This window comes from Colius striatus, unplaced genomic scaffold (assembly GCF_028858725.1).
Source record: "Colius striatus isolate bColStr4 unplaced genomic scaffold, bColStr4.1.hap1 scaffold_38, whole genome shotgun sequence".
Taxonomy (NCBI): domain Eukaryota; kingdom Metazoa; phylum Chordata; class Aves; order Coliiformes; family Coliidae; genus Colius; species Colius striatus.
Window position 1 is genome coordinate 2187317 of NW_026908522.1, and position 69261 is coordinate 2256577.

Below are 69261 nucleotides of genomic sequence, written 5' to 3' on the forward strand. Positions count from 1 at the left end.
TGAGGGGAAAGAGGGGAGGTTTTGGGGTCTTAAGGGATAAAAGGGGGGTTTTGAGGGGAGAAGGTGGAGTTCAGTGGACCTTTGAGGGGAAAAGGTGTGTTTTTGTGGGAAAAAGTTGGGTTTTGAAGGGGTTTTGAGGGAAAAAGTGGTAGTAGAGATTTGAGGGGAAAAGTGGGTTTTTGATGGAGTTGTGGTGCAATTTTGAAGGCAAATTGAGATTCTGTCAGAGTTTGGAGGGAAAAACTGGGGATTTGGGAGTTTTCAGAGTAAAAAAGTGGGATTTCGATGGAGTTTTTAGGAAAAAAGGGGTTCCAGTGGAGTTTTGAGGAAAAAGTGGGGTTTTTGTGGTGTTTTGGAGGGAAAAAGTCATGTCTTGAAGGAGTTTTGAGGGAAAAAGTAGGATTTTGGTGGAGTATTGTGGGAAAAAAAAAGGATTTCTTGGAATTTAGAGGAAAAAGTGTTTGTTAGAGTTTTGAGGGGAAAAGTGGGGCTTTGGGGGTTTTGTGGGGAAAAAGTGGGGTTTTTAAGAAGTTTTGAGGAGAAAATGGGAGTTTAGTGGAGATTTGAGGGGAAAAGTGGGGTTTTCAAGGAGTTTTGAGGAGAAAGTGGGAGTTTAGTGGAGAATTGAGGGGAAAAAGTGGGTTTTTGGTGGAGTTTTGAGGGAGAAAGTGGGAGTTTAGTGGAGATTTGAGGGGGAAAGTGGGGTTTTTAAGGAGTTTTGAGGGAGAAAGTGGGAGTTTAGTAGAGATTTGAGGGCAAAGTGGAGTTATTGGTGGAGTTTTGAGGGGAATAAGTGCAGTTTGGGTGGGAGTTGAGGCTGGAGCTGAGGCAGAACCATTTCCCTGAGAGGGGTGTGAGCCCCTGTGCCAGGCTGCCCAGGGAGCTGGGGGAGTGCCCAGCCCTGGAGGGACCCCAAAGCCGTGGGGCTGAGGTGCTGAGGCCGTGGGTCAGTGCTGGGCTGGGCAGGGTGTGGGGAGCGCTGGGACTGCAGCAGCTTCAGGGGCTTTAACCACCAAACAATTCCTGATTCTGAGGGGAAAAGTGGCGTTTGGGTGAGGTTTTGAGGGGAAAAGTGGGGTTCAGGTGGGTTTTTGAGGGGAAAGGTGTCTTTTGCTGGGGTGTTGTGGGACAAGATATGGAGTCTGGCTGGCTGTGAGGGACTTTGCTCGTCCCTTTTGCTGCGGGAGGGGTGTCAGTCGCATGCAGGACGGCTGCTCTGCCAGGAAGGGCTCGGAGACAAGAAATCAGCGGCAGAGCCTGAGCGGCAGAGGAACGCCGGCAGTCGCAGCTTTCCTTCCCCTCCGGAGAGATGCCAGGGGACCCTTTCAGCCAGCCAAGCTCTGCCTCACTTCCCTCTTTTGCGGTGTGAGGTGTCCCTCATGGTGCACAGCGAGTCTGCTCAGCCCACCCTGCAAACGCCAGGACGCTGAGGGATAGAAGGAAGCCCTCAGCCCCGGGTGTCCTACCCTTGTAGAGAGGTCCTAGGATCCATGCCAGCCAGCCAAGTTCCACCCTCCCAGCCCTTGCTGCCTGACAGGCTGCTCTGAGACCTTCCTGAAGGGCTGGGGGCTTTCTCCTGTCCCTCCGTGTCCATCGCGTCTTTGTTACAGCCTGGCTCGGGCAGCGCCGAGCCCAGAGGCAGAGCTGCTGTCCTGGCAGCGGCTGCCCACAGGGGAGCCAGAGCCCCGCACAGCCAATGGCAGCCCAGGACGCGGGCACAGCCGTGATTGACGTGTGCGCCGCGGCCAATCGGAGGCGGCGGCGCCTCAGGGAGGGCGGGCCCAGCCACAGCTGTGGCAGCCCCGCAGCCAATCAGAGACATCATCGCCTCAGGGAGGGCGGGCCCAGCCCAGGAGAGAGTGACAGCTCCTCAGCCAATCAGAGAAAACGCTGCCTCAGGGAGGGCGGGCCCAGCCAGGGCAGTGACAGCCCCGCAGCCAATCAGAGGCGGGCTCGCCTCAGGGCACAGAGGGAAGGTGAGGCCAGGGAGCCCAACATGGCAACAGGGGAAGGAAGGAGAGGAAGGAGGAGAGGTCACTGGTGAGGGATCAAACTGAGGCCTCCTGCAGAGCCGGCCTCTGCAGCACCGTCCCCGCTGCTCTCCCCACTGTTCTGTAACAGCCAGTGTGTGTCTGTGGGAAATGATTTGTGCCCAGTGTGTGAACATAAAAGGTTTGAAGCCCCTCTGGTGTGATGTGTGTGAGGGAATCAGTGTCCAGGGTATTTGAAGCCCCTCTGGTGTGATGTGTGTGAGGAAATCAGTGTCCAGGGTGTTTGAAGCCCCTCTGGTGTGATGTGTGTGAGGAAATCAGTGTCCAGGGTATTTGAAGCCCCTCTGGTGTGATGTGTGTGAGGGAATCAGTGTCCAGGATGTTTGAAGCCCCTCTGGTGTGATGTGTGTGAGGAAATCAGTGTCCAGGGTATTTGAAGCCCCTCTGGTGTGATGTGTGTGAGGAAATCAGTGTTCAGGGTCAGGAAAAATGTGGGTAATGTGTGTCAACATTCTCCAATATTTGTTCAAGGTCAAAGCTTGAGTTGATGGTGACATGCCATTGAGAGTTGTTCAGTCCAGAGAGAAGAAGAGATTTGGCAGGAATGTGCCATAAACCCTATAGCCTGAACAAATCAGCCTGGCCTCAAGTTAGCTTGAATTGGGGTGATCCTAAAGAGACAGACAGAATTGGTCAAAGGATGGTTAGAAACTGATAGAAGAGATGGAAGTTGTCAAAGAGATAAGAGCCAATGGAACTAGAGTACAGAAATGTAGGCAGGGGCAGGAGGAACAGCCCAGCAGCTGCGGGGGAAGATTGCAACAGGCCTTGTGAATGCGTGGGGAACAAATCTCCAGGGTTTTCATCATGAACTGGCAGCAAGTGTGTGTGCGGGGGCCTCAGACTCTCTCATCTCCATTGAGTGAGGTTGTTGCAAATGTGCTGGGGCAGAAAAACTTCTCTACACCAAGTCAGATCAGCAGAGACATCCTTTATGTGACGATGCGCCGGGGACACGGGATGGTTCCCAAAGAGGCTGGAAGCTCCTCGCTTCTGCTGTCATCGGTGCAGGGAGGGAAGGCCCGTGCAGGAAAAAGCCCCCGTGATCCCTTGTGCCCTGCAGCGCTGCTCCCGAGGGCCACCCCCAGCGACTCCTGGAGGGCCGCCGGCCCGGCGCTGTGGTAGTTTGAGCCTGGCTGGATGCCAGGTGCCCACCACACCGCTTTATCCCCCACCTCCTCAGCAAGTCAGGGAAGGGGAGGAAATAAGATGGGAGTCTCGTGGGTTGAGATAAAAGCAGTTTAATAAAGAAGCAGCAAAGCCGCGCGCGGGAAGCAAAGCAGAAGCAGATAAAGCTGTTCCTCTCCACTTCCCATCAGCAGCGATGTCCAGCCACCTCCCGAGAAGCAGGGCTGCGGTACGCGTAGCGGTTGCTTTGGGAAGGCCAGAAATGCATCTCGCCTCCCCTTCCTGCTCCTCTCCCGCAGTTTATATTACTGAGCTGATGTCATAGGGTATGGAATATCTCCTTGGTCAGCCTGGGTCAGCTGTCCTGGCCATAGTCCCTCCCAAGATCATGCCCACCCACAGCTATTGGTGAAGGTGGGGGAAGGAGTGCTGGAGGGACAGCCCTGATGCTGTGCGAGCGTTAGTCATAATATTGATATCAACAGTAAGCACAGCACTGCAGGAGCTGCTGTGGAAAGTCACTACCATCCCTGACCCACTACACATGGCAATTGCAACAACTTTCTCTTTACCCACCTCAGCTTTAGGGTTGGCACAGGCCAAGGAGCAACAGCAGTGTATAGGATCGTTTAAGCACCGTGCCTCGATCCCTGCAGGCAGGGGATGGGAGCGGGGCCAGGGCGGGCTGGGGGTGCGGGGCACGGGGAGACACCCGCGAGTTGCCGCTGCCGGCTGACAGCCCGTCCCTTGCGCTGGGCTGTTGGTGGCGCGCAGGCGGCGAGGAGAGGGAGGAGTAGAGAGAGGAGAAGCCCATGATGCCGCTGGCTGCCCTTGCCGCCAGGGCACGTTGCTGGCTCACGGAAACTTTGGTGTCCACCACAAGCCCGAGGTGTTTCTCTGCAGAGCTATTTCCAGCTGGGTGAGCATGGACTGTCCTGGTGCTTAGGGCTGTTCTGCTCCCGGTGCAGCAATGTGTCCTAAGTGCTTGTTGAGCTCTGTGAGGCTGCTGGCAGCCCACTGCTGCAGCCGGCTGAGGTGCCTCAGGCTATCAGCAGCACAACCCTGCGCTGGATCAGCCGCTCGTTGCAGAGCGCTGTCACCCGCACATGTGCTGAAGGCAAATGCTGTCCGTTCCCGCACGTCTCCCCCCGCCACATCTCTGCCGCGGCTCTTAGCGCCGATCGAACGGAGCAGCCTTTTGATGCCGTCGGGTCATCTGCGGCACCGTCCCCTCGTTTCCTGCAGCTCTGAAGCTCGCCAGCACCGTTCGGCAGGGGCTGAGCGTGTGCGCAGGAGCGCTGGGGCCGAGCAGGGGGCCAGCCCGCGCCGGTGCTGTGGCGCCGCCCCTTCTCCTGCGCGGAGGGGCCCTGTCGCCGGGGGGCCGGGCCGGGGCGGCTGTGCGGGCTTCGGGCAGAGGCGCGGGCGCTGTGGCGGCGAGGGGCCGAGGCGACGGGGCGGGCAGCGGCGGGCCCGAGCTCGGCTCCGCTCGGCTCGTGTGCGGCCCCGCCGGGCCCTTGTTCCGCCGATGGCGGCCGGGCCGGGGCCGTGGCTGCTGGGCTCGGGCTTGGCCTTGGGGCCGGCAGGTGAGAGGCGGCGGGCGGGGAGGGCGGCGAGCCCGGGGCGGGGGCAGCGGCAGCGGGAGGGAGGGGGACAGGGAGGGGGAGAACAGGGAGAGGGACGGGTGGAGAGAGAAGGAGAAGCCGGGAGAGGGCGAGGGAAAGTGAGAAGGAGAGAGGGAAGAGGAGGGTTCGGGAGGGTTCGGGTGCGGGGCTTGCCCCGCTGTTGCGGCTGTGTCCGGGCCGGGCGGGGGGCGCTGGGGCGGCGGGTGCCCGTCCTCGGGCCGTGGGCGCGCCGTGCCCGGTGCCCGCGCTCTCCGTCCGTCCGTCCGTCCGCAGGCGTGTGGGCGCAGCTGAGGCTGGTGGAGGCCGGCGGAGGGCAGCGAGCGCCCGGGGACTCCGTGCTCCTCTTCTGCCGCGGACACGGCTTCGACTTCGGGACATACGCAATGAGATGGTACCGTCCGGCACCCGGAGGCAGGCTGGAGTGGGTGTCCTTTATCTCCCCTAGTTCATCACTGATTCAACGTGCACCGGCAGTGAATGGTTGAGCCTCTGTGTCCCGGGACAATTCCCGGTTTAGGACAGCTCTGTCTCTAAGTGCCCCGAGCCCACAGGACTCTGCCCGCTACTTCTGTGCTGTTCGCACACACAGGGATGGGAAATGTAAATGAGTTTCATCAGAAACCTCCTGGCACTGCCCCAACTCTGGGCCTCAAAACTGGGGACTATTCCCACACTTTTTCAGTGCTGCTCCCCAGAGAGTTGTGTAGTTACAGCATCAGTTTTCCAGTGTTGATTCTGAAAGGGTCATTTCAGTTGGTTTTGTCCCTTTCTGTCCTGACCCTTCTGATCGCCCCATGTCTCAGGCTGATCCTTACCCCTGTCACACTCCATAACCTTTTTGCCTTTGTAAACAGTTTTTGCTGTTAGCTTTGGTTCCCACCCAGCCATGGCCCAGCTGGTGGGGTCTGTAAATAGCCTTGCTGTGGTTTTGGGCATGGCTCAGGCTCACTCAGTCTAGCCCACAACTTAGCTGCCTGAGGACTGGGTAGAGAAAATGAGGGAAATACAGTGTCATTTGGAAGCTTTGGAGCAGAATAGGGAATTTGTGCTTTTTTTTCCCAGATCTGAGACTGTAACAGGAGCAAGGGACAACTTGAGAGCTGTGGGGCCATCTTCAGAATCCCAGCAGCAACGGCGTGCAGTGCTGCTCCAGAGAAAACTTGGGGTGGACCTACAGCACATCTCTTTTTGCCCAGAGAGGTTTTGCTGCCAGGTGAGTTGTGGTAGTTTAGACCAGTGTCCACCAAGTCATTAAATCACTCCCCCTCCTAAATGGGACAGGAAAGAGAGAGGAATAGAACAAACCACTTGTGAGTTAAGGACAGAGAGCTCACTCAGCAATGAGCGTCACGGGCAAAACAGACTCACCTTGGGGAGAAAAAGGTTTGATTATTACAAAAGAAGAGCAAGGAGATGAGAAATAAAAGCGCCTGGAAAACCCCTCCCCCCACCCCTCCTCTGGCCAGGACTCCCCTTCCTTCCCCCCAGCAGCGCAGACCATGGGGCTTGTGCTCAGTTCATCACAGATGGACTTTGCCGCTGCTGCTGCTCAGGGAGAGGCCTCCTCACGCTTCCCACTGCTGCACTGTGGGCTCCCTCCCACGGGAGACAGTCCCTCACCAACTGCTGCAGCGTGGCTCCTTCCCACGGGCTGCAGCTCCTCACCGACTGCTCCAGCTTGGGGCCTGCCATGGGGGCAGCTCCTCACACCCTGCCCCAGCGGGGGTCACCCACCGCCACAACAGTCCCACGGGGACACACTGCTCCAGCCCAGGGCCCTCACAGGCTCACAAGCGCTGACACAAACCTGCTCTGCACGGGCACCAAAAAAGAGGATTTAGACCCTAAAAGTGTCAGTTTAGACTAAAAAATGGAGATTGAGAGCATAAAAGAGGGGGACTAGACCGAAAACAAGGATTTACCCCTTAAAAACAAGACTTTAGGCCCAAAAAATGAGGATTTAGACCCTAAAACTGTGGGTTTAGACCCAAAAAACGAGGCTTTAGATCCTAAAAGTTTGGGGTTAGATCCAAAAATGGGTATACAACTGGGGGTTTAGATCCCAAAACAAGGCTTTAGACCCTAAAATCTAGACTTTAGACTCCAAAAATGAGGGTTTAGACCCTAAAACAGTGGGTTTAGATCCCCAAATACAAGGATTTAGACCCTGAAACTAGGGATTTAGGTGGTATAGATAGACCTTAAAACAGGGGGGTTTGACCAAAAGAGAGAATTTAGTCCCTAAAACTAGGAGTTTTGGCATTAAAATAAGGCTTTAGACCCTTAAACAGTAGGATTTATACTGAAAAAGAGGATTTAGACGCTAAAACTGGTTGTTTAGATGCCCTAAAACAGGGAGTTTAGACTGAAAACCAGGACTTAGACCCTAATGCTGGGTCTTTAGACCCCAAATACAAGGATTTAGACCCTAAAACCAGGGTGTTAGTCCTAAAAACGAGGATCCAGACCCTAAAACTGGGAGTTAAGACACCAAAATAAGGGGATTTAGGTGCTAAAACTGAGGGTTTAGACCCCAAAAATGAGGATTTAGACCCTAAAGCTAGGGTTTTAGCCATAAAAAAGAGGATCCAGATCCTAAAACTGGGAGTTTAGACAGCAAATACGAGGATTTAGACCCAAAACCAGGTGGTATAGACCTCAAAACAAGGATTCAGACCCTAAAAACTAGACTTTAGGCCGCAAAAATCTGGATTTAGACCCTAAAACTGTGGGTTTAGACCCTAAAACTGTGGGTTTAGACCCAAAAAAGGAGATTTAGACCCTAAAACAGGGAGTTCAGACCGAAAACTAGGACTTAGACTCTAACACTGGGTCTTTAGACCCCAAATACAAGGATTTAGACCCTAAAACCAGGGGTTTAATCTGCAAAACTGGGATAAAGACCCTAAAACCGGGAGGTGGGGAGGCTCGTTGGCGCCCCGCAGCCTCCATTTCCCATCACCCCCAGCGCGTCGCTGCCGCCCAAAGCCGCGGGCGGGAGCCGCGGTGCGTGCCGGGAGCTGTAGTTGTGCGGCGGCGCACGGCAGGAGGCGGCGTGCGGCGGAGGGGGCGGGGCCTCGGGTTCCCAGCGTGCCCCGCGCGGAGCCCTTGCTCGTGCCCCGCTGGCGTGGGCTGCAGGAGGCTGTGGCTGTGCTGGAAGCTCATCGTGGAGCGAGCTCCTGGCAGCGGCTGGGAGCCTGTGGGGAGGTGCCCGTGCAGAGCAGGTTTGTGTCAGCGCTTGTGAGCCTGTGAGGGCCCCGGGCTGGAGCAGTGTGTCCCCGTGGGACTGTTGTGGCGGTGGGTGACCCCCGCTGGGGCAGGGTGTGAGGAGCTGCCCCCATGGCAGGCCCCAGGCTGGAGCAGTCGGTGAGGAGCTGCAGCCCGTGGGAAGGAGCCACGCTGGAGCAGTTGGTGAGGAGCTGTTTGGGACTTCTGAGGGGTGAACTGTGTGGCTACTGGGAGGCACTGGGGAGTACTGGGAGTTACTGGGTGTGAACTGGGAGCTACTGGGTATTACTGGGCGGCTCATTGAGGCACAAGGGGCTGCAGTGAGGAGAACTGGGAGTCACTGGGAGCTACTGGGGACCTCTAGGGGTGAACTGGGGGTTCCTGGGGAGGGATTTGGGACTTCTGGGAGCTACTGAGAGGAGGCTACTGAGGGATAAACTGGGAGGATGTGGGAGCCTTTGGAGAGGGGAGTTGGGGCATTTTTAGGCCTTTTGGGTTGTTTTGAGTCCTTGAAGAGTCTTGGGGGGTGTCGAAGACTTTTGGGGTGTTTTGGGGTTCCCTCCTCATCCTGAGCCCCCTCCCCAGTGTGGTGTGCCAGAGCAAATGCTGCGTTCCTTGAACTGGCCCAGTGACCCGAGTACTTCATGGTGGCATTTCTGTGAGCCATGGTTACAGCATTGATGTCAGGCAGATGGGGTTTTATTTCTTGAGGACGGTTCCCTTTCTCTCTGTGTATGAGCAGGTGGATCAGCACAGATCAGCAGGTCACCACCAAGGCTGCCATTCCTGTAGCCTGCCGGGTGCCCTGGCATCTCTGTGTCACATTTTTGGGGAGGATCTTGCCATAAGCTAATGCAGCTGTTTCTTGCTGCCAAACTGGAGTCCTGTCTCTGGTGCCCAGATGTAATAGCAGGGGTGCACCGACTGGCTGAAGCTGTCTTCCTCTGCTGATGGTTCAAGGAAGGAGTGTAGTCCAGGCTTTGTGTTTGTGGTACTTGTGCAGCAGAGACCAAACAGCTGAGGAGTTGCTCCTGCCCTGCTCTGTTCTGTCGCAGCATCTCTGAGAGGAAGCGGCGACAGAGCAGAAACGGGACGTTGAGGGGGGTTCAGTTGCACTGAGTGTAGCAGGAGAGAGCAGTGTCTGTGCAGGGATGGATTTGCACAGGAGCCCTCAGCGTTTCTGCTGCCCTCAGGGAGAACTGAGCGAGGGCTGCGAGGCCAGAGGACGGGCTGTGGGTGAGAGCAGAGCCAGGGCAGCCGGGCTGTGCCCCTGCCTGGTGCCCAGCGCCCTGTTGCTGCCCCTTTGTGCCCGTCCCCTGTGAGCCTGCACAGCCCCAGCCCCTGCTGAGAGCAGAGGGATCCCCCTCACACCACTCCGTGTCTCGCCCTTGCTCAAGCTCTCAGCCCCCCACGGCCAGCCAAGGGCACTGAGGGCTCGTTTCCCCGCCCAGCAGCACTGTCTGTGCCTCAGTGTGTCTGTGCTCTCTGTGGGGCACTGACACAGCACAGAGATCCCAGCCAGAGCTGCTGTGGCCCTGCAGAGGAGAAAGCTGAGCTCAGGGGCCCTTCTCAGCGCTGAGGGCTCCCTGCAGGGCGGGGGGCGAGAGGCTGGGGCCGGTGTGTGCTGTGTGGTGGGCAGGGACGGGACACGGGGTGCCGGGCACACGCTGACACAGGGGCGGCCACCCGAGGCCCTCCCTGGGTACCCCCAGGCACTGCCCATGTGCAGCCTGGGGTGTGAGGGGACGCGGCACGCAGCGGCCGCACGGGCACAGAGACACACAAGGGCAGCGTCTGCCCAGCTCCTGCTTGTGCCCTCCAAGGGGAGGCCTTGGCAGCTCAAAAGGAGGGGGTTTGACCCAATGGGATGCTTTGGAAAGCTAAAAACGAGGCTTTCAATGCTAAAACCAGAAGTTTGGAGCTAGATACAAGGCTTTGGAAGACAAAAAAAGAAACCTGGGCCCTAGCATGAGGGTTTGGAAGCTAAAAAGGAGCAGGTCTTTTTGAACCTAAAAACCACCCAGTTGTATACTCATTTTTGGGTCTAATCCCAAACATTTAGGATCTAAATCCTCATTTTTTGGGTCTAAACCCACAGTTTTAGGGTCTAAATCCTCATTTTTTGGGCCTAAAGTCTTGTTTTTAAGGTCTAAATCCTTGTTTTCGGCCTAAACCCCCTCTTTTAGGGTCTCAATCCCCATTTTTTAGTCTAAACCCACAGTTTTAGCATCTAAATCCCTTTTTTTGGTGTGTAAAGTCCCAGATTTAGGGTCTAGATCCTTGGTTTTAGGACTAAACCCTGTTGTTAGGGTGTAAATCCTTGTTTTCCGGGTCTAAACTCCCAGTTTTAGGGTCTGTATCCGTATTTTTAGGACTAAATCCCTGGTTTCAGGATCTAAATATGCATTTTTGGTGTCTAAACTCCTAGTTTTAGGGTCTAGACCCTCTTTTTTATTGCTAAAACCCTAGTTTTGGGGTCTAAACCCTCATTTTTTTGATCTAAAGTCTAGCTTTTAGGGTCTAAAGCCTCGTTTTTGGGATCTAAACCCGCAGTTGTAGACCCATTTTGGGTCTAACCCCAAGCTTTTAGGATCTAAATCATCTTTTTTGGGTCTAAGCTCCCGGTTTAAGGGTCTTAATCCTGACTTTTTGGGCCTAAAGCCTAGTTTTTAGGGTCTAAATCCTTCTTTTAGGTGTATAACACCTGGGTTTGGGTCTAAATCTACCCAATAGGATGCTTTGGAAAGCTAAAAACGAGGCCTTGGATGCTAAAAACTGAGGTTGAGACCCGAGAATGAGGGATTGAAAGCTGAAAAGGAACAGTTTAAACCCAAAATAAGAACTTGGGCCACAAGGTGAGACTTTGGAATCAAAACCTTGAGGGCTGGGATCCAAGCAATAAGGTTGAAAAAGGCAAAAAAGAGGCTTTGGAAGCTAAAAATGAGCATCTGGGCCACAAAACGAGCATTTGGAAGCTAAAATTGAGTGTTTGGAAGCTAAGACATGAGGGTTAGGAAGCATAAAATGGGGGTTTGAACACAAAAATGAGACTTTGGAAAGTAAAGATGATGGTTTGGATGTAGAAAAGGATGATTTGCAATCTAAACCCAAGGTCTGGAAGCTGAAAATCGGGCTTTGGGAGCAAAAAGTAGGGTTTGGGTCACCAAGTGAGGTTTGAAAGCTTAAGATGGAGGCTTAGGCCTCCAAAGAAGGCAATGGAAGCTAAAAAGGAGGGTATGGGCCCCCAAATGAGGGTTTGGAAGAGAAAACTCTCACTTTGGATGGTGAAAATGAGGCTTTCTTCCAAAAGGTACCACTTTGCAAGCTAAAAATGAGAAGAACTCGACCCCCAGGTCACTACAACCCCCTTCAGGCAGCTGTAGAGAGTGATCCTGTCTCCTCTCAGCCTCCTCTCCTCTAGGCTCAGCATCCCCAGCTCCCTGAGCCTCTCCTCATCACACCGGTTCTCGTGACCCTTCCCCAGCTGCGTTGAGACTCTGACACCCAGCTGAAGCCACGGTGCAGTTGCTGGCAGCAACAGGTTCCCCAGGTGCTGGTGGGCTGCTGGGGGTGGACACAGCGTGTGCCAAAGCACAGGCAGAAGCTGAGACTGCGAATGGTGCAGCAGGAGATGAGAGAAGCGACTGTGCAGAGGGATTTCTGAGCTTCCCCAGCCAGCCCTCGGCACAACCAGCTCTGAGCCAGAGGCGTCCCTGTGGGGGGAGGGAGCTGCAGCCGTTGGCTGCTCCCAGGAGTCAGAGGCAGCCTGAGATGGAACCTTCCCTGACTTATTCACGGCGGTGCCTTCCCCAACAGCCCCTTTCTTAAGCCATTTGTATAGTCTTTTCTTCCCTTTGAGGTGGGGCTGGAGTGACTCTGGGCACACAGACCTTCATCGGGATTGCTGGGAAATGCTCTCGCTTTGCTTTTAAAGGTGTGGGGTAAGGAGAATGCAGAGCACACGCTCAGTGAGGGCTGGTGGCAGCTTGGAGCTGGGTGGGCTTTGGGATGGAGCTGTGTTTGGGTCTTAGAATCATAGAATCACAGAATGGTGGGGGTTGGAAGGGACCTTTAGAGATCATCCAGTGCAACACCCCTTCCAGAGCAGGTCAACCTAGGGCAGGTCACACAGGAACATGCCCAGGCGGGTCTTGACCTGCAAGGAAGGAGCCTCCACAGCCTCCCTGGGCAGCCTGGGCCAGGGCTCCCTCCCCTCACACTGAAAGAGTCTTTGCTTCTATTTAAGTGGAACTTGTTGTGTTCCAGCTTCATCCCATCACCCCTTGTCCTGTTGCTAGACACAACAAAGTGTTGCCCCAGCCTCCTGACACCCAGCATTGAGATATTTGTCACTATTCATCAGATCCCCCCTCAGTCTCCTCTTTTGCAGACTAAACAGCCCCATGATAATGAGAGTCTGATGAGCAAGGTGCACCCAAAGCCCAGCGCTTGCTAGAAAAGTGACAGACTCTTGGCCCAGGGTGTCCAATGAATTGCAGATGTTACAGAGCAGCATTTGGCCAGAAAACTGCAAGCACACATCTGTAACCGTTTGAAATATTGCCATTTAGGAACTTGTTACCCTTGTGGCAGTGCAAGCTTCAGGACATGGCTGATCTCTTAGAGTCACAAGAAGCTGTCACTGCAGCACATCTCACTCCTGTTGTGATCTGGCAAGAGCAGAACTTATCTTGGACCCATCAGAGTGAGACAAATGAATCAGCACCCGCTCAAGCCTGTTCTGTGGTTTGGACAAACACCAGGAAGCCAAAGGTGAGAAATATACTGTGGGGAAGACTCAGATCTTCATCCTCAGAGGCCCCTGTGGCTCAGCGAAGGAGGCGTGAGGGAGCTGTGACCTGGGCGGGCTGAGGCAGGGCCATGGGGGGAACTCATGAAAAAGTGCAATGAACATGCAGATCTAGTCTGGGACATGTGGAAAGTTTTGCTCTAAGCAGGGCACACACTTGGTGGAGCCATCCCCTGTGTGCCCAGCGCTGCCAGAAAGGGCTGCTTGATAGTCACATTGGCTACTGAGTCCTGATTGGCACTTTCCTGGCATCACAAACATGCAGCTTGTGAGTTCCACAGTACCCTGCAGCTCCCTTCTTCTGCAAGAGCTCACAGGGCTGCCCACGCAGTCTCCACTCTGTCCCAGCCTCCGTGCTCCTGTCCCAGGGAGCCACTGTGGAGTGGGTTTCTTGCACCCCAGCTGCCTCCTCCCTGCAGCCCTGCTCAGTGTTAGACTTTTGCTGACAGTGTGAACAGTGCTGTGCCTTTAGTAGAAGCTGAAGTACTAAATGATTGCCAGGAATGATTGCAGAGGCCATCCCAGGGGAGGGGGAGCACTGTGGGTCACTGTCCTGGTTTAGGCCCATCAGGGAACAAAAGGCCACCATTAGCCTCAAGTACTGAAGAGGCTGAGAACTGCCAAAGGACAGGGAGAGCTTAATTGCAACTTAAGGTTCAGGACAAAACAGAGCAGGCTACTGGGCTTGGGGAAGGAAACAGAAAATAATTGAATGCAACATCAACTGAAACATAACCTCAAAACCCAAGACATAGCCAAAATAAAACAACTCAGATGAATACAACAATGAAGAGTCCAACCAGCCCTTTTAAGAACACCTTCTTGCCACACCTCCCCTCCTCCCTGGTTCAGAGCCCTGATCCCAGTGTCTTTACCCCCTCCACACCCCGAATGGCTTGGGGGGGTTGGGGGCCAGTGAGTGGGGGTTTCAGTCAGTCTGTTCACCATAGCTTCTGCCCTTTGTCCCTCCTCAGGGCAGGTGGGCTCTGCACCCGTCCTCCCTGCAAGCCCCTGGGGTCCCTCACACACAGGGCAGCCCTGCACTGGCTGCTCTGACGCTCATTTGCTCCAAATGCTGCAGCTCCTCTCTGCCTCTCGTGTGGGGCTGCTCTGCTTACAAGGACAGCGCTGCAGTTCCCTTCCCCTGTTGCCAAGCAAAAAGCAGCTCCACACAAGGCCATGGCAGTGCCTCCTCCTGCAGCTGGAGCAGAGCCCCAGGCACACGGCGCCTGTGCTCCAGGCCAGAGGAGCAGCGGCGCTGGCCCCAGCACTCGCTTCTGTCTCAGTGCTGTCCTGTGCTGCTTTGCAGACGGATGTCTCCCGGGGCAGGCGCTGGTGTTTCCCAGGGCATTCTGGCCAGGTTGTCATCAGACTGCCAGCACGAGTCCAGCTGAGTGCCGTGGCTCTGCAGCACGTCCCTGAGGAAGGCTCCTTGTCCGTGGCTGTCAGCAGTGCTCCCAGAGACGTGGCTGTCTCTGTAAGTGTGTGCTGGGTGCTTCTGGCTGCATCTGGCCCTGGGGGGACGTGGCAGGGACTCACTTGCTTTTGTGCCCCTCTGAGGCTGCTGCCCTGCTCTCTGCTGAGCACTGCAGTGCCCTAGCCAGGTGCTTCAGGGGCTCGAGAGCTTTCTCCCTCTCAAGACTTATTCTGACCAAAGCCCCTCAGGGTTCTTGACCAAAGCTCAAGGCAGAGACTGAGCTCCTCCCCAGGCAGCAGTAGGCTGTGGCTATTGGCCAGGAGAGGGCGGGTGGGTAGCAGGGCTGGGCTCCTACTACCCAGACACCAGGCTGGGGAACGAACTCAGAGAGAAGTGTAGGGGAAAGGGATGTGGGGATGCTGTTGGGCAGCAGGGTGAGCATGAGCCAGCAGTGGGCCATGGTGGCCAAGAAGCCCAAAGGCATCCTGGCGTGGATTAGAAGGGCTGTGGGCAGTAGGTGGAGAGAGGTTCTCCTCCCCCTCTCCTCTGCCCTCGTGAGACCACATCTGGAATACTGTGTCCAGTTCTGGGCTCTTCAGTTGCAGGAGGACAGGGAGCTGCTGGAGAGAGCTCAGTGTAGGGCCAGACAGATGATGGAGTGGAGCATCTCCCTTGTGATGAAAGGCTGAGGGAGCTGGGGCTTGGAGGAGATTGAGGAGTGACTTCATGTTTACAAATCCATCAAGAGTGGGTGTCAGGAGGCTGGAGCCAGGCTGTGCTCAGGGATGGCCAATGACAGGACAAGGGGCAACGGGCACAAGCTGGAACAGAAGAGGTTCCAAAGGAACACAAGGCAAAACTTCTTCCCTGTTGAGGTGAGGGAGCCCTGAAGGGGCTGCCCAGATGGACTGTGGAGACATTCAAACCCACCCGGAGGAGTTCCTGTGTGACCTACTCTTGCTGGTCCTGGTCTGGCGGTGTTGTGAGAGCTGAGCAATGTGTGGTGGTGGCAGCAAAAGGAGAACACGGGTTGAGACAAGGACAGTTTAATAGAACACCACAAAGGGAGACTGAACTCGATCCTGGCTGAAGCCAGGGCAAGATACCAGACACACTGCAACTACAGCTTCTACTTCCTCCAACCTAATGGCTACTGCTAAAGACCTGCAGCAGAGGGGCAGAGCCCAGGCCTGCACCTCCAGCGGCGTCCTGCTGCTCAAGCCGCTTGTCCCTTCATGGCCTGCAGGAGCTCCTGGACCCGCCTAAAGAAATCCCTGAGCTTCTGGAGGGGAAATGGGCAGGACCCAACCTGGCCCGCTGCTGCTGGTGCTGCGGTTTGTGTCAGGGCCGGTGCCTGTGTCGGTGCTGCAGTTGGGGCAAATGTTTCCCAGGTAAAGGATCCTGAGCTGGTTGGATTCCAGTTCCACGATGGGTTTGGTGCCTGTGTTGGTGCTGCAGTTGGGGCAAATGTTTCCCAGGTAAAGGGTCCTGAGCTGGTTGGATTCCAGTTCCACGCCGGGTTTGGTGCCGCGGCTGGTGCCTGTGTTGGCCGGTGAAAGGGCCATGAGGCGCTGGGAAAATGTCTCCACGCCCGGGTGAGAGCAGCAGCCCTTCCTGCTGAGCGCATCTGTTCCAGTATCCAGTAGTAGAAGTGCTGGGTGGAGGTGTAGACCCCGGGCCTGTGCACTCTGCCACAGCCTTTCCCCCAGCTGGTCACGCCCACGAGCCAGAAGAAGTTGGCGCCCGCAGCTCTGCAGACCAGCGGGCCCCCGCTGTCACCCTGCAGCACAGGACAGAGGCTCAGGGGGGTGTTGGGGAGCCCCAGCAGCCCCAGGTGGGACAGGGCTGCGGCTGCTGCCGCGGCTGACTCGTGGCTGCTCCTACCTGGCAGGCGTCGATGCCGCCCTGCGCGTAGCCGGCACACAGGTTGTAGCTGTGGATGGAGCCATTGTTATACTGGCTGCTGTTACACAGCCTGGCATCGATGAGGCGCACCTTGGCCTCCTGCAGCACGTCGGATCCGTGGGCTGCGAGCACAGCAAGGAATTAGCCCCCAGCAGCTGCAGGACACTTCCCCTCCCCTGGCTGCCAGAGCCCTTCCCTGGGCCTTGGCTTTGCACCTTGCCAAAGAGACATCGGACACATCGTTCCCGTGGGGCTGCCTTGGGGCCGTGGCTGAGAATCACAGCGTCCCAGAAGGCTGGGGGTGGGAAGGGCCCTCGAGAGCTCATCCAGCCCAAGCCCCTGCTCAAGCTGGTTCTCCTCAAGCAGGAGGCAGGGGAACGTGTCCAGGTGGGTTTGGAAACCAGCAGGGAAGGAGCCTCCACAGCCTCCCTGGGCAGCCTGTGCAGGCCTCCAGCATCCTCACTGCAGAGACATTTTTCCACCTCTTCCAGGGGAACTTCCCGTCTTCCAGCGTGTGCCCCTTACCCCTCGTCCTGTCACTGGCCCCCAGCCAAAACAACCTGGCCCCAGCCTCTAAACCCCAGCCCTTGAGCTATCTCTCAGCATGGAGAAGGTTTCCTCTCAAAGGTCAGAGAGCTCCAGGTGCTCTCCTCACGAGAAAGGTGTCCCAGAGCCCTGAGCACCGTGGCAGCCTGAGGGAGCTCAGGCCCGTCTGCAGCCGCCCGTCCCCGCAGCCTGACTCTGGCTCCCGCCTGGGCTCCGCGGCAGCCCGAGCCATCTCCCCAGCGTGCCAGGCTTGCCCTGGGCACAGCAGCGCTTTCCCCAGGGGAACTCACTTCGTGCGGTGGTGTGGCCCCAGCCAGCGATGTAGCAGTCTCTCAGCTGGGACACCACCACGTCGGCGGGGTGAGGCACACAGGCCACCTGCACGTACTGGTTGCACTCCACGGGCCGGTCCAGCTCCAGCAGGGCAATGTCGTAGTCGGTGACGTTGAAGTAGCTCTGGTGGAGCAGCGCCCGCGTGGTGTATCGCACCTGCACCTCGGGGCCCGTCAGAGTCAGCTGGTTGGCCCCGACCACCACCCGAAACCACGGCAGTCTCCTGGAAGGCAGATGGGGAGCAGAGGGCTCAGAGGGAGCGGAGCCGTGCGCTGCAGCCCGGCCCAGCCCAGCGGTGCCCTGCCTGCTGCTGGCCGAGGGAGAGAGGCGAGCCGCGCTGCGGAGGGCACGGCTGCCCCGGCGTGCCCTGGGCTCCAGGCAGCGCCGGCCCCAGGCTGCCGGGAAGCGGCGGCACCAGCCCGGCCCGTGCCCGGCACACGCCATCCCTGGCACGCCAGCGGCAGGCCGGGCCGCAGACAGGGCCCCTGCCAGTGCCGGGGGGACGGCCCTGCCCTGCTCCTACTCACCGGTAGAAGTCGACGCAGTGTCCTGCGGTCAGGACCCACTGGGAATGGATGAGGCTCCCTCCACAGAAATGCCCGGTGCCCGCTCCCCAGGGATTCTGGATGCTGACGGTCCAGGGCCAGGCCCCCACGGGGGCATTCACGCCACCCACCACGCGCCACGGCTGCTCAGCCAGGGGCCGGGTGCCGCAGCTCCCCCTGCAAAGAGCAAGTCAGGAGTGTCCTGCTCCAGGGCTGGCTGCTGCTGGGGCTGCAGGGCAGCCGTCTGCCCTCCCCAGCGGGCGCCGCACGGGCAGCGGGGCCGCTGGGGAACCCTTGGCTCACAGCTCGTGGCACCGGCGCACCCTGCAGGGAAGGGCTGCCCCAGCTCCCTCCCACAGCCACTTACCAACAGCTGTCCCCTGCCACGCTTGCAGGCCAGCAGCACAGGGCCAGCAGCACAAAGACCAGCACGAGCTTCATTGCTGCGGCAACACGCGGCAGCTGCCAGAGCCGAGGGAGGGCTCGTGCCCAGCAGCGCTGCGGCCGATGCAATGCCCGCAGTGCTGGCACTGCCCGCGGCACCTCGGCCCCGGGGCTGATGTCACAGAGCCGCTGCCTGCGGGCGCTGGGGCGGGGGCCATTCTGCCTGGGGCACCACGCAGGGGGCCAGCAGGGGAGGGAGGCACAAGCAGGGATGGGACACCCCTCCCGCAACAAACTGCAGCACAGACTGTGCTTCGGGGGCCTGGCGAGAACGTGGCCGTGCTGCCTCCGGCAGCTGGCGGCAGCAGCAGCTCACACAAGTCAAAGACTGTCTCTCTGACTCAACCAGAGTTGAGTTCTTGCTTCTTCCCAAGGAGGACTCTGTCTCCAGCTCCCATCAGCAGCCAGCTGTCTGCAGCCCTTTTTCTGCTTGTGCACAGCTTTGCAGCTCATCTGTGCACGTGCTTCCACTCCAAGTGCCTACATGAGAATGCAAATCTCTTTGGCATGCGTGAAAAAACAAAGGAGGTTTCACGCTTGGTGTTTCTTGTCAGTACTTTGCATCTCTCTGTGCTTCACCTCAGGCAGCTGTGTCCCTGCAGCCCAGAGAGGTGCCTGGTGGAGCAGAGAGCCACTCCCAGCCCATGGAGGAGCCCACGCTGGAGCGGGTGGATGCCTGAAGGAGGCTGTGAGTGCGTGGGAAACCCATCCTGAAGCAAGGCTCCAGGAGCCCTTCCTACAAGGTGCAGCCCATCCTGCCTTCCTCAGCCACTGCCCTGGGTGCACTCCAGGGACCTCTTCTCCTCCCACAGTGTGCAGGGGTTTTGTTTGGGCAGGACCAGGACGGTCCGTTGAACCTCTGCTGTTAACCACCCAAGTGGCTTCTGCTACGTCTTTATCCCACTGTTCCCATGCCCCATTGCCCAGTGCTCTTCACATAGAATCACAGAATGGTGGGGGTTGGGAAGGGACCTTTAGAGATCATCCAGTCCAACCCCCATGCAGAAGCAGGTCCCACCTAGATCAGGTCACACAGGAACATGTCCCACATGTGTCTTGAAGAGCTCCAGGGAAGGAGCCTCGACACCATCCCGGGGCAGCCTGGGCCAGGGCTCCCTCACCTCACACTGAAAGACATTTTTCTTATGGTTAAGTGGAACTTTTTTGTGTTTCAGCTTCATCCCATCACCCCTTGTCCTGTGGCTAGATACCATCGAAAAAAGTGCTGCCCCAACCTCCTGACACCCACCCTTTAGATATTTGTATCTATTAACAAGATCTCCCCTCAGTCTCCTCTGCTCCAGACTAAACAGCCCCAGGTCCCACAGCATTTTCTAGTATGAAAGATCAAGTCTAACTGGGCACTGAAAAGCTTGGGTAAGGACACAGGCAGCCCCATCTCCTTGCCCCGTGCCTGTGTGCAGCAAGCCCCAAGGAGACTGTGCTCCAGGCACTGCTCCAAAGTGGGGGAGCTGCCACGCTTGCTGCAGCCCAAGAGGAAGGCCTGCCCTCAGCCCATGTGTGCCCCTGCTGCTGCCCCCACACACGTTCCTGTGCTGATGGAGGGACTCTGCTCCTCTCCATGGCAGTTGGAAGGGGACTGGCTGGGTCATCTTTGCTGCTGGTGCAGCAGGCCCTCAGCGTTGCTCTGCTGACACCCACATGGGCGCCTGCTGTCTCCCAGCACCCTCAGCCCTTGTCCTGCCACAGGGACAGGAGTGACAGGCTTGGAGCTGCTCAGCTGATCTCGGGGCACCGAGGCCTCCTGATCTGTGGCTCTTGCAGTCATCTGCTCTCCCTTCCTCACAGGTGCCACCATTGACCTGACAAGAACTTCCAAGACCTACAGGTGCAGCTGGAATTGCATCTTCAACATTGTTCTGAGCAGAAGGTACCCTGAGGATGGGCCTGATACCATCCTGCAGGTACTGTAGCAGAAACCATCAGTGCTGCTTGCCTGCCTGCCTGCCTGCCACTGCTCCTGTGGAAGCCCACAGCGTTGGTCAGGTTCCTGAAACCAGAGCCCCAAGACAGGGCAGGGCTTGCTAGAAACCAGCGGTTTCCCTCAGGAAGGGAGCGGAGCAGGACTGAGGGGCCCTGCTGTGACCCCGCTGCCACCCTCTTCCCTACCAGTGCACTGACCCAGAGCTGCTGGTGCCTCTCAGCCCTGCCGTTGCTCTCCACGGGTTGCAGGGACACAGCTGCTCTCTCACCACGGGCTACAGAGGGGTCTCTGGTCCAGTGCTGCTCTTTCCTTCCTCCTTCTCTGACTGGGATCCCCATGCTCTGCTCCATTTTGTACCACCTCCTCTTCTGGCTTAGATTTCGCTTCTTCAGTAGTGATGGCAGAGGCACCAGCTTGGCCTGGCCGGGCTGGAGGTGGATCCAGCTCAGATCCAGGGCATGTTCTGAGAGCTGCTTACAGGGACAGCGCTGCAGTTCCCTTCCCCTGTTGCCAAGCAAAAAGCAGCTCCACCCAAGGCCAGGGCAGTGCCTCCTCCTGCAGCTGGAGCAGAGCCCCAGGCACACGGCGCCTGTGCTCCAGGCCAGAGGAGCAGCGGCGCTGGCCCCAGCACTCGCTTCTGTCTCAGTGCTGTCCTGTGCTGCTTTGCAGACGGATGTCTCCCGGGGCAGGCGCTGGTGTTTCCCAGGGCATTCTGGCCAGGTTGTCATCAGGCTGCCAGCACGAGTCCAGCTGAGTGCCGTGGCTCTGCAGCACGTCCCTGAGGAAGGCTCCTTGTCCGTGGCTGTCAGCAGTGCTCCCAGAGACGTGGCTGTCTATGTAAGTGTGTGCTGGGTGCTTCTGGCTGCATCTGGCCCTGGGGGGACGTGGCAGGGACTCGCTTGCTTTTGTGCCCCTCTGAGGCTGCTGCCCTGCTCTCTGCTGAGCACTGCAGTGCCCTAGCCAGGTGCTTCAGGGGCTCGAGAGCTTTCACCCCTCTCAAGACTTATTCTGACCAAAGCCCCTCAGGGTTTTTGACCAAAGCTCAAGGCAGAGACTGAGCTCCTCCCCAGCCAGCAGTAGGCTGTGGCTATTGGCCAGGAGAGGGCGGGTGGGTACCAGGGCTGGTGCAGCACATCCTACTACCCAGACACCTGCTGGCAGACCTACATGGCTGCCACTTACAGTCTAGGAGATGCCTTCAGTGCATGGATGATCACTTCTTGACGCAGGTGGTGGATGTGCCAACTAGGAGAGGAGCACTAGTGGATCTTGTGCTCATGAGCAAGCAGGGTCTGGTGGAAGTGGTGGAGATCGAGAGCAGCCTTGGCTGCAGCAGCCATGAGATGGTGGAGTTCAGGATCTGGTGTGGTAGGAACAGAATACCAAGCAGGATCACAGCCCTGGGCTTCAGCAGGGCCAACTTTGGCCTTTTCAAGCAATTGCTAGGGGACATCTTGTGGGACAGGGTGTTAGAGGACAAAGAGGCCCAAGAGAGTTGGTCTGTATTCAAAGGTCCCTTTTTCCAGGCTGAGGATCAGAGCATGCAGCGGGTAGGAAGTCCAGGAAGGGAGCCAGGAGACCCACATGGTTCAGCAGGGAACTGTTGGGCAAACTCAAGTGGAAGGAGAGAGTCTAGAGATGATGGAAGGAAGGGATGGCCACTTGGGATGAATGTAAGGCTGTTGTCAGAAGATGTAGGGAGGCAAGTAGGAAAGCTAAAGCCTCATTGGAGTTGTACCTTGCAAGGGAGGACAAGGACAACAAGAAGGGCTTCTTCAAATACACTGCAGGTAGAACTAACACCAGAGGCAATGTAGGCCCAGTGCTGAACGAGGTGAGTGCCCTTGTGACAGAGGAGACAGAGAAGGCAGAGTTCCTGAATGCCTCCATTGCCTGTGTGTATATTGCTGGAGACTGCCCTCAGGAGCCCCAGACTCCAGAGGAAGTCAGGTTGAAGGAGGAGTTGTGTTTGGTTGCTGAGGACTGGGATCAGGATCAGCTGAGCAGTCTGGATGTGCATCAATCCATGGGCCCCGATGGGATGCACCCGCGGGTGCTGAGGGAGCTGGAGGCAGTCATTGCTGAATCGCCCTCCATCCTCTTCAGTAATTCATGGAGGGCAGGAGAGGTGCCTGAGGGCTGGAGGAGAGCAAATGTCACTCCAGTCTGCAACAAGGGTAAGAAGGAGGAGCTGAGAAACTCCAGAGCGGTCAGCCTCAGCTCCATCCCTGGGAAGGATGGAACAACTTCTCCTGGGCGCTGTCTCCAGGCAGTTAAAGGACAAGAGGGTCATTGGGAGCAATCAGCGTGGCTTGACCAAGGGGGAGTCATGTGTGACCAACCTGAGAGCCTTTGCTGAAGATGTAAGCAGGTGGATAGATGGTGGCAGTGCAGCAGATGTGGTTTATCTGGGTTTCAGTCAAGCATCTGGCACCTTCTCCCACAGCATCCTGGCAGCAAAACTGAGGCAATGTGGGCTGGATGATCAGACCATGAGGTAGAGTGTAAAGTGGCTGAAGGGCAGAAGGCAGAGTGGTGACCAATGGGGCAGGGTGCAGCTGGAGGCCTGTGTCTAGTGGAGTCTCTCAGGGGTCGGTGCTGGGCCCGGTACTGTTCAGTCTATTCATTAGTGACCTTGCTGTGGGAACAGAGGCACTGCCAGCAAGTTTGCTGCTGATACTGAACTGGGGCGGTGGCTGCCACCCCAGAGGCTGTGCTGCCATCCAACCAGACGTGGACAGGCTGAGAATGGGCAGAGAGAACTCTAAGGAAGTTCAACAAGGGCAAGTGTGGAGTCTTGCACCTGGGAGAGAACAACCCCATGTACCAGCACAGGTTGGGAAATGAACTGTGAGAGCAGTGTAGGGGAAAGGGACCTGGGGGTCTTGGTGGGCAGCAGGATGAGCATGAGCCAGCAATGTGCTTTCGTGGCCCAGAAGGCCAATGGCATCCTGGGCTGGATTAGAAGGACTGTGGTGAGCAGGTGGAGAGAGGTTCTGCTCCCCCTTTCCTCTGCCCTCGTGAGACCACATCTGGAACAGTGTGTCCAGTTGTGGGCCCCTCAGTGCAAGGACAGGGAGCTGCTGGAGAGAGTTCAGCACAGGGCCACAGAGATGATGGAGTGGAGCATTTCTCTTGTGCTGAAAGGCTGAGGGAGCTGGGGCTCTGTAGCTTGGAGGAGGGGAGACTGAGAGGTGACCTCATTCATGTTACAAATGCATCAAGGGTGGGTGTCAGGAGGATGGAGCCAGGCTGTGCTCAGGGATGGCCAATGACAGGACAAGGGGCAATAGGGACAAACTGGAACGGAAGAGGTTCCAAAGAAACAGAAGGAGGAATTTGTTCCCTGCTGAGGTGAGGGAGCACTGCAAGGGGCTGCCCAGATGGGCTGTGGAGTATCTTTCTCTGGAGACATTCCAACCCAGCTGGACCGGTTCCTGTGTGACCTACTCTAGGGAGTCATGCTCTGGCAGGGGGGTAGCACTGGATGAGCTTTCCAGGTCCCTCCCAACCCTTGAGATGCTCTGGTTCTGTGATTCTGCACGTTGCCTCTTTGTTGACATGAATCTGAGCTGCTCTCCTTGTGCTTTGCCCCGAGGGACTGGAGGCGTCGGGAAAAGAGGAAACTCAGCTTGGGACCCTCACGTACGACGTGGCAAAAGAGGCCGTTCAGCCCTTCCCTCTGAAGGTACGGCCTGTGCACGGGGGAGAGATGCCATGGAGCAAAAAGGGTTTGCCTGCAAGTGCACAGCAGGCAGCGTGTGAATGCTGTTTCTCTGGGCACTGGCTCGCTTTGAGAGAGACCTGGTGGGGTTGTGAGAGCTGAGCAGCGTGTGGTGGTGGCAGCAAAAGCAGAACACGGGCAGGATCGGGCGGGTGGGAGCACAAGCTCTGAGAGATCTCTGGCTGCAGCCACTGCCTTCAGCAGAGCCAGCTGCACACACAGACACTGCACAAGGCCTTTGTGCCCTGCAGAAAGAGGGGTGCCCAGTGCCAAAAGCCCTCGGGCAGCACCAGCGCTGCGTCCTGTGGCCTGTGGCGGGTGGGACAGTGTCCTCTCCTCCCAGCACAGCCCCTTCTGTCCCCTGCCCTCAGGCTGCAGGGGAAGGCGAGCCCAGGGGACAGCGGGAGCTTGGTGGGGCTGCCCAGCAGCTGCCCTACACGTCAGCGCCCCTCCTGGGCCTCTCTGTCAGCACAGAGCAAGCAGCAGAGGCAAAGGGCCGAGGGAAGGAGGCGCAGCCCCAGCGGGGCCGGCGTGCAGAGGATGCCCAGCTGCTTTGGGGAGCCTGATCCCTGAGCAGGAGCGGGGCTGGCAGGGGGAGATATGGCTGCACTGTTGCTCTGAACGCCTGCATTTCCTTGTCTCTCTTCACAGAACACGCCGCTCCCCAGAGCTTTTCCTTACATCAAAGTTCTTGTTACAAGCAACTGGGGAAACCCAACGTGCAGCTGCATTTCCAGAGTGTGGGTGCATGGGAGGATGGCGAATCAGGAGAGCCTCAGATGACAGCAGGGACAGCAGGTGTGGACAGTGATAACTGCTGTTTGCTCGTGTCCTTTCCTTCATGTATTTTCTAGGTATTGTTTTGAATGTATTTTCTCTGGGTAACTGGAGTTCAAGTGAGGGGCTCTGCCTTCCTCACGCTGCCGCTGGGCTCCGTTTGTTGTGTTATTTCGCTGGTTCTCTTAGTGCTTTAGTTGTCAATAAAACTGCCCCTGTTTCCTTTTGACTCGGTGCCTGTGTGCTTTGTGCTGGCCCCGCTCCCAGCAGAACGATTCTTGCTGTGCCCATGCTTTCTGTCCTCATTTCATCCCTTTTTCTGCAGTTCCCCGACACCCTTTGGTTTGTCATTGTTCTTTCTGAGCCCATTTGGATCCGTTTGCTGCTTTCCAGTGTTTTCCTTCCTTCCAGCATCACAGGGGCTTCTAGAGTCTTCTGTTGACCCCATCCTTTGGTGTCTGTGTGTGACGGTGCCAGTCTCTGCCCCGCTCGTGTCCCTTTCCCGGGGCAGACTGGGAGCGGGGCCGGGCGGCAGAGGCGGGGGCTGGGTGAGTGTGCGGCCGCAGCCCCGAGTGACAAAGCGTCCCCTCAGCCCCGGCCCCGCGGCCGCCTGGGGCTGCTCCTCGCCCGGGCGTTTGCCGACGGGGCTCTGCTGGAGTCCAAGCCCTGCCCTCACCCTGCCACGGCCACCACTGACCGTGGCCCTCAGCACCTCAGCTCTGCGGCTTTGGGATCCCAAACCTGCCCCTCAGCACCGTTCCCTCGGGTCTGTATTCCAATGGCTCCGCGGGATTTGATGCTGCAGACAGAGCTGGTTCTTGCCTGTGGGTTCAGTAACTAAAGACGTGTCTCTCCACGTGCTGTAGCTGACATTTAACAGCTCTCTGCACAGTCTCCTTTGGGTTTTTTTCACATAAGGACGAGTCCCTGACTTTCAAAGAGCTCCAGTAGGTTCTTCCAGCCCTTTCCCCAAAGTCAGCCCTGTTGCTTAGCTCTGTGCTCTGTCCATCAGAGACACAGGCCAGAGCATCCCATGAGTTGAGAACAGTCTCTTCCCTTCTCCTGTAGGCACAGATGGGATCCAGCATGGCATGGCTAAATTTAGGTCAGAAGTCTTGATCCTCCCAACAACTGACCAAGGTCACAGGAGATATTGCTATTGGTTTCCTACTCAATCTCCATGCCCTGAGACTGCATCCCAAATTGCTCTTTGCTCACGATGTCTGTGCTCTTGGACCTCGCAATTCTCTGAGCAAAGTCTTGTGTCTTGTCTTTGTCTTTTCCCCAGAACTGACCAGTGCTCATCAAATGGAAAAGGCTCAAATGCAGCTGTGTCTCCAGGTTGGCAGCTCCACTGTTTTCATTCCCCAGCCCTGTCTCTCCAGGTTGGCAGCCCCACTGTTTCATTCCCCATCCCTGTCTCTCCAGGTTGGCAGCTCCCCTGTTTCATTCCCCAGCCCTGTCTCTCCAGGTTGGCAGCTCCCCTGTTTCATTCCCCAGCCCTGTCTCTCCAGGTTGGCAGTTCCACTGTTTCATTCCCCACCCCTGTCTCTCCAGGTTGGCAGTTCCACTGTTTCATTCCCCACCCCTGTCTCTCCAGGTTGGCAGTTCCACTGTTTCATTCCCCACCCCTGTCTCTCCAGGTTGGCAGCCCCACTGTTTCATTCCCCACCCCTGTCTCTCCAGGTGGGCAGCCCCACTGTTTCATTCCCCAGCCCTGTCTCTCCAGGTTGGCAGCTCCCCTGTTTCATTCCCCATCCCTGTCTCTCCAGGTTGGCAGTTCCACTGTTTTATTTCTCATGTGGCTGTGGCAGTTTGAGGCAGCTCAGCAGTTGTGCAAAGAGCACTGGTGTCAGGTCCCAGAGAAGAATACCAGTTTCACAGCAGCTGTGACTTTTACTCTTGCACAGAGAGAGGTACCAGGTGTAACCAAGGTGATGGCCTTCTACCATGGCATGGCTGGCTGGGTAGATGAGGGGAGAGCAGTGGATGGCCTCCACCTCTAGGTGCTCTCCAGAGGTGCCTCCCAACTCCTGCCATTCTGGGATTCAGCGAATGCTTTGGATGGTAACAGCAACACAATTGCTTAAAAGAACATCTTGTTGCTGTGTCCAGCTCTGAGATGGATGAGCATTGAAAGTCCACACCACTAACTCAGCGTTGCCTGTTGCCACGTTAGAAGCCCAGCAAGGTGATGGAAGCAGGGGTGGGCTGTCTCCTGCCTCTTTCTAACTCCAGGATCCACACCAATGGGCTCTTTCATGCCTGAGATAGAAATGCCAGCAATCTGAAGGAAGGACAGGCTTGTTCTGCTGCAGCCCAAGGCAACAGGGTGACAGTTTCACAGAGCGGTGCCAGGCAGGGTCAGCAGCCGCAGGTGCTGCGGGGGTTTCGGGCTTCCCTGAGGCACTGCATATTCAAGCAGCCCATGGCAGGGCTTTCTAAGCCCTGTCCAGCTCCCTTGGTGGGTTCAGAGCACATGCTGCCTCATGTGAGTGGAAGAGGAGTGAGAACATGGTTGGGGTGTTTATTGGTGTGTCTGCCCTCCAGGCCCTCACTGTCCAGAACCAATCTTTCCAGGCCAAACTCTACCATCTTGATTGAAAAGGCTCTGAAGAAAAGCTCCGAGGAATACAGGAAGGTTGGTGGCAACTCCATCCACTCATCAAGACTGGCATTTCTCAGGAGGACTCTCACCATGGAGGCAGTGGATAACAATGGGCTTCTTACCCCATGGACTGGTGGGCAGGTCTCAACTGAGATCCCTGATCTTGAGCTCTGAGGTGGAGTCAGAAATAACTCTCAAATGAGCCCCCAAAAAAAGAGCTTTCTTGGAACCCTGGGGCAATTCTCTGTGTTCACCCAATGGCATGGGAAAAACACCCTGTCTAGAAAACCCTTAGTCTCAGCTGCTGCCAAATACACCTGCACTGAAGGTCAGTCCCAGCTGCTGCCCAATGCATCTGCACTGAAGGTCAGTCCCAGCTGCTGCCCAATGCATCTGCACTGAAGGGTCAGTCCCAGCTGCTGCACTGAAGGGTCAGGTTTCTACTGACTTTTGGCCTCTTTAGACATAATATTTTAGTATCTAAAATATTTCAGAAGTGGTAAAACCCTCTAACTCCTGGGGATTTGGGGTTTTTTCCCTATTTATGCAGGACTATGAGGAAAAGCACGTCAGGCAGCAACCTCGGCTTGGTATTTGGCCTGGCTCTGCTCAGGCCACGTCAAGCAGATGCTTTGTCATCACTTGTGGATTCCTGTTAGCAAATGTGGATGGCAGAGCTGCTCATCACATACTATGAGGAGCTATTGGCTGTGCCTCAGAAGGCACCTGGCTGGCTTGGCCACTGCAACCCAAATGATGGATCAACATCTTGAGCCCAGGGCGGGATGGAACAGGACCGTGGGCCCAGGCTGGCAATGCCTGGTGGCTTTGCAGTCACTGTTCTAATCTCTGTTCCATGTCTCATTTCATGTTTTATGTGGCCAACAAAGGAAAAGAAATGTTGTGAGGGTTCACCTGTAGGTCAAAAGACCAACTGAAGTGCTGAGGCCTGAGCAGCAGGCCCCAAACTCAAGCTGACCTCTAATCAACCTCACAGCCAAACAGGAGATGAAGTGAGTGTCTGATGATCAGTGAAATACGTGTGATGATTAGTGACAGACGTAGCCAGACAGAATAGAATCGTTAGTGAAGAGAGATGCCACGAGATTCCTTTGCTTGTTTGGAGGCAACTGTCGAGGTCATGAAACCAGGTGTCTGGCTTGGCGTGAAAATACATGATCAGAGCCGAACAGGGAAAGAAACTCCCTTGGTTCCTCCCTGAGCCCTGGCCAGGCTCCGGGGGGGATCTCAATGCAGTGTGCAACCAGCTGTTCCCGCTTTGGGAGTGATGTGACGTTGTTGATTCGAGAAGAGAAGAGCTGGACCTTCTTGGAGACCTCCCCTACGAGTGGACGCGCTGCGTGGGACTCCCCAGTTGCAGCAACAGGTTCTGCAAGTCCTGGCTGCACTGGGGCTCCCCAGCCACTGCGGGTCTGGGTGATGAGAACTCAGGCACCTGCCGATGTCTCTTCCTTAGTTACTGTCCATGACTGGATGCAGTTGGTGGATGGAGTGTAGTGTATGCTCACGCTTTAGATGTCAGTATCAATCAGCCTGTTTCCTTCTGACTCGCTGCCCGTGTCCTTTGTGCTGACCCCACTATGAGCACAACAATTCTTGACATGCTGATGGTTTTTTGCCTCCAATGTCTTTGCCAAAGTATATTAGATGTCCATTCTGCACGTCCATAGTGGTTCCCTGACGCTCATTTTCAACTTTCCCCTCGTTCCCTTAATTGCTTTTCATTTCGTCTGTTGCTTTTCATCCATTTGCTGCCCTATTTGTTTCCTTTTTCCCTTACCTTTCCTCGTTCCCTTCTCTTCTTCTCTTTCCACATCCCTTTTAGTCTCTGACCCCATTTTGTCCCTTTTTCTCTTTAGTTCCCTTACACCCATTGATTTTTAAGTGGTTCTTTCTGTGCTTTCTATATCTCCCATTGAGATATATAACTTCTACCGACAGTGTGTATTTTTTCAATGGGAGTTGAGGAGTCAAAGTGAGTGTGATTGGAGATAGCTCCCACAGGAAAGCAGCTGCAAATGTGACACCGTGCTGGCTGATAGACTGCATGGGGACCTACTTACTACTGTAGCTGGGGTCTGCCTTCCTGCTTTCTTGTAGCTCCCATACTCAGTGGTATACGTTAAGGGAGGGCATGTGTTATTTCAGTGGGAGCTGAGCAGTCCAAATGGGTGGGATTGAAGATAGCTCCCTGTTCTGGTTTTTCCTTCCTGCCTCTTACGTGGCAAAAAGTGGGGTTTTAGTAGAGTTTTGAGAAGAAAAGTAGGGCTGGGGGGGGGTTCTGAGGGATAAAATAAGGTTTTGGCGCAATTGTGAGAGAAAAAGTGTGATTTCAGTGGAGTTGTGAGGGATGAAAGGAGGTTTTTGGGCATGTCTGAGGGGAAAAGTGAGGTTTGGGTGGCATTTTACAGGAAAACAGTTGGGATTTGGGTGGAATTTTACAGAGGAAAAGTGGTGTTTTTGAGCAATTCTGAGGGAAAAAGTAGAGATTTTGTTTATTTCTGAGAGCAAAAGTGAGGTTTTGTTGGAGTTTTAGGAGAAAAAGTGGGTTTTGGTGCAATTTTTCAGGGAAAAGTGTAGCTTGGAAGAGTTTTGAGGGGAAAAGTGGGGATGGAGTAGATTTCTGAGGGCCAAAAGCAGTGGAGTTGTGGGATAAAATGAGGTTATGGTGCAATTCTGAGGGGAAAAGGTGGGATTTGGGTGGAGTTTTGAGGGAAAAAGTGGGGTATGGGAGGATTTCTGAAAAAAACAAGTGTTTTGGTGGGGTTTTGAGGGGAAAAATGTGGTTTTGTGGAAATTCTGAGGGTAAAAGTGGAGTTTGGGTGGTGTTTTGAGGGGGAAAATGGGGTTTTGGTCGAGTTTTGAGGGGAAAGGTGCGGTTTTGGGGAACTTCTGGGGGAAGAAGCGGGGTTTTGGTGCAGTTTTGAGGGAAACAGTGGTGTTTTGGTGGAGTTCTGAGTGAAAAAGTGAGGTTTTGGAGGTATTTTCCGAGGAAAAGTGGGTCTTGGGTGCTATTCTGAGGGAAAAAGTGGGATTTTTTGGAAGTGCTGGGTAAAAAAGTGCCATCTTGAGGGAAAAAGTGGAGTTTTGGAAGCGTTTTGAGGGGAAAAAGTGGGGTTTGGGGGAGTTGTGAGGGATCAAATGAGGTTTTAGTGCAATTCTGAGAGGAAAAACAAGGATTTTGGAGGAGATTTGAGGCTGTAAAGTGGGGTTTGAGTACATTTCTGAGAAAGAAAAGTGGCATTTGGGTGGAGTTTTGAGGGAAAAGATGAGATTTTTGGGGCATTTCTGAGGGAAAAGGTGGGATTTGGGTGGTGTTTTGAGGGAAAAAGCAGGGTTTTGTTAAATTTCTGAGAGCAAAAGTGGGGTTTAGGTGGAGTTTGGATGGAAAAAGTGAGGTTTTGGAGTAATTCTGAGGGGAAAAGAGGGACTTTGGGGAAGATGTGAGGAGAAAAGGGGTTTTGTGTGAGTTTTGAAGGACCAAGTGGGGTTTTGGGGGAGTTCTGAGGGATCAAAAGACGGTAATTTTGGGGTAATTGTGAGGGAAAGCAATTGGGATTTGGGTGTAGTTTTGAGAGGAAAAGTGGGGTTTTGGAGCAATTCTGAGAGAAAAAGTGGGGGTTTGTGTGGAGTTTGGAAGGAAAATATGTGTTTTTGTTGGGGTGTTTAAAGAAAAAGTGAGGTTTTTGGGAAATCTTGAGGGGAAAGTGTGGGGGTCTGGGTGGAGTTATGAGAAAAAAAGGAAGGTTTTGGTAACTATCTGAGGTCCAAAGTGGGGGTTTGGGTGGAGGTTTGAAGGAACAAGTTGTTTTCTGTTGGGATTTGGAGGGGAAAAGTGAGGGTGTGTGGGAGTTCTGAGGGATAACATGAGGTGTGGGGGCAAATCTGAGGGGAAAAGTGAGGTTTGGGTGGCATTTTACAGGAAAACAGTTGGGATTTGGGTGGAATTTTACAGAGGAAAAGCGGTGTTTTTGAGCAATTCTGAGGGAAAAAGTAGAGTTTTTGTTTATTTCTGAGAGCAAAAGTGAGGTTTTGTTGGAGTTTTAGGAGAAAAAGTGGGTTTTGGTGCAATTTTTCAGGGAAAAGTGTAGTTTGGAAGAGTTTTGAGGGGAAAAGTGGGGATGGAGTAGATTTCTGAGGGCCAAAAGCAGTGGAGTTGTGGGATAAAATGAGGTTATGGTGCAATTCTGAGGGGAAAAGGTGGGATTTGGGTGGAGTTTTCAGGGAAAAAGTGGGGTATGGGAGGATTTCTGAAAAAAACAAGTGTTTTGGTGGGGTTTTGAGGGGAAAAATGTGGTTTTGTGGAAATTCTGAGGGTAAAAGTGGAGTTTGGGTGGTGTTTTGAGGGGGAAAATGGGGTTTTGGTCGAGTTTTGAGGGGAAAGGTGCGGTTTTGGGGAACTTCTGGGGGAAGAAGCGGGGTTTTGGTGCAGTTTTGAGGGAAACAGTGGTGTTTTGGTGGAGTTCTGAGTGAAAAAGTGAGGTTTTGGAGGTATTTTCCGAGGAAAAGTGGGTCTTGGGTGCTATTCTGAGGGAAAAAGTGGGATTTTTGGGAAGTGCTGGGTAAAAAAGTGCCATCTTGAGGGAAAAAGTGGAGTTTTGGAAGCGTTTTGAGGGGAAAAAGTGGGGTTTGGGGGAGTTGTGAGGGATCAAATGAGGTTTTAGTGCAATTCTGAGAGGAAAAACAAGGATTTTGGAGGAGATTTGAGGCTGTAAAGTGGGGTTTGAGTACATTTCTGAGAAAGAAAAGTGGCATTTGGGTGGAGTTTTGAGGGAAAAGATGAGATTTTTGGGGCATTTCTGAGGGAAAAGGTGGGATTTGGGTGGTGTTTTGAGGGAAAAAGCAGGGTTTTGTTAAATTTCTGAGAGCAAAAGTGGGGTTTAGGTGGAGTTTGGATGGAAAAAGTGAGGTTTTGGAGTAATTCTGAGGGGAAAAGAGGGACTTTGGGGAAGATGTGAGGAGAAAAGGGGTTTTGTGTGAGTTTTGAAGGACCAAGTGGGGTTTTGGGGGAGTTCTGAGGGATCAAAAGACGGTAATTTTGGGGTAATTGTGAGGGAAAGCAATTGGGATTTGGGTGTAGTTTTGAGAGGAAAAGTGGGGTTTTGGAGCAATTCTGAGAGAAAAAGTGGGGGTTTGTGTGGAGTTTGGAAGGAAAATATGTGTTTTTGTTGGGGTGTTTAAAGAAAAAGTGAGGTTTTTGGGAAATCTTGAGGGGAAAGTGTGGGGATCTGGGTGGAGTTATGAGAAAAAAAGGAAGGTTTTGGTAACTATCTGAGGTCCAAAGTGGGGGTTTGGGTGGAGGTTTGAAGGAACAAGTTGTTTTCTGTTGGGATTTAGAGGGGAAAAGTGAGGGTGTGTGGGAGTTCTGAGGGATAACATGAGGTGTGGGGGCAAATCTGAGGGGAAAAGTGAGGTTTGGGTGGCCTTTTACAGGAAAACAGTTGGGATTTAGGTGGAATTTGATAGAGGAAAAGCGGTGTTTTTGAGCAATTCTGAGGGAAAAGTAGAGTTTTTGTTTATTTGTGTTCTGGTTTAGCAAGGAGCAGCTTTTGGCTTAGTAACAGGGGGAGCGGGTTGCAGTGAAGACCCGAGAAAGAGTTTGCGGACTCTCCCCCGGCTCCTGGGTTCACACCCACCTCCGGCCCGGCTGGGCCAATCTGGCGCCTCTGCCAGCACTATTTAGGGGACGGGAATTTGGAATGCGAGGCAGGAGGTGTAAGAGTGACAGGAGATGGAGGCGACCACGCGGACCCTTCAGCCAGAGAAGGAGGAATGAAGGAGAAGCAACAGACCAGAGACCCCTCTGCAAGCCGTGGCGAGAATGCAGCTGTGCCCCTGCAGCCTCTGGAGATCCATGGCAGGAGCGAGAGTTCCCAGCAGCTCCGTGTGAGTGAGCCCGGACGGGAGAGGGACTGTGTGGGGAGGGGCCATGGCCCAGGCCGTGCTGGAGAGCCTGCACGCCGCAGAGCAGCCCCACACGAGAGGCAGAGACGAGCTGCAGCCTTTGGAGTCAGTGGGCATCGGAGCAGCCCGTGCAGGGCTGCCATGCGTGTGAGTTACCCCACGGACTCGCAGGGAGGACTGGTGTGGGGTTCACCCGTCCTGAGGAGGGACAAACGGCAGAAGCTATCGGGAACAGACTGACTGAAACCCCCACTGCCTGCCCCCCCGAACCGTTCAGGGGGGGACAAGGTAAAAACCCCGGGATCAGGGCTCTGAGCCCGGGAAGAGGGGAGGGGTGGCACGAAGGTGTTCTTCAAAAGGCTGGTTGGACTCTTCATTGATGTATTTCTCTGTGTTGTTTCATTTTGGTTATGGTTTGGGTTTTTGGGGGTATGTTTTAGTTGATGTTGCATTACACTGTTTCTCTGTTTTCTTCCCGAAACCGAGTGGCCTGGTCTGCTTTGTCCTGAACCTTAAGTGGCAATTAAGCTCTCCCTGCCCTTGAGCAATTCTCAGCCTCTTCCATACTGGAGGCTAATCGTGGTCTTTGTTCCCTGATGGGCCTAAACCAGGACACTTAAGATCCCCAAATCTCTCCTTTTTCTACTCAAAACCTCCCTTTTCCCTACTAAAACCCCTTTTTTCCCCTCAAAACCTCCTCTTTTAACTCTTAAGACCCCTAAACCCCTCTTTATCCCCTCAAAACCTCAGTTTTTCCCCTCAATCCCCCCTTTTTCCCTTCAAACCCCCTCTTTTATCCCTTAAGACCACAAAACCTCCCATTTTCTCCTCAAAACCCCTTTTATCCCCTCAAAACCCCCCTTTTCGACTGAACTCCCCCTTTTATCCCTTAAGACCCCAAAACCCCCCTTTTCCCCCTCAAAACCTCAATTTTTCCCCTCAACCCCCCCCTTTTTCCCCCTCAAAACCTCTTTCATCCCTTTAGACCCCAAAACCTCCTATTTTCCCCTCAAAACCTCAATTTTTCCCCTCAGAACCCTCCTTTTCCCCTCAAAACCCCTCTTTTATCCCTTTAGACCCCCATATCTTTCATTTTCTTCTCAAAACCCCTTTCATCCCTTCAAAACCCCCCTTTTCGACTCACCCCCCCCTTTTATCCGTTAAGACCCCAAAATCTCACTTTTTCCGCAAAACCCCTCTTTTATCCCTTTAGACCTCAAAACCTCCCATTTTCCCCTCAAAACCTCCATTTTTCCCCTCAAATCCCCCCTTTTCCCCTCAAAACCCCTCTTTTATCCCTTTAGACCCCAAAACCTCCCATTTTCCCCTCAAAGCCTCCATTTTTCCCCTCAAACCCCCCCTTTTCCTCTCAAAACCCCTCTTTTATCCCTTAAGACCCCAAAACCCCTTTTTCCCCTCAAAACCCCCTTTTTCCCGCCTTTAGACCCAAAGCCGCCCCTTTTCCCCTCAGCGCCAGGCCCCGCCCCTCCCCTCGGCCCGTCCATTTCTCACGGGGGGGGGTGCGAAACAAATCCCCCTCATTTTATACAAAACCTTTATTCTGTAACAGTTTGTGTTGGGGTGGGGGGTCCCCCAAACCTCCCCCCGCGACCCCCCAACACTGAGAGGGGGGAGCACAGCGGGTGCCAAGGGGGGACACACACATAGGTGCCCCCCCCCCGCCATCATCCCGAGGGCCACAATGCCGCCCCCCCCCCCGCCTTAAATCTCTTGATCTACACAATAAATACGGCGGGGGGCGGCTCAGGCGCGGGGGAGGCAGCGGCGGGGCCAGGCCGGGGGGGCACAGGCAGCGGAACGAGCCCGCGGTGTTGAGGCAGCGGCCGGGCTGGCAGCGGGGGGGGCCCGAACACTCGTCCACGTCTGGGGAGGGCGGCGGCACAGAAGGGGTTAATGGGGTATTGGGGGGAGATGGGATGGGGGATGGGGATGGGGAGGGCTCAGGGTGCTGGGGAGGGGGTTTGGGTGCTGAGGAAGGAGTTTTGGAGGGGGTTTGGGTGCTGGGGAGGGGGAGTTGGGTGCTGGGGAGGGAGTTTGGGAGGGGATTTGGGTGCTGAGGAGGGGGATAGGGAGGGGGTTTGGATGCTGAGGGAGGGGGTTTGGGAGGGGGCCTGGGTGCTGGGGAGGGGATTTGGGTGCTGGGGAAGGAGTTTTGGAGGGGGGCTGGGTGCTGGGGAGGGCTCTGGGTGCTGAGGGAGGGGGTTTGAGTGCTGGGGGAGGGGGTTTGGGTGCTGGGGGAGGGGGTTTGTGGGATTTCTGAGGGATAACATGAGGTGTGGGGGCAAATCTGAGGGGAAAGGTGAGGTTTGGGTGGCATTTTAAAGGAAAACAGTTGGGATTTGGGTGGAATTTGATAGAGGAAAAGTGGTGTTTTTGAGCAATTCTGAGGGAAAAAGTAGAGTTTTTGTTTATTTCTGAGAGCAAAAGTGAGGTTTTGTTGGAGTTTTAGGAGAAAAAGTGGGTTTTGGTGCAGCTTTGCAGGGAAAAGTGTAGTTTGGAAGAGTTTTGAGAGGAAAAGTGGGGATGGAGTACATTTCTGAGGGCCAAAAGCAGTGGAGTTGTGGGATCAAATGAGGTTTTGGTGCAATTCTGAGGGGAAAAGGTGGGATTTGGGTGGAGTTTTGAGGGAAAAAGTGGGGTTTTGGTAAATTTTTAAAGGGAAAAAGTGGGATTTGGGTGGATTTTTGAAAAAACCAAGTGTTTTGGTGGGGTTTTGAGGGGAAAAGTGGGGTTTTGTGGAAATTCTGAGGGTAAAAGTGGGGTTTGGGTGGTGTTTTGAGGCGGAAAATGGGGTTTTGGTGCAGTTTTGAGGGGAAAAAGTGGGGTTTGGTGGAGTTTTGACGGAAAAAGTGGGGTTTTGGTAAATTTTTAAAGGGAAAAAGTGGGGTTTGGGTGGATGTTTGAAAAAACAAGTTTGTGGGGTTTTGAGGGGAAAAGTGGGGTTTTGGGGAAATTCTGAGGGTAAAAGTGGAGTTTGGGTGGTGTTTTGAGGCGGAAAATGGGGTTTTGGTGCAGTTTTGAGGGGAAAAAGTGGGGTTTGGTGGAGTTCTGAGGGGAGAAGTGCAGTTTTGGGGAACTTTGTGAGGAAGAAGCGGGGTTTTGGTGCAGTTTTGAGGGAAATAGTGGTGTTTTGGTGGAATTCTGAGTGAAAAAGTGAGGTTTTGGAGGTATTTTCAGAGGAAAAGTGGGTCTTGGGTGCTATTCTGAGGGAAAAAGTGGGATTTTTGGGAACTGCTGGGTAAAAAAGTGCCATCTTGAGGGAAAAAGTGGAGTTTTGGAATTGTTTCGAGGGGAAAAAGTGGGGTTTGGGGGAGTTGTGAGGGATAAAATGAGGTTTTGGTGCAATTCTGAGAGGAAAAAAAAGGATTTTGGAGGAGTTTTGATGCAAATTGCCTTTGCATCAGGCCAGTGCAGAGAGCCTCAGGTTCCATCAGAAATCATCTGCTGGTTGTTTCAAGTGCAGAGCACAGAGTCTGGATAAATGTCCAGCAAGAACTGTAAAGGGAGAATCGCAGGCAACAAATGTGAAAAGGGGGGTGGAAAAGGGAGGGAGAATTCTCAAGTCCAGGTGGCCAAAATGTCAAACCAAACCCAAAGTAAAGTCCTTAGGAGATCAACAGAAACCTGTCACCACTGCAGTGAGAGGGAGACTTTTAAAGCACCCATTGTTTGCTCTTCCAGATGCTGGGTTAGTGAGGAAACACTGGGCTGGAGAAGAGCAGGAAAGAACAGGCAGCTGCGTCATTGAAACACCATCACTCAGTTTTGCTACCAATAGAATTCCAGAGAATCAGCAAACCCAGCACCCCCCCAGTTCCTGCACGTCTGTGAGCTCCTTGACTTCCGTTAACACCACCTGGAAGCCTTCTCAGACAGCTCATTCTGCTGGAACTATCTGAGTTTCATCATTGGTTAGAACAATCCTTGTTGTTTCTTACTCCCCATCCCTCTGCTAAGCAGGAACAGTTGGCTCTCCTGCTCCTCTGCCCATTGCGCCCAAATACCCAAATTGCTTGGATGGGTTGGAAGACTTAAACCTGAACTTGACACTTGCTGTGCTTTAAAAATCCCATCTGTGGTCAGAGCACACTGTTGTGCAGAGAAGAAATGCTCTTCTGCTGAGGGCCCCCAGGCACAGAGGCAGCACTGGGCAGTTGTCCCTGTGAGAAGCTTTTGCTAGTGGCAATGATCTAGTGCAGGGAATTCGACCTGCACTGGCCCTGAAGGGATTCCCTTCAGACAGGCACACAGCATTTTCAGTTCCACCTCCCACAGAACACTCTTGTGTTCAGCACACAGAACCTGCATTTTAGGTTTCCTTCATATACAGCACAGTCAAGTTTGATTCTGCTTGCTTTGCACTGTGCCCTTTCTTCTGCAAGCTGGGTGGCAGCTGTCCTGTGCAGTGACCACTGAGCACTGGAAAACCACCTCTTCCAGCCTAGATTTCCTTCTGATGAAGTTTATCTCTCTGGGGCAAGGGAGACACGCCTTGGCACACTTCAGAGACTCCAAGACTTTGGACACTGTTGTGTCTAAAGGAACTTGAATTCTTCATGTGCACATTTAGGGTGCAAAATGGTGGTGCTGGTGTTTTTGTTTCCTGGGCATCCCAAGGGCCAGGTGGAGATGTGGAGCCAGCTGCACTCAAAATGTCCCTTGAAACAGCCTCCTTCCTGTCACAGTTCAGCAGGCCACTTGTGCAGCCTCAGTGACTCGTCCACACAAGCAGAGCAGGCGAGACAGGTCAGGCTTTCCACCAGGAAAACAGTCTACGGGGGCAAGAACCTGCCGAAAGAGGAAACACAACCCATGAGGAGCAAAGCTGATGCAGAGCAATGGTCGCCTTTGTCTCAGCCCAAAAAGGGGCCTAGGCTGGAAAGTCACTTTCACCTCAGCACTGGCCTCCTTGCAAGACCTTCAGAAACCTGTGCACACCATAAGGTACCAAACATCAGAGCTCAGCAGCAGCTGCCCACCTCTTTGCTTTCCTTCAGCCTCTGCAGACAAGACCTTGGTCAAGAGCACAGAGGGACAGCAGAGCAGCTTCTGGCACTCTGGCACTGACCTGTGTCTGGGGGTGACCCTTGAGACCTGGGAGCAGAGACTGAGCTGAGGGCACTTGACAGAGGAAGATGTAACCATAAGCTCTTCCTGCTCGTCGAGGTGTCACTGAGCTCTTGTTCCTTTTCCTCAGAACACCACGAAGACCATTTAGACCGAGAGCCAGGGAAACGGTCACATCTGTCAGGCAAGTCCGAGGTCCCAGGCTTGCAAATTCTGCCAGCAAGTGAGAGGGGCTCAGTAACCATGCAGTGACTGGCTTATTTACCAGAAAAGGAAGGCTCAGCTTTTCATCAAGGGAAGGAGCAATGGAGGCTGCTTTGGGATGAGCCTAGTGGGATGTCCCCTGGTGCTTACTGACGCTGTGAGTCAGTGAGCATGTAAATACAGGGGCTGTGTCAGCTGCCTGAGTTCCCACTGCAATCCAAAAAGACCAGGGTCCAAGTCACCCAACATAGCTGCTGGCTAGTCAAGTGACATCACTCTGTAGCCACCACTGACTGAACTTACAGGAGCTCTGGGGCGGTGAAGCCGCTGAACACTGCACACGACAACTACTCAGCTACCCAGCAACCCTTACAAGTCCCTGAGAACAGGACCCCCTCCTGTGCCTCATCCTCATCCCACCGCAGTTAAGGTGAAACAACTTTGCTGAGGCTCTCTGCTGACCAAATGCTGGATCCTGAGAGGACAGGAGGTGGTACCGAGAGCCAGGGAAAGCCAAGTGGCATTTCCCTCCTGCAGGCAGTACACACACAGGCCTTTGGCCCTTGTGCGCAGCCAAACAGCACCCTGGAGATTTGGGGTTGCGGCTACAACCCAGATCTCGGCTCTCTGACAAGTCATGCTGCTCCCAAACCAATTTTGACCAAGAGCAAAGAGGAGGAAAAGGGGCTTTTTGAGCGTGGTGTGACCTCAGGTGTCCACCCCTGCTTCTGCCTCCTCCCAGCTTGGGCCCCTCGTGGTGCCCCACACAGAATCCCCCTGGAACCAGCAGCTCTGTGACATCAGCGCCCCGGCCGAGGCTTTCCAGGCACTATCAGCACTACGGCATCAGACACAGCGCTGGGGGTGACGTGCCCTTGGCTCTTGGAGCTGCCACGTGCCCTTGGCTCTTGGAGCTGCCACGTGCTGTCAGCGTGATGAAAGTTCTGATTGTCCTCGTCCTGCTGGGCCTGTGCTGCTGGCCTGTGAGTGCCTCAGTGCAAAGCTGTGGGTAAGTGGCTCTGGGAGGGAGCTTGGGCAGAAAAGAGGAGGCTGAGGGGGCATCTTCTTAATAGTTACAAACATCTAAAGGGTGGGTGTCAGGAGGTTGGGGCAGCAGTTTTTTCTGTGAGGTGAGGGAGCCCTGGCCCAGGCTGCCCAGGGAGGGTGTGGAGGCTCCTTCCTTGGAGGGCTTCAAGACCCTCCTGTGTGACCTGATCAAGGTGGGAGCTGCTTCTGCAGGGGGGTTGGACCGGATGATCTCTAAAGGTCCCTTCCAACCCCCACCATTCTGTGACTGTGTGATTCGATGATATGATGGGCTTCACTGGTTCCCCATGGCCCTGCCACAGCTTCCCAAACCCCAGGAGCTGGGAGCTGGGCTGCTGGCACCACTCGTCTGCGGGGCGAAGGCAGAAGCCGGGGCGCAGGGTTCCCCGGCCCCGCTGTCCGTGCGCTGCCCAGTGGGGAGGGCAGGCGGCTGCCCTGCAGCCCCAGCAGCAGCCAGCCCTCCAGCAGGACACTCGTGACTTTCTGGTGACAGGAGAAGCTGCGGGACCCGGCCCTTGGCTGAGCACCACGGGCTGTCGCGCATCGTGGGCGGCAGCGATGCCTCCCCGGGAGCCTGGCCCTGGATCGTCAGCATCCAGCTTCCCGGGGCAGCGGGCAGCGGGCACATCTGCGGAGGCTCCCTCATCCATCCCCGGTGGGTCCTGACCGCAGGACACTGCTTTGACAAGTACAGGTGAGTAGGAGCAGGGCAGGGCCGTGCCCCCAGCACTGGCAGAGTTCCCGTCCCGTGCTCGGCACGGGCTGGGCTGGTGCCGTTCCTGCAGCCCGGGGCTCGCGGGGCACCTGGCCTCTCCCTCGGCGAGCTGGAGGCAGGGAACTGCTGGGCTCCCTCTGAGCCCTCTGCTCCCCATCTGCCCCCCAGGAACGTCCCGACGTGGCGCATGGTGATCGGGGCCACCCGACTGTCTGAGCTGGGCCCCGAGGCCCAAGTGCGCAAGAGCAGGCGGCTGCTGATCCACGAGAGCTACCGCAAAGGCGCCTTGGAGAACGACATCGCCCTGCTGGAGCTGGACGAGCCCGTGCAGTGCAGCGACTACGTGCAGCTGGCCTGTGTGACTCACTTCTCCGACGTGGTGGTGTCGCAGCTCACAGACTGCCGCGTCGCTGGCTGGGGCTACACCGCGGAAGGCTGTGAGTGCCCCCGGGAAAGCGCCTGTGTGCCTGGGGCGAGCCTGGGGAGACGGCTCGGGCTGCCCGAGGGCCGGGCTCAGGCTGCAGGCAGGGGCCTGAGCTACCTCAGGCTGCCGCGATGCTGAGGGGACTTTCCCGTCAGGAAAGGCTGCAGGACCCGGGATGATTTTTTGCTCTTTAGATGAGGGAGCCCTGGCCCTGGCTGCCCAGGGAGGGCGTGGAGGCTCCTTCCTTGGAGGTCTTCCAAACCCTCCTGGACACGTTCCCGTGTGACCTGATCTAGAGGAATCTGCTTGAGCAGAGGGGTCAGACTAGATGATGTTTAGAGGTCCCTTCCAACCCCACCATCTGGGATTCTATGATTCTGAGCCATGGCCTAAAATCAGACAAGGGTCGAGTGCCTCTTCGGGGGTGCAAAGCCAAGGCTCAGGGAAGGGCTCTGCCCAGACAGGGGAGGGGAAGTGGCCCAGAGCTGCTGGGGGCTAATTCTTTGCCATGCTCACAGCTGCAGAAACATCCGACGTGCTGCAGGAGGCCAAGGTGCGCCTCATCAATGTCAAGCTCTGCAACAGCAGCGAGTGGTACGGAGGGGCCGTGCGCAGCTACAACCTGTGTGCTGGCTACCCGCGGGGCGGCATCGACACCTGCCAGGTAGGAGCAGCCACGGGCCAGCCCCGGCAGCACCCGCAGCCCTGGCCCACGTGGGGCTGCCGGGGCTCCCCAACACTCCTCTCACACTGCTAGGGCTCCCCAACACCCCCCTCACCCTGCTGGGGCTTCCCAGCATCACCCTCACACTGCTGGGGCTCCCCAACACCCCCCTCACCCTCTGTCCTGTGCTGCAGGGTGACAGCGGGGGCCCGCTCGTCTGCAGAGCTCCACACGCCAACTTCTTCTGGCTCGTGGGCCTGACCAGCTGGGGGAAAGGCTGTGCCAGAGCAAAGCAGCCTGGGGTCTACACCTCCACCCAGCACTTCTTCAACTGGGTCCAGTCACGGATTCGCTCAGGAGGAAGTGCTGCGACACTCGCCCTGCCAAAGAGGCCATCACAAGGCTCAGCCCTGGCAACAGCAGCAGGGACTGAGTCCTGCTCATTCCCACTCCAGAAGCTGCTGGATTTCGTTAATTGGATCCAGCAGCTCCTGCAGTCTCTGCAGGGAAAAGTGGCTTAAGCAGCAGGACTCTGAGCACGGCTGGGTCCTGCCCCTCGCCTTCACTGGAGGTTCTCAGCAGTAGTGCTTAGGCAGTAGTCAGTAGAAGCTGTAGCTGTAGCAGTGTCTTTGGACACAGTGTTGTTGGACTTTGTAAGATTGTATGAGTTTCCTGTTGTGTTTGACAGTTCATTGGCCTCTGCACCGGTGCTGCAGAAGTGCAGCAATACCTGTGCACTGGAACCTTTGAAGTGGAGAGTTACTGACACAGTGTTCATCAAAATTAAATGCAAAAGAAAAAGCAAAAGGCCCCGTTGCCTCCTGGTGTCCCTGCAGCATGGCCTGGCTCCCCTCCCTCTGCCCTGCAGGAAGGGGTCACCTCACCAGCCCAGCCCTGGCTGGACACCCAGCCCCAGGACCTGGGGGCTCAGCCCCCTCGGCCGCGGAGGGGGGCTCCTCGCTGGTCTCTGTTAATGGATGGCAGGGGGCAGGGAGGAGGTGTCAGGGATGTCATCATGGGGCTAAAAGCAGAATCCAATCTTTAATTTGGGGTCTACCAGCCCCATATCCTTGGTGAGGGTTAGGGGGGAAGCAGGACACAGTTTGGGGTCTGCTGCTGCTGCTGGGTTTACTGTCCTGGCCCCGGCTGTGGGCTACGGCGAGTCCTGCAGCATCCCTGGGATCCCACCCCCAGCCTCCTCATTGCCCGCACTGGGTTTTCTCAGCAGCACCATCCGGTGGAGACGCCCCCAAGGCCGAGGGGACAGCAAAGAAAGAGACCTGTCTGGGAGCTGTGTGAGGACAGAGGTGTTGGGGCAGTGCCAGCAAATCCCGCAGTGGCTGCGGGTGCGTGGGAAGCACGTGCCAGGGCCCCTCCCCGCGGTGCAGCACCGCGTGTGCTGCTGGCCAGGGCTCCTAAAGGGGGTAAAACCCTTCTGGGGAGGAGAGTGTGGGGGGTGATTCCCCTGGGGGAGAGCAGGGAGATGGGCTCAGCCAGGGGGCTCAAGGGAAGCCCCAGCCCTCGGGGGCCACCAGTTTGCACAAGGGGGATTTTGCTCTCCTTATCCCCCCAACTGTCCTGCAGCAGCCACTGAGGGGCCTCCACTCCTGTGGGGCCTGAGGGGTCGCAGAGGGTGGGGGCCCTGCAAGCCCATCCCCTCCCAGCCTGCTCAGACCAACACAAGGGCAGCATTTGCCCACCTCCTGCTTGTCCCCTCCAAGGATTTGTGTGTGTGAGGTGCCCATTTGTGTGTGTGAGGCATCCCCATGCTTTGGGCATCTCCAAGTGCTGTCTCACAATCCAGGCCTATGCCACAAGCAGTCTTTTCAGTTGTGTCAGAAAAATCCTCTGGTGTTTCCCAAACTAATGTCCAGGCAAATGTGAAAAGGAACTTCAAAAAGATGACAGCGAGAACTCAGGAACTTCCTCCCCTTCTCTTGGAGAAGAAGAGGGGCTTTCACAGCTCTGCAGCAGCCTCAAGTGAAAACAGACCTCTGCCACTGAGAAACCAGCCATATGGCAGTTCTGATGGTGCCTTTCATCAGTCACTCCAGTCACACAGCTCTACAGTGCCTTTGCTTCACAGAGCTGATGCTGCCTTTCTTGTTCCTCAGCGAGCTGGTCGACTTCTATCAGTAGGCTTCTCTATTCCCTTGTTTGCATCTCTCGCTCTCCAGTATCTCCTTTTCCTGTCAGAGGTCAGGGGACTCCTTCTCCCCTCAGATGTTCTCCATCACCCTTGTTTCCGTTTCACAGTGTGCTGCTTCGCATGTCTTGTTTGCCTGGAAAACTATTGGAATGAATCAATCCTGTATCTCGTCATTAGCTCTTGTCAGACTCCAGTGGGCGGCTTTAGCACTGCAGTACAGTAGCATGACCAAGTAGGGCTCAAAAGCTCCTGTTTGGCAGGGACTGACATTAGATCCACCTCGGTGCTGGAGTTACTTGTTGCAGCAAATACCTTTGGCAGCTGCAGCTTCACAGCTGAACATCTGCATTGAACTAGCCATCTGGAATATCATCTGGAATGTATCTGGAACAGAATCTGTTGTTTCAGAAGAAGTGGATTTGGTAAGTCTCAGGAACAAAAGGACTTTGCAAACAGCCAGTAGCAGTGCTCTGCCTTCCCTCAGGCACGAGCCAACTGCACAGTTTTTATCCAGTGGCTTCATTTTCAGCTGGCTCACCTTCAGTGGCTTATTTCTACAGATGCCCCTGCCCCAGAAATGACAAATTCTGCTTAGAAAAAAACCTTTTTCTGACTTTAACTGGAGAAGACACTTGGCATGAACTTCTTAGAGCTGGGCACAGAGGAACCTGCTGAGGGGCACCAAGGGCAAGGGCAGAGTCCTGCAGCTGGGGAGGAACAAGCCCAGCACCAGCACAGGCTGGGGGGGACCTGCTGGAGAGCAGCTCCAGGAGAGGGACCTGGCAGTGCTGTTGGGCAGCAAAGAACCATGAGCAGCAACATGGGCTCGTGGGCAAGAAGCCAATGGCAGCCTGGGGGCAGCAAGCAGAGTGTGGGCAGCAGGGCCAGGGAGGTTGTGCTGCACTTGATACATTCCTTTGTCATCTTTTCCTTTATTCTTGCTTTACCTCATCCCCCTCTGACACATGGGTTGTCTTTTTTTTTGGGAGGAGAAGTGACTGATATCAACACCCCGCTGCCATCCCTCTTCTTCTTTTTAAAGCAGAGGTCAAAACGCAGAAAGTGACTCTGCTCTGCCTGGCTGGTTTGGGTTTGGGAGTCCTGCTGGCAAAAAGCATCACCTCCAGCAGAGTCATGAGTATCAAGCCATTTCTCTTCTGAGGTAGGACACATCTCATTCAGTCCCTGGGAACACGTGGGGCAAGTGATCATCTGTTCCCGTTGCCCCTGGATGAGTTACTGGGCACCTCATCCCCAAATTGCACCTCCTCCCCAAATTGCCTTTGCATCAGGCCGGTGCAGAGAGCCTCAGGCACTGAATTGGGTCGTTTTGGTGCATGTCGCCATAGACACATTCGGCAGTTATTTCTGCCACCACACACCCAGGGGAAACAAGTCGTGGCGTGCAGCGTCTCGGGTTGGCTGCTGGTGCCTCCCTGGGAGCCCCACAGCACGTTACAACTTGGCAGTGGGGCTGCATTTCTATCCAGAGCCACACAACTGTTTTTACAAGAGCGGGGCGTGCGCCACAGCAGGAATCCCACATGGCCCTGGGCAGCTGTGGCTGAACGTGCCCACAAAGCACCTGAACAGACGCTGACTGAACGAGAGAGGGACCACGGGGCATGTGCCTTCTGAGTGAGTGTGCAACCCGCATCCGTGTTCAGTGTTTCCAACGGGGATCGGGCAGCTCTGACACACGTGCAGCGTCATTTTGGGGCTTCTCCTGCGTCCCAGACTCAGCCTTTGTTCCGTGCCCGAAACTCGGCTGTGGGGCCGTGGGAAGGAGCCTTGCGTTGAGTCCCTTGGGGCTGGGGATGTGCTGGTGCCCGCACGGGATCTGGACCTCAGTGTGATCCTGCGCTGTCCGTGCGGCCGCTTCAGAGCAGCGAGAGCGTGACGCTGAGCAGAGCAACGCCAGAGAGGTTCACAGGAATGGGATTTGGGACGGGGCTGTGAGGGCTGTGAAGGCACGTGCTGTGTGAATTGGAGTCAGCACTCAGAGTCAATCCACAAGAGCCTGCAGGATCTGAAGGATCTGCCCCCGCTGAGGGGACAAGATCACTGCGCACCCAGTATGGATGATGCTTGATTCCAACTCATTGTTTACACCATGTGCTTTTATCTGCTGACACAAGTCATCCTTTCACTCCACCCCATGCCCACCTCTTCTGTAGCCTCCACCTCTGGCATTACAACCCGAGATCTTCCAGGTGCCTGCAACAGTCTTGAGGGGAAAAGTGGGGTTTGAGTACATTTCTGAGAAAGAAAAGTGGCATTTGGGTGGAGTTTTGAGGGAAAAGATGAGGTTTTGGAGGTATTTTCAGAGGAAAAGTGGGTCTTGGGTGCTATTCTAAGGGGAAAAGTGGGATTTTTGGGAACTGCTGGGTAAAAAAGTGCCATCTTGAGGGAAAAAGTGGCGTTCTGGAAGCGTTTTGAGGGGAAAAAGTGGGGTTTGGGGGAGTTGTGAGGGATAAAATGAGGTTTTGGTGCAATTCTGAGAGAAAAAACAAGGATTTTGGAGGAGTTTTGAGGCTGTAAAGTGGGGTTAGAGTACATTTCTGAGAAAGAAAAGTGGCATTTGGGTGGAGTTTGGATGGAAAAAGTGAGGTTTTGGAGTAATTGTGAGGGGAAAAGAGGGACTTTGGGGAAGATGTGAGGAGAAAGGGGTTTTGTGTGATTTTTTTTTGAAGGACCAAGTGGGGTTTTGGGGGAGTTCTGAGGGATGAAAAGAGGTTTTGGGGTAATTGTGAGGGAAAGCAATTGGGATTTGGGTGTAGATTTGAGAGGAAAAGTGGGGTTTTGGAGCAATTCTGAGGGGCAAAGTGGTGTTTTGGTTTATTTCTGAAAGGAGAAGTGGGGTTCTGTTGGAGTTTTGGGAGAAAAAGTGGGGCTTTGGTGCAGTTTTGAGGGGAAAGCTGGGATTGAGTACATTTGCGAGGGCAAAGCGGTGGAGTTCTGGGATAAAACGGGGTTTTGTTTCAATTCTGAGAGAAAAAGTGTGGGTTTGCATGGAGTTTGCAAGGAAAAAGTGGGTTTTTGTTGGGGTTTTGAGGAGAAAAGTGAGGGTTTAGGGGAGTTCTGAGAGATAAAATGAGGTTGGGGGCATATCGGAAGTCAAGTGAGGTTTGGGTGGCGTTTTGAGTGGGAAAATGGGTTTTGGGGAACTTAGGTGGCAAAAAGTGGGGTTTTGGTAGAGTTTTGAGAAGAAAAGTAGGGTTTGGGGGTGTTCGGAGGGATAAAAATAAGGTTTTGGCACAATTGTGAGAGAAAACGTGTGGTTTCAGTGGAGTTGTGAGGGATGAAAGGAGGTTTTTGGGGATGTCTGAGGGGAAAAGTGGGGGTTTTGGTGGTTTTCTGAGGCGGAAAAAGTGGGGTATTGAGGGTATTTCTGTGGGGAAAAGTGTTTGATTTGGTAGAGTTTTGAGAGGAAAAGTGAGCTTTTGGGGAAATCCTGAGGGGAAAGTGTGAGGTCTGGGTGGAGTTGTGAGAAAAAAAGGAAGGTTTTGGTAACTATCTGAGGTCCAAAGTGGGGGTTTGGGTGGAGGTTTGAAGGAACAAGTTGTTTTCTGTTGGGATTTAGAGGGGAAAAGTGAGGGTGTGTGGGAGTTCTGAGGGATGACATGAGGTGTGGGGGCAAATCTGAGGGGAAAGGTGAGGTTTGGGTGGCCTTTTGAGGGAAAACAGTTGGGATTTAGGTGGAATTTGATAGAGGAAAAGCGGTGTTTTTGAGCAATTCTGAGGGAAAAAGTAGAGTTTTTGTTTATTTGTGTTCTGGTTTAGCAAGGAGCAGCTTTTGGCTTAGTAACAGGGGGAGCGGGTTGCAGTGAAGACCCGAGAAAGAGTTTGCGGACTCTCCCCCGGCTCCTGGGTTCACACCCACCTCCGCCCGGCTGGGCCAATCTGGCGCCTCTGCCAGCACTATTTAGGGGACGGGAATTTGAAATGCGAGGCAGGAGCTGTAAGAGTGACACGAGATGGAGGCGACCACGCGGACCCTTCAGCCAGAGAAGGAGGAATGAAGGAGAAGCAACAGACCAGAGACCCCTCTGCAAGCCGTGGCGAGAATGCAGCTGTGCCCCTGCAGCCTCTGGAGATCCATGGCAGGAGCGAGAGTTCCCAGCAGCTCCGTGTGAGTGAGCCCGGACGGGAGAGGGACTGTGTGGGGAGGGGCCATGGCCCAGGCCGTGCTGGAGAGCCTGCACGCCGCAGAGCAGCCCCACACGAGAGGCAGAGACGAGCTGCAGCCTTTGGAGTCAGTGGGCATCGGAGCAGCCCGTGCAGGGCTGCCATGCGTGTGAGTTACCCCACGGACTCGCAGGGAGGGCTGGTGTGGAGTTCACCCGTCCTGAGGAGGGACAGACGGCAGAAGCTATCGGGAACAGACTGACTGAAACCCCCACTGCCTGCCCCACCGAACCGTTCAGGGGGGGACAAGGTAAAAGCCCCGGGATCAGGGCTCTGAGCCCGGGAAGAGGGGAGGGGTGGCAAGAAGGTGTTCTTCAAAAGGCTGGTTGGACTCCTCATTGATGTATTGCTCTGTGTTGTTTCATTTTGGTTATGTTTTGGGTTTTTGGGGGTATGTTTTAGTTGACGTTGCATCAAACTGTTTCTCTGTTTTCTTCCCGAAACCGAGTGGCCTGGTCTGCTTTGTCCTGAACCTTCAGCGGCAATTAAGCTCTCCCTGCCCTTGAGCAATTCTCAGCCTCTTCCATACTGGAGGCTAATCGTGGTCTTTGTTCCCTGATGGGCCTAAACCACGACAATTTCTGAGAAGAAAAGGGAGGTTTTGTTGGAGTTTTAGGAGAAAAAGTGGGTTTTGGTGCAGCTTTGCAGGGGAAAAGTGTAGTTTGGAAGAGTTTTGAGGGGAAAAGTGGGGATGGAGTAGATTTCTGAGGGCCAAAAGCAGTGGAGTTGTGGGATAAAATGAGGTTATGGTGCAATTCTGAGGGAAAAGGTGGGATTTGGGTGGAGTTTTGAGGGAAAAAGTGGGGTTTGGGTAAATTTTTAAAGGGAAAAAGTGGGGTTTCGGTGGATTTTTGAAAAAATCAAATGTTTTGGTGGGGTTTTGAGGGGAAAAGTGGGGTTTTGTGGAAATTCTGAGGGTAAAAGTGGAGTTTGGGTGGAGTTTTGAGGGGGAGAAAGTGGGGTTTGGTAGAGTTTTGAGGGGAAAGGTGCAGTTTTGGGGAACTTCTGGGGGAAGAAGCGGGGTTTTGGTGCAGTTTTGAAGGAAACAGTGGTGTTTTGGTGGAGTTCTGAGTGAACAAGTGAGGTTTTGGAGGTATTATCCGAGGAAAAGTGGGTTTTGGGTGCTATTCTGAGGGAAAAAGTGGGATTTTTGGGATATGCTGGGTAAAAAAACCGCCATCTTGAGGGGAAAAGTGGAGTTTTGGAAGCGTTTTGAGGGGAAAAAGTGGGGTTTGGGGGAGTTGTGAGGGATAAAATGAGGTTTTGGTGCAATTCTGAGAGAAAAAAAAGGATTTTGGAGGAGTTTTGAGGCTGTAAAGTGGGGTTTGAGTACATTTCTGAGAAAGAAAAGTGGCATTTGGATGGAGTTTTGAGAGCAAAGATGAGGTTTTGGGGCATTTCTGAGGGAAAAGGTGGGATTTGGGTGGTGTTTTGAGGGAAAAAGCAGGGTTTTGTTAAATTTCTGAGAGTAAAAGTGGGGTTTAGGTGGAGTTTGGATGGAAAAAGTGAGGTTTTGGAGTAATTCTGAGGGGAAAAGAGGGACTTTGGGGAAGATGTGAGGAGAAAAGGGGTTTTGTATGAGTTTTTGAAGGAACAAGTGGGGTTTTGGGGGAGTTCTGAGGGATCAAAAGAGGTTTTGGGGTAATTGTGAGGGAAAGCAATTGGGATTTGGGTGTAGATTTGAGAGGAAAAGTGGGGTTTTGGAGCAATTCTGAGGGGCAAAGTGGTGTTTTGGTTTATTTCTGAAAGGAGAAGTGGGGTTTTGTTGGAGTTTGGGGAGAAAAAGTGGGGCTTTGGTGCAGTTTTGCAGGGGAAAGCTGGGATTGAGTACATTTGCGAGGGCAAAGAGCGGTGGAGTTGTGTGCTAAAACGGGGTTTTATTTCAATTCTGAGAGCAAAAGTGTGGGTTTGTGTGGAGTTTGCAAGGAAAAAGTGTGTTTTTGTTGGGGTTTTGAGGGGAAAAGTGAGGGTTTAGGGGAGTTCTGAGAGATAAAATGAGGTTGGGGACAATTCTGAAGTCAAGTGTGGTTTGGGTGGCGTTTTGAGTGGAAAAATGGGTTTTTGGGGAACTTACGTGGCAAAAAGTGGGGTTTTGGTAGAGTTTTGAGAAGAAAAGTAGGGTTTGGGGGGTGTTTGGAGGGATAAAATAAGGTTTTGGCGCAATTGTGAGAGAAAAAGTGTGGTTTCAGTGGAGTTGTGAGGGATGAAAGGAGATTTTTGGGCATGTGTGAGGGGAAAAGTGAGGTTTGGGTGGCATTTTACAGGAAAACAGTTGGGATTTGGGTGGAATTTGATAGAGGAAAAGCGGTGTTTTTGAGCAATTCTGAGGGAAAAAGTAGAGTTTTTGTTTATTTCTGAGAGCAAAAGTGAGGTTTTGTTGGAGTTTTAGGAGAAAAAGTGGGCTTTGGTGCAGCTTTGCAGGGAAAAGTGTAGTTTGGAAGAGTTTTGAGAGGAAAAGTGGGGATGGAGTAGATTTCTGAGGGCCAAAAGCAGTGGAGTTGTGGGATAAAATGAGGTTTTGGTGCAATTCTGAGGGGAAAAGGTGGGATTTGGGCGGAGTTTTGAGGGGAAAAGTGGGGTTTGGGTGGATTTTTGGAAAAACAAGTGTTTTGGTGGGGTTTTGAAGGAAAAAGGGGGGTTTTGTGGAAATTCTGAGGGTAAAAGTGGAGTTTGGGTGGTGTTTTGAGGGGAAAAAGTGGTGTTGTGGTGGAGTTCTGAATGAAAAAGTGAGGTTTTGGAGGTATTTTCAGAGGAAAAGTGAGTTTTGGGTGCTATTCTGAGGGAAAAAGTGGGATTTTTGGTAACTGCTGGGTAAAAAAATGCCATCTTGAGGGAAAAAGTGGAGTTTTGGAAGCGTTTTGAGGGGAAAAAGTGGGGTTTGGGGGAGTTGTGAGGGATAAAATGAGGTTTTGGTGCAATTCTGAGAGAGAAAAAAAAGGATTTTGGAGGAGTTTTGATGCAAATTGCCTTTGCATCAGGCCAGTGCAGAGAGCTTCAGGTTCCATCAGAAATCATCTGCTGGTTTTTTCAAGTGCAGAGCACAGAGTCTGGATAAATGTCCAGCAAGAACTGTAAAGGGAGAATCGCAGGCAACAAATGTGAAAAGGGGGGTGGAAAAGGGAGGGAGAATTCTCAAGTCCAGGTGGTCCAAATGTCAAACCAAATCCAAAGTAAAGTCCCCAGGAGATCAACAGAAACTTGTCACCACTGCAGTGAGAGGGAGACTTTTAAAACACCCATTGTTTGCTCTTCCAGATGCTGGGTTAGTGAGGAAACACTGGGCTGGAGAAGAGCAGGAAAGAACAGGCAGCTGCGTCATTGAAACACCATCACTCAGTTTTGCTACTACCCAGACGACAGCCAAAGTATGTGCTGTAGAAGATACTACATCTGATGTTTTCCTTTATGTGACAATAAAAGGTGAAAAGGTAAGATATTTTTCTCTCTACAAACCTCTTTGTGCACTCTACTGTAGAAGTTATAACTTTGTGACAAATTTAAGACGGAAAAGTGTTATTTGCAAGTGAATTTTGTAATTTGCCATATACAGTAGAAGTGCAATCATTAACTTACTAGAAGATTTATTTTCTAAATCTGTTGTTTGTGAACTTTGGAATGAATTCTGTGAGGTGGAAACTTGTGAACCGCTTTGGAAGGTATTGACAAGCAAATGAAGTCCCCCAAGTACTTCAGATGAACAACTATGTGAATTTACTGTACTCTTGTCCTTCTTTGTGATACACTTAAAGATATTTCAAGAAGGCAGTTGCATGGTGTTATGAAAATAAATACAAGTTCATATGTGCATAAGGCTGAATTCCCAAACAGTTGGGAGAAAGGAAGAAAGCTCATTGCACTTACCAAAGTGCGTAACTCCTGCTAAATATCTGCTGCCGCTACTGTCAGACTTAAGCAGCTGCCTAGTAGACAAAAATAAATGTGTTTGAAAACTGCTGCCATTTGGAGTATTTTACCAAGACTTTTAACATTAGAGCTGTGGTCTTCACTGTAGACAATAACTTGGATTACATCTTAATTTGAATACCTTCTCTGTTCAGAATCACAGTTGGCAAGTGTCACTTCTCTCTGAGCCAGTGAGAACTTTTAAGTTGAATATTGTTTTTTCCTGCCAGGTTTGGATGCACTCTGAATCAAAGGGACACAAAACTAAGATAGTTTTTCTAAAAATGTTGAAAGCTCATGGAAAACTGAGCACAGAATTTTAGGCAAAAGCATGAAACTGGTAAGTAACACCTGTTTGGAGAACATAGAGGAAGATATGACCAACTTTCCTGCCCTGGAATGAGTACTCTTCAGAAAGCATTTGTACATACTGCATATGTCTTCCTGTTGTCTCCAGCTTCAAGTAAATTCTAAAGCAGTATGTGATGGTGATTTGCTTGTTGATTCTGGTCAGTCAAATACTTGGGTTTTTTAGGTATGCATTAATGATGATCTCGTCTTAAGCAGCTTTTCTCATTTTGAGCAAGCTGAAGAGAATGCAGTGAGTTCAGCAGATTATCAGGAGACCCAAACATCATTAAATCTTGACTCTCTTCCAATGAAAGTTGTTAATCCTGCACTTGGTTTGAGGACAGTGCTGCTCCAGCAGAAGGTATCAACAGATCCTGAAACAAGTGGGAACCGTGTGTGTTGGCAGCAATCATTCATGCAGTGCATCATTTGTCTTTACCTGGATATATTGACCTACTGTATCAGTTGGAATCCAACAAGTGGAACAAAAGGTATCCTAACAAACACTGCCTATGTATCAGAGTTTACAAAGAGCAATCAAATCAGCAGATGCAGGAATATTCTAAAGCATTTTGTACTTGATAAGACAAGTACAAGACAAGATATCTTTATGTAAATACAACTGTCTTTTGGTTGTTCTTTTTGCCATTAGAAAATGAGACAAGCAGAGAAAGAAGTCAGTTGCAACCAACTGTAAAAAGACTGACCTTTCATAGATTCAGATAATCACAAACGTGTTTCTGCATCTTTTAAAATTGTCTTTCTAGATCTTGCTGTATCTGGTTCTGTTCTTGAAAAGACACGACAAAGCTCCAACACAGATGACAGTGAAACTACCACATCTGTAAGTGTTAGATTTTCTCTTCAAATGTCAGAATGAATTAAGTGAAGCATCTGTAAGGCAGATTAGGAATACTGTAGTCAGCTATCACGTCCTTTTCTGTAACAAATCTGGGACTAACTCTTGATCTAGTTAAAAGAGAACGTTGTCCTTCAAGTTTGTGGTTCTGGTGGTTTTGGTTTTTTAGATTGCAACGATGGACTTTGAACAGGTTGTGTCTCCTTTTGTGCTCACTTGCTCTAGTGCTGTGAAGATGTGTAGTGGTTTTGTGTGGCCAGCTTTTGGTAGTTGTTGGGGGAATACAGGGGCGGATTCTTCAAAGAAAGAGCTGCCAGAAGCTATAGCTTGAGCTGTGAACATGAACTGGTTCTCCTGTGTGGTTGATGTTCTCGTTGCATGCTTGATTCTTAATGAAGAAAATTCGGTTAGGTAAGAAAACCACCTTGAGCTCAGTCATCTTTTTTTTCTAAAATGTTGCTCTTAAACAGTATTTTACTGCCAGAAAAGGGTTTGTCTTTTCTTGATAGATTGTCAAAACAATCCCAGGATTGCCTTTCAAGGAAAATCCAGCAGTTCACACAGACAGGTATGGTACAGTATGTTACATATTTGAACCAATTGTGTAGCCAGATAATTAGGAGCTGTAGTATGTTTCCAGTTACTCTTCTTAGACAGCTAAAAGGGCAGAGGGTAAGACCAGATGTGTGCACATGGTATTGGGGAAGGAGGCCATTAGAAGCTGCTGATACTTATCCAGACCACAGTAAAAATAGCAATTCTTTCTAAACAAGGCTGTGATGAGGCAGTACGTTTCTGCACACTCAGCATATTCAGTTGCCTTATTTTATTCTTAGTGTGATTGATAAAATTTTCAAGCTGAATGAAATCTGACTGAGTTGAGTTGTGCAAGTCTTTTATTATGCTGCAAATCATTTGCTGCATATGTAAACAACCTGAGGAGTGTTTTTAGAAACATTTAGTGCCATTTTAGAAATATTGGTGATATTTATCGATTACACTTTCCTTTTGCATTTCCATTGAATTTAATATTGGTATATTTCTCAGGCTTCAGCAGTGCTTAAATTCTGATCCTTTGAAGACACATAGAACTGAAAATGAGCAACAGGTAATTCCAGGATATAACTTCCATTTAAACCTCTGCAAACGTGTGTCATATATGTGGAAGGTGTGGGTAGTGTTGAGGCTACAAGAGTGGTCTTTGTGGAGGGACTCTGTGGAGGGACATCAGGGACTGAATCCAGCCACATCAGCAACAAGACCAGACCAAAGGTCAGCAAGCCAGCAAAGTTGATGGTGCCTCTGTGAAAATATGAAGGGCAAAAAAAAATGCAGGGGAAGAGACAAAAAGAAAAAAAGCAAGAAACAGAGGCAATGGCCAAGTCAGGGGACAGTAGGAGTCTCAGCACTGTGCTGTGTGACGTGTGTGTGAGTTGTACTTCATTTCTGTTTACCATTTCTTTGGCTAATTCTTCTCAATAAACCAGTTTTTAAGTTGGCTGTAAGCTCAAACCCATCTACTAAGTATTGCCTTTGTCATCTATTTCATATGGTTTCAGAGTTTTCAAAATCTTGAAGAAAGAAACTTTGTCTTTCTTGGCAAGAAAATGAAGCCACCATCAATTCTGGAAACAGCACCACTTCTTGAAGATCTGGGAAGGGTAATGCTAACGTAATACATTACATTTAGTATTTTTAAGACTAGTATCATACCTTAACTTTCAGATACTAAATATTATAGTAGCTAATTTTGATTGAGGAATGTGTAGGAGGTTGTTCATACGGTTGAGTAAATTATGCTTCAGAGAGACTGTAGAATTGTACAGTTTCATCTGATCTATCAACCACTGCTACAAATGATGGCATTTGAATTAGATGTAAGAATTTAACTCCTCATCCCAGAAGAACTCTTATCATATTGTGTGTTAAGGAAATGTGTTATGCAGTGGGTCAAAGGCTTTTAAATTGCTCAGTGCTTTGTGTTGCCTTGTTGGTGTTTCAAGCACACGATTTTCAGGTAGAACTCTTTATTTCTCTTTCTGTAGGAACTTACTTGGAAAAAAGTTTTAGGCCCTAACTCCACTGAATCTTACTGTTGGCCACCAATAGCTCAAGGATGTGATGTAGTTGCCATCTCATGTCAGGGAAATAATCCTTTCTTGTATATTCCACCAGTTCTTATACTTTTGCAGTTGAGCAGTTGCTACAAAGCCTTGAGAAACAGGAGTGGAGAATGTATATATTAGAGTACTGCAGGTTTTGTGTTCTAAGGTGCAAATGTCAATGAATGATCCAAAAGGTAGTGCATGTTGAGAATGGGTGCATCTGATGTCATCTTAGAGTATCTTCATGATGCTTCCCAGGTTATTTAGGCCATCTGCTTAGACATTGACAGAGATGGACTGCATGAGTGTGGGAGTCTGTAACTTATTTATCAAGTAATATCTAACAAGTGGTTAATGTCATATCACTTTGATACTCGATGAAGCTTGATTTTTAAGGGGCTGTTACATAGTGAAATGGAAATGTCTGGTTTGATTTTTAAAACATTGTCATTCATTTTCTAATGCATTAGATCACAGAAACATAGACTCACTGAGGCTGTAAGGGACCACTGAAAATGGCTCACACAGCTCCAAGTAAGACAAGATGTTTCTGCTTCTATGAAACTTTTGGACCTTTCACCGTGTGTTGCTGCACATCCATTTGTCTCCAGCTTGGTGCACGGTTCCTCGGGCCTGTACCATCTGCATTTAAGAGGTGATATGTGTTAAAAGCTTCTGTTTGAAGCATTGAAAGGCCTGTTTTGCAGATTTTAGTTTTGCCCTAAATTCTGAAATAGTACAATGACTAAGATTCTAAACAGTTGTCTCATGCTCTACTGTAACTCTTTTGTACATACACACCTAGCCACTAGCACTTATCTTGTGTCCTGGGTGGAAGAAGGCACAACTTGTTTTTGAGCTACTGAAAACATACCAGAGATGCTCCAGACAGCTTCATCCAATGTTGTTAATACTTGGGCAGAACAAAGAAGCAGCTAAAAGTGTGAAAATCTGAGGAAGTAAGAATACTTCTGTCGTCTTAATGCCACTTGAATGCAATGTAGGCTGTCTTAGTTGTTTGTGACCAGAATGTTCAGAATGTTTTTGTGGTTGTTGATTGAGTGGCAGAACTACAAGTGAGTTTTCCAAAGACAGAGCTAGTAAAATGCTTGTTTGACTGCTCTGTGCCACACAGTGCAGAAATTAATTTGACCTAATATTTTGAGAAAGCTACTGTATATCCTGAGGTGTCTTCTCATGGAACTTCCAGTCAGTGTGGTATAGAGCTGAAGAATTGTATCAAATGTTACAAGTATGATCTGAATTCTTCAGTGACTCAAAACATAATCATTTGGGGATTGAAAATGTTGGGAAGTCTCTAAGACCAGACATTCTGAGCATGACATGAAACTGGAAAAACATCACTTTTTGTGAAAAGTCTAGTGATTTGGCAGCACTGCAAATGTCCATGTTTTGGGGCTTTTTTTAAGACTATCTGAGGTAGTGCACTGTGCTTATGGAGTGTGAAACTTCTTCAGTGGTACTTCAGTGAGAAACTTCAACACTGACAAATCATCAAAAATCACACGTATAAGAAAATACCGATGTGAGATTTTGATTGTGATGGGTTTTAATTTTGCTTCTGGAAGCTGTCAGAAATTCACACCCTTTGTGAGAGTTGTATATTGTACATTGTATATTGTACAAGTTTAACAGAAGATTTAGGATTTACCAATGTTCTTTGGCATATAACAATGCTTTGTGCTTCTTAGAAGAAGAAATACACAGTAAAGCATGTCTAGATTACATGAATTACCAGCCCTCTGGTTTGTATCCACCTTTAGGTTGTACAGCCTTGTATGGACAGTGAAAGAACCGCTGTGTTACTCAAAATACTGGCTTTTACCCGCAGTAATCTTCAGAAGGTGCTGACATTCACTAATTCAGGAGATGAGGCAGAAATGGTTCATCGGGTGAGCATCATTTTACACAGGTAAGTGGGGTTTTTAATTATTAAGATATAACAAACTAAAATATCTTGACTTCTAAGAATAAAGGAGGTTTGTGAATTTGTAATTTAACTACTTCTGCTAAAAATAGCCCAAACCCTGCCCTTCTGCCAGCCTGAAGAAAGGCTGACAGGAATGTCTGACACAGAATGCATTCATGATGACATTTTTAACTATGTTCTGTCTCATTTTGATAAATCCCAATATGGTTCCTCCCCACAGTTACAGCTGTGGATGTTGGGTCCCTCCTTCGGGACACGGCCTGCTCTGGCCATAGTGATAAAGAAGGAAATCACTTCCCCTGCTCAGGGCCAATAATGAAGTGAATCGCTGCCCCTGGACTGGGGCCAGCTTTAGCAAAATGAGTCTCTACCGCTGCTGTAGGGTCTTTAGAGAAATGCAAACAAACCTCAGCTTCCCCAGTTCTCTCCATAGAATGCAGGGGAGTCTCTGCTCCAGCACACCTCCTCCTCTCTTTCATCACTGACCTTGGAGTCTGCGTGGTTGTTTCTCTCACTGTTCCTACTCCTTGCACCACTGTGGAGAGTGTTGCTCAAGTATGGCTGAAAGAAAGAGGTCATAGCAATGTTAACCTAATAGAAATGTCTTAAATAGAAAAAAGGTTAGCCCAAGGGCGCATTGTCCTTGAGATAAGGGACTGCTTGCAGCTGCATGTAGACAGGATATAGAAAGAGGATGTATTAACCACAAAAATGTAGAGCAAGATGTTTCTTAAGAGGAGTTGACATTTAGACAAATAGCCAATGATGAGCTTAGCTTTGGCAATATGTATCAGGCTGAGTATTGATGCTATAAAAGAGTGGTGTCTTTGCAAATAAAGTGACATTTGCTGATCATCCTTGTTGGTCGTGTTGCATTTCTCCCGCCGTCTCCGACAAATGGTGACCTCGACGTGATACACGGGGGACGTGATATACCGACGTGATACACGAACGACGTGATACAAGATTGGCAACCACGGCGGAGCCGCGAAGGAGCTCGGGTCCTAGCAGCGAGGACGGCAACTAAGCACCAGAAAAGAGAAGGAAGGGGTGGTGCCGTGCCCTGGGTGACCGTACAGACGAGCCCGGCCGATACGTGCTGCCGAGACCTTGTGGGGCTGCAACAGCGCTGACGACTTCTGAAAATGGAAAGGCAAGCAGCATGTGATTTATTTACTTGCTTTTTAAAGAAGCGACAGGTTAAGGGAATAGATTTGGAAAAGGATCTCCCTGGGCTTTTAGTCTATGGGCATGCTAAGGGTTGTTTTCAGAACCCACATACTGTTCATGAGTTAAGTGAATGGCGAAAGTTTGGGGATAAACTCTGGGAAGGTACCCTGGAGGACGATGAGATAGCTGAAAAGTTAGGGAAACTTTGGAGGATAGTGCGCAATGAGTTGTTGCAACATCAGGCATAAAAGAAGGCTGCTGAGCACGCATCAGCAGCACAGAGTAAGAACAAAAACAATGAGCGTGACTGGTTCCAATCCACCTCGCTGGCTCCTACCGTCTCAAAAGTAATGCTCAACCCCCCGCGTGTAGAAAATGGGGTGCGGGAGCCATGTGAGTCATCGGCCCCTCCCGGGGAACGAGAGTGCCGGCCTAAAGAGCCCCCACCTCTGCCCCCCCCACATAGTGAGCCTGTCCCTGGGGCAGAGAGTGAACTGGCAGAGGCACCGACAGTAGTGCCGGGAGAGGTGCCGAGAGCAGCGCCTGGAGCAGCACCGAGAGTAGTGTCGGGAGAGGCGCCGGGAGAGGTGCCGGGAGCAGCACCGAGAGTAGTGCCGGGAGCGGCGCTGAGGCGGATGATACCGAGAAAAAAGAAAAAGGTTCTTCTCTACACAAGAGTTTTACAAAGTCAGAGAGGCGAAGGGGCTTCGGAGCAGAGCCCCCGCGGGAGAGCTGCTGCCCATTCGAGCCCAGCCCGCCGAGTTACCCCTGGGACGACTCGCAGGGCAATGCCGAGCGGGCGGAGTCGGGCGGGGTGCAGCGCAGGATGATCAGAGGAGAGTGGGGGAGCGCGACCCCGTGTTAGACTCGACACCATCGGGCATGTGAGGGGAGACCAAGAAAACACGGGAGAGACTAATACCGACTGCGCCGCCGGGGACGGCACGGAGTGAGCCAGACCCCCCCTGCCCCTTCCATCCGCAGCCGCCGCCGCGCAGCCGCTTCCCGCGCCCGGTCGGTGTCTCCGGAGCCCCCCCACACACACCGCGCCAACACCGCCGGCCCCGGCCCTCACGGACCGCTGGGCTCGTCCTTTCCATCCTCAGTCCCTTGCCTCAACGAGTGTAAAAACTGTTGGTCGTGATGTTATGCATTTTGCTGTAAATTTCATGATGAATAGTGGTTTTCTTACAGTGGAAACTCTCTAAGTCGTTTTAGGTGTCAGGAATGGAACTTGGAAGAACAGAACATTTTGGCATTGAGAAGCTAAAAGGTGGTTTATGTTGATGCTTCAAATGATTGTAGTAAATAGTTTTAGGCAATTTCAACAACCCAAGCAAAACATGTGGGTTACACTGGCCAAAGCAATCAATCAGTCTACAATATGTTTATCAATGGCCACTCCAGATAATCCTTTTTCTACCTGTTTGGTGGGAGTTCCATCAGATGTGGCACAATGGCCTGTACCAAATGCATTAAAAACAAATCCCTTAGTTAAGGGTAATGGCAAAGTTGACAGCTGGGATTTGATCATTTCATGGTTGCCAATAATGACCACAGAGCCACAGGAGTTAGAATTATTGGGATCTATAAAGATGGATTTTTGTGTTATGTTTAATTTTACCAGCAATACCAAAACATTTGGGACAGAATGTGGATCCCATCCTGGGCGTGTATAAGAACGCAACATCTCAGTGCAATTATACTTCACCAAAAAGACCCAGGTCTAGTCTTGTGCCTGTACAGTTACCAAAGGGAATTTTTCTGGTCTGTGGGGACCAGGCATGGCCTGGGATACCCTCGAGATTACAAAGGGAACCACGCAGTTTGGGACAACTGACGATCTTGATGCCTAATCACACAGTGATTTAGAAACATCATTGTCCAAAACAATTTGTGCATGCATTTACTGGTGAATGTGATGACCATGTTACCTTTGGTCTCCCTCAGCAATAATAGCAACTAGTATATTTGCTCCAGGTGTAGGAGTATCTGCTTTATTAACTCAGCTATGCAAATTAGGATGCTGGCTTAGCAAACAAAGTAACCAAACCTCAATGACATTAGAAGGCTTGATTAGTGATGTAAGTAGTATTAGACATGCACTTGTGTATCATTTTATGGATGATATCCTCATTGCTCAGGAGGAGGCATTTACTGTAGATCAAGAGAAAGATCTAGAAACCATGTTATTTAGGGAAACTAACTTTGTTTGCTCCTCGACAGCAGGACTGGTTAAAAATTACCAAGTTACAGAAAACAAGAAACACCCACAACTTAAAAGGAGATTGTGATGGTAAAGTACAATTGTGGTCCATTACGGCGAATGTATTTGCTTCAGCATTTGTACCTGGGTTGGCTGCAGCCCAGGCCTTACAAGAGTTAGAAAAATCAGTGTGTTGGTCGGAGCAGCAAGCTAATGTTACTACTGATGTTATTGAAAAATTGTTAGCAGACCAAAAAAGCCTTAGACATGCCTTATTGCAAGATCGTGCAGCTATTGATTTTTTGCTATTGGCACAAGGGCATGGATGCCAAGACTTTGAAGGCACGTGTTGTTTTAATCTTTCTGATCACAGTGAATCTATTCACAAAGCTTTGGCATATTTAAAGGTTCATGCTAAGAATATTATGGTGGGTTATAACCCTTTTGATAATTGGCTTCAATCAGCTTTTGGGGGGTTGTCACCTTGGTTGACTATGTTAATCAAAGAAGGGTTAAGATGGATTTTGGTTATTTTGCTTTTGCTTGTAATGTTTAGAATCTGTATATAGTTGTATTATGAAGGCAGTGCCTAAATTGACTGACTCAGTCTTGATCGTGCAAAAACAAAACGGGGGATTTGTCGAGGAGTGGTTAAGGGAGAATGGACATGGATCCCAGGGTATAATGTTAGGCCTGATGGGGCAAGGCAATCTGAGTTCTAGTTATATGAATTTAATGCACAATCAAGACCAGAGTCAGAGCCATGGTTAAAGCAGTTGCTGTCACACAGACAGCAGGCCGCTTTCTGCTCCCTCAAGGTCGGGCTGTTTTCAGCTAACGAGCTAACAGCTCAAGGTCGAAAACAACTTTGGAGAGAAACAAGATGGGAAAATGTGAGGGAGCTTGCTTATGGCAGGAACCGCAAGTAGGATGAACATGAGAATGTAATCTATTAGCTGCTGTTGCTGAGCTGGCTTTGAAGCTGCTGGATATAAGTTAGAGCCTGCTCTCAATAAAGAGAAGATTTCTGCTATCACTCACATTGAGTAGGACTGATTTCTTCCCACCCAGCTGAGAATCAGACCCTGGGTTGATCGCCGCATGAAGTAGGCTTGGAGCCTGGATTTTTCAGGCTTTGAGCCTGGGTTCTTCAGACTTAGCGTCTGGTTTCAGACTTAGGGTCTGGTTTCAGACTTAGGGTCTGGTTTCAGGCTTCGAGCCTGGGTTTTTCAGACTTAGAGTCTGGGTTGCAGACTTCGAGTCTGGTTTCTCAGGCCAAAAGCCGAAAAGTCGCGGCACCCCCCCGCTAACACAGGGACCCCTCAACATCCCCCACTCACCCCGTGGCGATGGGAGGGATCCAGCTGACCCCTCCATGCACCCCCATGATGGGACCCCAAGTGCCTCACTAAGAAAGTCGCGCGTAGCCACCCACCCCCCCATCTCACGACCCCTTTGGGGGGTGTTTTTATCCCCCCAGCACCAATCCCCCTCCCCCTCAGCACCCTGACTCCCCTCCCAGCACCCAGAGCCCACCCCCAGCACTCAAACCCCCTCCCCAGCACCCAAACACCCTCTCCAACCCCCTCCCCAGCACCCTGAGCCCATCCCCAACACCTAAACCCCCTCCCCAGCATCCCAAGCCCTCCTAACCCCCTCCCCAGCATCCCAAGCCCTCCCAACCCCCTCCCCAGCACCCTGATCTCTCCCAACCCCCTCCCCAGCACCCTGAGCCCACCTCCAGCACCCAAACCCCCTCCCCATCACCCAAACCCCCACCCCAACCCCCTCTCCAGCACCCTAGAGCCCTCCCAACCCCCTCCCCAGCACCCTGAGCCCACCTCCAATACCTAAACCCCCTCCCCAGCACCCAAACTCCCTCCCCAACCCCCTCCACAGCACCCAGAGCCCTCCCCCAGCATCCCTACCGAGCACCCTGACCCCCCACAACCCCCTCCCCAGCACTCAGCCCCTCTCCCCAACCCTCTCCCCAGCACCCAAACCCCCACCCCAACCCCCTCCCCAGCTCCCCAACCCCCTCCCATTCCCGTTTACTGTGTGTGGGGGTCCCCAATAACCCCCATCTCTCCTCTCTCTCTCCTCCCCCCTCCCCAGACGACTTCGAGTTCCTGTGCAACGTTCTGCACCCCCCGGGCTACGCCGCCCCCCCCTTCGAGCACCCCCCCCCTTACAGCCCCGACTATTTCAGGGGGCCCCACCTCGCCCCCCCCACTCTGCCCCCCCGTTCCGAATACGACCCTTACTCCTTCGGGGCGGGGCTTGGCGGCATCGGCGCTCACGATCCTCTTTACATCCCCTCCCCTCGGTACGAGGGGGATGATTTTGAGGCCCCCCCTTTACCTTTCATCCCTCACCGACCTCGGGGACCCCATTATGAACCCCCCGACCCCCACCCTGACCCCCACCCCGACCCCACGCCTGGTCCTACCAAGCCCACGGAGCCTTGGTGGAGGAGGAAGAGGAGAAGGAAGAGGAGGAGGGTGAGTTTGGGGAGGGGGGGGGTGCATTTTGGGGTGCTGACCCCCAGCCTGACCCCCCCAGCCCCAGGGGAGGAGTGTGGGGTGCTCACTGGGTGCCGCCACGGGCGCTGCGTCCGGCTCCCCGACGGCTTCACCTGCAGCTGCGACCCCGGCTACCGGCTGGACCCGGCGCAGCTCGACTGTGTCGGTGAGACACCCCCACACCAGCCTGAGCCCCCCAAAACACAGACACCCCCACACCAGCCTGAGCACCCCCAAAACACAGACACCCCCACACCAGCCTGAGCGCCCCAAAACACAGACACCCCCACACCAGCCTGAGCCCCCCAAAACTAGCCTGAGCCCTCCAAAACACAGACACCCCAAAACACAATGAGCCCCCCAAAACACACTGAGCCCCCCAAAACAGAGCCCCCAAACCAGCCTGAGCCCCCCAAACCAGCCTGAGCCCCCCAAAACACAGACACCCCCACACCAGATTGAGGCCCCCAAAACAGACACCTCCACACCAGCCTGAGCCCCCAAACCAGCCTGACTCCCTCAAATCATCCTGAGCCCCCTTTCAGTCTGACTCCCCCCAACCAGACTGACCCCTCCCCCAGCACCCTGACCACCCCCCAACACCAGGAGCCCCCTTTCAAGACTGAGCCCGCCCCAGCACCCAGAGCCCTGCCCCAGCACCCAACCCCCTCCCAAATTCCCGCCTCGGCACCCAAATTCCCTCCCTATCCCCCTCCCCAGCACCCTGAGCCCCTCCCTCAGCACCCAACCCCCTCCCTAGCTCCTTCCCCAGCACCCAAACCCCCTCCCCCAGCATCCAAACCCCCTCCCTCAGCACCCTGATCCCCTCCCTCAGCACCCAACCCCCTCCCTAGCTCCTTCCCCAGCATCCAAACCCCCTCCCCAGCACCCAGCCCCCTTCCAAAACTCCTTCCCCAGCACCCAAACCCCCTCCCTATCACCCTCCCCAGCACTCTGAGCCCAACCCAGAACCCAAACCCCGTCATTCAGCACCCAAACCCCCTCCCCAGCACCCTGATCCCCTCCCCAGCACCCAACCCTAGCTCCCAGGGCCCTCCTCAGCACCCAATCCCCTCCAAAACTCCTTCCCCAGCACCTAAACCCCCTCCCCAGCACCCAGCCCACCCTAGCACCCAGCCCCCCTCCAAAACTCCTTCCTCAGCACCCAAACCCCCTCCCCAGCACCCTGAGCCCTCCCCATCCCCCCCCCCCCAATACCCCATTAACCCCTTCTGTGCCGCCGCCCTCCCCAGACGTGGACGAGTGTTCGGGCCCCCCCCGCTGCCAGCCCGGCCGCTGCCTCAACACCGCGGGCTCGTTCCGCTGCCTGTGCCCCCCCGGCCTGGCCCCGCCGCTGCCTCCCCCGCGCCTGAGCCGCCCCCCGCCGTATTTATTGTGTAGATCAAGAGATTTAAGGCGGGGGGGGCGGCATTGTGGCCCTCGGGATGATGGCGGGGGGGGGGGCACCTATGTGTGTCCCCCCCCTTGGCACCCGCTGTGCTCCCCCCTCTCAGTGTTGGGGGGTCGCGGGGGGAGGTTTGGGGGACCCCCCACCCCAACACACACTGTTACAGAATAAAGGTTTTGTATAAAATGAGGGGGGTTTGTTTCCCACCCCCCCCGTGAGAAATGGACGGGCCGAGGGGAGGGGCGGGGCCTGGCGCTGAGGGGAAAACGGGCGGCTTTGGGTCTAAAGGCGGGAAAAAGGGGGTTTTGAGGGGAAAAAGGGGTTTTGGGGTCTTAAGGGATAAAAGAGGGGTTTTGAAGGGAAAAAGGGTGAGTTTTAGGATCTTAAGGGATAAAAAGGGGTTTTGAGGTGAAAAAAAGGAGGTTTGGGTATCTTAAGGAATAAAAGGGGGATTTTGAGGGGAAAAAGGGGAGATTTTGGGGTCTTAAGGGTTAAAAGAGGAGTTTTTTGAGAGGAAAAGGGGGGTTTTAGTAGGAAAAAGGAAGGTTTTGAGGAGAAAAAGGAGAGATTTGGGGATCTTAAGGGATGAAAGGGGGCTTTTGAGGGGAAAAAGGGGGGTTTGGGGGGAGTTTTGAGCCAAAAAGTGAGGTTTTGGTGAAGTTTTGAGGCAAAAGTGGGAGTTTAGAGGAGTTTTGAGGGGAAAAGGGGAGTTTTGGTGGTGTTTTGAGGGAAAAAGTAGGTTTTGAAGGGAAAAAGGGTTTTGAGGGCAGAAAGGGGAGATTTTGGGGTCTTAAGGGATAAAAGGAGACTTTAGAGGGGGAAAAGGGAGAGTTTTGGAGTCTGAAGGGTTAAAAGGGAGGTTTTGAGGGGAAAAAGGGGGTTTTGGGGTCTTAAGGGATAAAAGAGGGGTTTGAGTCGAATGGGGGGGTTGAGGGGATAAAGGGGGTTTTGAGGAGAAAATGGGGAGGTTTTGGGGTCTTAAGGGATAAGAGAGGTTTTGAGGGGGAAAAAGGGGGGTTTGGGGGAGTTTTGAGGAGATAAATGGGGTGTTTGAGGGTCTTGAGGGGCAAAAGTAGGGTATTGAGGGGAAAAAGGGGGGTTTGGGGGGAGTTTTGAGCCAAAACGTGAGGTTTGGTGAAGTTTTGAGGCAAAAGTGGGAGTTTAGAGGAGTTTTGAGGGGAAAAAGGGAGTTTTGGTGGTCTTTTGAGGGAAATAGTTGAGTTTGAGGGAAAAAGGGCTGGGGTGAGGGGAAAAACAAAGGATTTGAGGGGAAAAAGGGGAGATTTTGTGGTCTTAAGGGATAAAAGGAGACTTTTGGGGGAAAAAGGGAGAGTTGTGGAGTCTTAAAGGATAAAAGGGGGGTTTTGAGGGGAAAGGGGGGGAGATTGGGGATCTTAAGGGATAAAAGGTGGTTTTGAGGGGAAAAAGGAAGGTTTGGGGTCTTAGGGGATAAAAGGCAAGATTTGAGGGCAAAAAAGGGGGAGTTTTAGGATCTTAAGGGATAAAAAGTGGTTTTGAGGTGAAAAAAGGGAGGTTTGGGGATCTTAAGGGATAAAAGAGGGGTTTTGAAGGGAAAAAGGGGGCATTGAGGGGAAAAACGGAGATTTTGAGGGGATAAAGGGGGGTTTGGGGGTCTTAAGGAATAAAAGGGGGGTTTAGAGGGGAAAAGGGGGAAGTTTTGGGGTCTTAAGGGTTAAAAGAGGAATTTTTGAGATGAAAAGGGGGTTTTAGAAGGAAAAAGGGAGGTTTTGAGGAGAAAAAGGAGAGATTTGGGGATCTTAAGGGATGAAAGGGGTCCTTCGAGGGCAAAAAGGGGGTTTTGAGGAGAAAATGGGGAGTTTTTGGGATCTTAAGGGATAAAAGAGGGGTTTTGAGGGGAAAAGGGGAGTTTGATGGGAAAAAATGCGGTTTTGAGGGGAAAATGGGAGGTTTTGGGGTCTTAAGGGTTAAAAGAGGGGTTTTTGAGGGGAAAGGGGGGGTTTGACGGGAAAAACGGAGGTTTTGAGGGGAAAGAGGGGAGGTTTTGGGGTCTTAAGGGATAAAAGGGGGGTTTTGAGGGGAGAAGGTGGAGTTCAGTGGACCTTTGAGGGGAAAAGGTGTGTTTTTGTGGGAAAAAGTTGGGTTTTGAAGGGGTTTTGAGGGAAAAAGTGGTAGTAGAGATTTGAGGGGAAAAGGGGGTTTTTGATGGAGTTGTGGTGCAATTTTGAAGGCAAATTGAGATTCTGTCAGAGTTTGGAGGGAAAAACTGGGGATTTGGGGGTTTTCAGAGTAAAAAAGTGGGATTTCGATGGAGTTTTTAGGAAAAAAGGGGTTCCAGTGGAGTTTTGAGGAAAAAGTGGGGTTTTTGTGGTGTTTTGGAGGGAAAAAGTCATGTCTTGAAGGAGTTTTGAGGGAAAAAGTAGCATTTTGGTGGAGTATTGTGGGAAAAAAAAGGATTTCTTGGAATTTAGAGGAAAAAGTGTTTGTTAGAGTTTTGAGGGGAAAAGTGGGGCTTTGGGGGTTTTGTGGGGAAAAAGTGGGGTTTTTAAGAAGTTTTGAGGAGAAAGTGGGAGTTTAGTGGAGATTTGAGGGGAAAAGTGGGGTTTTGAGGGGAAAAGGGGAAGTTTCAAGGACCTTAAAGGATAAAAGGGGGGTTTTGAGGGGAAAAAGGGGGTTTTGGGGGAGTTTTGAGTCCAAAAGTGAGGGTTGGCGGAGTTTTGAGGGGATAAATGGGGAATTTGGGGTTTTGAGGGGAAAAAGGGTGGTTTTGGGGCAGTTTTCAGGGGAAAAGGGGTAGTCTTGGGGTCTTGAGGGGCAAAAGTGGGGTTTTGAGGGAAAAAAGGGGGGATTTGGGGGGGGTACCCGAGTCAAAAAGTGCGGGTTGGGGGAGTTTTGAGGGGATAAATGGGGAGTTTGGGGGTCTTGAGGGGGAAAAGGGGGGTTTTGGGGGCGGGGGGTTGAGTCCAAAAGTGAGGTTTGGTGAAGTTTTGAGGCAAAAGTGGGAACTTGGAGGAGATTTGAGGGGAAAAGTTGGGTTTTGGGGGAGTTCTGAGGGGAAAAGGGGGAGATTTGGTGTCTTAAAGGATAAAAGGGGGGTTTTGAGAGGAAAAATGAGGTTTTGGGGGAGTTTTGAGCCAAAAAGTGAGTGTTGGGGGAGTTTTGAGGAAAGAGATGGGAGTTTAGAGGACTTTTGAGGAGAAAAGGAGGAGTTTTGAGGTCTTAAGGGATAAAAGGGGGGTTTGGGGGGACTTTTGAGGGCAAAAAGTGAGGTTTGGTGAAGCTTTGAGGCAAAAGTGGGAGTTTAGAGATTTGAGGGGAAAAGGGGAGTTTTGGTGGAGTTTTGAGTGAAAAAGTTGCGTTTTGGTGGAGTTGCGAGGGACAAAAGGGGGAGTTTTGGGGTGTTTTTGGGGGAGCCTTTGGAGTCCCCAAGCGCATTCTGCGGGGCCAGCGCGGATCTGGGGGTGTGTGGCGCTGTGCGGGGGGTGGTCGCGGCGCGTGACGGCAGCCCCCCGCGCAGCGGCGGCGCGGGCCGTGTGCTGGCAGGAGCTGCGGCCGGACCTGGTGTGCGGGGGGCGCGGCGGGACGGGCAGGTGCCGTACAGCGAGTGCTGCTGCCTGTACGGACACGCCTGGGGCGTGGACTGCGCCCTGTGCCCCGAGCGCCGCTCAGGTGGGAGCCTCGGGGCACCCCCCCGCTAACACAGGGACCCCTCAACATCCCCCACTCACCCCGTGGCGATGGGAGGGATCCAGCTGACCCCTCCATGCACCCCCATGATGGGACCCCAAGTGCCTCACTAAGAAAGTCGCGCGTAGCCCCCCACCCCCCCATCTCACGACCCCTTTGGGAGGCGTTTTTATCCCCCCAGCACCAATCCCCCTCCCCCTCAGCACCCTGACTCCCCTCCCAGCACCCAGAGCCCACCCCAGTGCCCAGACCCCCTCCCAGCACCCTGAGCCCACCTCCAGCACCCAAACTCCCTCCCCAGCACCCAACCCCACCCCACAACCCCCTCCCCAGCACCCAAACCCCCACCCCAACCCCCTCCCCAGCACACTGAGCCCACCCCCAGCATTCCTATCCAGCACCCTGACCCCCCACAACCCCCTCCCCAGCACCGAAACGTCTTCCAAACCCCTCCCCAGCACCGAAACTCCCTCCTCTAGCCCCTCCCCAGCACCCTGACCCCCCCACAACCCCCTCCCCAGCACTCAGCCCCTCTCCCCAACCCTCTCCCCAGCACCCAAACCCCCACCCCAACCCCCTCCCCAGCTCCCCAACCCCCTCCCATTCCCATTTACTGTGTGTGGGGGTCCCCCATAACCCCCCTCTCTCCTCTCTCTCTCCTCCCCCCTCCCCAGACGACTTCGAGTTCCTGTGCAACGTTCTGCGCCCCCCGGGCTACGCCGCCCCCCCCTTCGAACACCCCCCCCCCTTACACCCCCCCTACCCCCCCCTTACAGCCCCGACTATTTCGGGGGGCCTCACCTCGCCCCCCCCACTCTGCCCCCCCGTTCCGAATACGACCCTTACTCCTTCGGGGCGGGGCTTGGCGGCATCGGCGCTCACGATCCTCTTTACGCCCCCCCCCCGGTACGAGGGGGATGATTTTGAGGCCCCCCCTTTACCTTTCATCCCTCACCGACCTCGGGGACCCCGTTATGAACCCCCCGACCCCCACCCTGACCCCCACCCCGACCCCCACGCCTGGTCCTACCAAGCCCACGGAGCCTTGGTGGAGGAGGAAGAGGAGAAGGAAGAGGAGGAGGGTGAGTTTGGGGAGGGGGTAGGGTGGAGGGAAGGTGGATTTTGGGGTGCTGACCCCCAGCCTGACCCCCCCAGCCCCAGGGGAGGAGTGTGGGGTGCTCAATGGGTGCCGCCACGGGCGCTGCGTCCGGCTCCCCGACGGCTTCACCTGCAGCTGCGACCCCGGCTACCGGCTGGACCCGGCGCAGCTCGACTGTGTCGGTGAGACACCCCCACACCAGCCTGAGCCCCCCAAAACACAGACACCCTCACACCAGCCTGAGCCCCCCAAAACACAGACACCCTCACACCAGCCTGAGCCCCCCAAAACACAGACACACCCAGACCAGACTGAGCCCCCCAAAACACACTGTCCCCCAAAACCAGGCTGAGCCCCCCAAAACACAGACACCCCCACACCAGCCTGAGCCCCCCAAACCAGACTGAGCCCCCCAAAACACAGACACCCCCAAACCAGCCTGAGCCCCCCAAAACACAGAGCCCCCAAACTTGCCTGAGCCCCCCACACCAGCCTGAGCCCCCCAAAACTAGCCTGAGCCCTCCAAAACAGACA

The 69261-nt window shown here is 53.1% G+C and overlaps 1 protein-coding gene across 1 annotated transcript; it reads left to right on the forward strand.

The window, feature by feature from the left end:
• The first annotated feature begins 22211 nt into the window (after positions 1 to 22211).
• On the forward strand, positions 22212 to 41916 carry LOC133629328 (acrosin-like). Its single transcript, XM_062019974.1, has 8 exons — positions 22212 to 22337; positions 23573 to 23662; positions 39043 to 39164; positions 39841 to 40041; positions 40231 to 40499; positions 41005 to 41150; positions 41345 to 41563; positions 41839 to 41916. The coding sequence occupies exons 1-8, from the start codon at positions 22212 to 22214 to the stop codon at positions 41914 to 41916; spliced, it is 1251 nt and encodes a 416-aa protein (XP_061875958.1).
• The last annotated feature ends 27345 nt before the right edge of the window (positions 41917 to 69261 follow it).

Bases quoted from the DNA above. Each gene is read 5' to 3' on its own strand.
- LOC133629328 (XM_062019974.1), top strand. From the start codon at position 22,212: ATGGAACAACTTCTCCTGGGCGCTGTCTCCAGGCAGTTAAAGGACAAG. The intron at 39,165-39,840 runs GTGACGTGCCCT...TTCTGGTGACAG, and splicing joins CATCAGACACAGCGCTGGGG to GAGAAGCTGCGGGACCCGGC. The intron at 41,564-41,838 runs GCAACAGCAGCA...TGTGTTTGACAG, and splicing joins CATCACAAGGCTCAGCCCTG to TTCATTGGCCTCTGCACCGG.